This window comes from Enhydra lutris, unplaced genomic scaffold (assembly GCF_002288905.1).
Source record: "Enhydra lutris kenyoni isolate GAN:26980312 unplaced genomic scaffold, ASM228890v2 scaffoldscaffold42, whole genome shotgun sequence".
NCBI lineage: Eukaryota > Metazoa > Chordata > Mammalia > Carnivora > Mustelidae > Enhydra > Enhydra lutris.
The window spans coordinates 11226150-11295045 of NW_019154126.1; the positions used below are offsets into that span (position 1 = coordinate 11226150).

The 68896-nt window shown below is 45.7% G+C and overlaps 1 protein-coding gene across 8 annotated transcripts; it reads left to right on the forward strand.

Moving 5' to 3' along the window:
- The first annotated feature begins 26887 nt into the window (after positions 1-26887).
- Positions 26888-57089, forward strand: LOC111155504 (selenophosphate synthetase 1). 8 transcript variants are annotated; one of them, XM_022515669.1, is made up of 10 exons: positions 26888-27006; positions 29940-30209; positions 35434-35537; positions 38136-38243; positions 39127-39281; positions 42912-43002; positions 44946-45045; positions 53329-53541; positions 55150-55319; positions 56697-57089. In XM_022515669.1, the coding sequence occupies exons 2-10, from the start codon at positions 30017-30019 to the stop codon at positions 56745-56747; spliced, it is 1185 nt and encodes a 394-aa protein (XP_022371377.1). In that variant the 5' UTR covers positions 26888-27006; positions 29940-30016; the 3' UTR covers positions 56748-57089. The 8 variants fall into 8 exon arrangements, with proteins under 8 accessions (XP_022371377.1, XP_022371376.1, XP_022371378.1 ...); XM_022515668.1 differs by lacking the exon at positions 26888-27006 and adding an exon at positions 27549-29737; XM_022515670.1 differs by lacking the exon at positions 26888-27006 and adding an exon at positions 27549-27865.
- Positions 57090-68896: the final 11807 nt, after the last annotated feature.

Sequence of the window (68896 nt, forward strand, 5' to 3'; positions counted from 1 at the left end):
CCAAAGAAGAAACCCACAGGTAACTCAACTCTTGCAGTCAGCATCCAGAACCCATACCGTTGGCTCTCCAGATGTCCATGTCCGGGAGTCAGCCAGCTTTTGTGACCACCGCCTGTGTGAGATCTCAAGTGTCCCTCGAAACCTAAACCCCATCCTCATTGCCCTGAGCGGGGCGCCCCTGGTAACCTCATATATACTGGAGGTTTCCCCCAAATGTCTCTAGATACAGAAATGTGAGCCCTTCTGGGCAGTAAACTAAGGACCCACAGAATCACATTTTTTAGAGTTGGAATAGCCCCAGGGCGAAGTATTTTTTCCCACTGTGACTGCAGGCTGTGGGGGTGTTTTTACGAATGGGAATGGTAGGTAGGTTGACCGTTCACAACAGTGGTACATGACACACTTTGAACAGGAATCAAATCCATTCAGGCTTTAAGCATATTTATCTATTTTCTTCTACCAATAATCCCTGATAGCACCCAGATGTCATGATGTTATTTGAGTGGAATTAAATTGGAACGGCTCACATTATCTGATTAATTAGAGTTGGCTTTGACTACAGTGACTAATAGGTCCAATCCCGTTAGTGCAACATTCTGCCCGGCAGGCTGTGGTTACATAACACAGCAAAGGACCGGTAGAGATCGTTGGTCTATCCATTTCTGGATAGTAAGGAATTAATTTTCCTTAAAAAATATTAGCGGGGCAACTCAACAGAATATTATTCAGCCATGAGAAGGAATAAAGAACTGATACATCCCACCCCACATCACGTTAAGTGTAAAGAAGTCAGATACAAAAGGTCCCATACTGTATGACTCCATTTATAGGAAATGTTCAGAACAGGGGACCCCGCAGAGAGAGCCAGAAGATGGGTGATTGCCAGAGGCTGGGGGAGGGGGACATGGGGACTGACTACTTACTGGGTGTGGAGATTATTTTTGAGGTGATGAAAATGTTCTCAATTAGATAGAGGTGGTGTTTGTACAACACCGAGAATGTACTGCTTGCCACTGAAGTGTTTACGTTTAAATGGTTAGTTTCATGTTACATGGATTTTAGTTCAATTAAAATACACAGGGAGAATATCACTCAGCATCAGGGAAATACAAATCAAAACCACAATGAGATACCACCTCACACCAGTCAGAATGGCTAAAATTAACAAGTCAGGAAATGACAGATGCTGGTGAGGATGCAGAGAAAGGGGAACCCTCCTACACTGTTGGTGGGAATGCAAGCTGGTGCAACCACTCTGGAAAACAGCATGGAGTTTCCTCAAAAAGTTGAAAATAGAGCTATCCTACCACCCAGCAATTGCACTACTGGGTATTTGCCCTAAAGATACAAATGTAGTGATCCAAAGGGGCACGTGCACCCAAATGTTTATAGCAACAATGTCCACAATAGCCAAACTATGGAAAGAACCTGGATGTTCATCAACAGATGAATGGATAAAGAAGATGTGGTATATATATACAATGGAATACTATGCAGCCATCAAAAGAAATGAAATCTTGCCATTTGCGATGACGTGGATGGAACTAGAGGGTATTATGCTTAGCGAAATAAGTCAATCGGAGAAATACAACTATTATATGATCTCCCTGATATGAGGAAGTGGAGATGCAACATGGGGGTTTTGGGGGGTAGGAAAAGAATAAATGAAACAAGATGGGATCGGGAGGGAGACACACCATAAGAGACTCTTAATCTCACAAAACAAACCGAGGGTTGCCAGGGGAGGTGGGTAGGGAGAGGGTGTTGGGGTTATGGACATTGGGGAGGGTATATGCTATGGTGAGTGCTGTGAAGTGTGTAAACCTGGCGATTCACAGACCTGTACCCCTGGGGCTAATAATACATTATATGTTAATAAAAAATTAAAAAATTTAAAAAAATACACAGGGAGAGGGGTGCCTGGCTGGTTCAGTTGGTGGAGCACGTGACCCTTGATCTCAGTCGTGTGAGCCCCACATTGGGTATAGAGATTACTTCAAAATAAAATCTTAAAAAATAATACATAGACACAGATAGGCAGACCCAGAGAGAGGGAGAAAGAGCCAGTCTCCAAGTTCCGTGGATCACATTTGACCGGCAATCCACATGTGTGAAGTCAGGCGTCAACACCCATACCCGTATGCCCTTATTGATGATGGGGTGAGGGCTGGAGAGCGAATATCCCAGCCAGGGTCATATAGTTGAGCTTAGAACCCTGGCTTCCCTCTTCCAGGGCTGGTCCCCTTTCCACCATTTCAACCAAGGGAATAATTGTTTTGGTTCTGGAGGTCAAGGCTTCAGTAACCACTTCCTGAGTGCCTGCTACCTGCCAGATGCGGCCACCTTGCATGCTTGAGATCACAGTTAGCTTAACCAGCTCTTGTCTCCCAGGCACACACACTTATCACATCGGTCCCCTGGGAACCACGGGTTCTCATTTTGATCTGTAATTTTTGTGTTAGTTCTTTAACAGAGCCAAGAGGCTTAAAATTTGAAACTGTTGCCGTATGTTTTAAAAGTGTTGTCAGCATCTGTGTATGTTTAAAATAATTGGGAGACCATTAAGAGTGAACATTTTTGGGACACCTGGGTGGCTCAGTCTGTCAAGCATCTGCCTGCCTTTGGTGCCTGGGATGGGGCCTAGGCTCCACAGGGAGCTGGCCTCTCCCTCTGCCCTTCCCAGCGTTTGTGTGCTCTCTCGCACTCATTCGCGCGCTCTCTCTCAAATAAATAAATAAATAAATAAAATCTTTCAAAGTAAATAAATAAATAAATAAATGCAGTGCAGTACTATAAATTTTCTCTGCCTTGTGATTTTCTTCACACCATCTTTCTTCTAGCTTACTTTATTTTAAGAATATAGTCTATAATGCATACAAGACACAAAATACGTGTTGATCGACTGTTTATGATACTGGTAAGGCTCCCGTCAAAAGCAGGCTGTTAGTAGTTAAGTTTTGAGTGCGTGAAAAGTGACATGCAGATTTTTGACTAGGGGGGCACCCCCACATTGTTCTAGGGTTCCCTGCACTAAGGTGCCTATCACACCACTGGCCTGTGACCTAGTGTTTTCTTTCCTTTTTCTTTTTCTTTCTTTTTTTTTTTTTTAAGATTTTACTTATTTATTTGACAGAGAGAGAGAGAGAGCACAAGCAGGCAGAGTGGCAGAGGGAGAGGGAGAAGCAGGTTCTCTGCTGAGCAGGGAGCCTGATGTGGGGCTCGATCCCAGGACTCTGGGATCAGAACCTGAGCTGAAGGCAGATGCTTCACCAATTGAGTCACCCAAGCGCCCCTTACCTAATGTTTTCCAACATACAGATCGTTTGGGTGTCCCCTGCCCCTCAAAATCTTTGCCAACTTGATCTTATTGCCTACATTACTTTGACTGAAGGAACAGCCCATCATTCTATAATTAAAGCTAAGGTCTAAAAAGTCAGTACACTAAAGGAGGTAACGTAGCTTAAATATATCCTAAACTCAGGCAACCATATAAAATATAGATAATTCAGGCTTCCTCAACGTTAAAAACGTTTGTGCTTCAAAGGATGCTGTCGGGAAAGGAAAAAGATAATTCACGGAATGGGAAAAAGTATTTACAAATCTTATATCTGACGAGGGTCTAGTACCCAGAATACACAAGTAACTCTTAACAACTCAACAATGAGCAGGCAAATAACCCAACTGAGAAATGAGCAACGGATTTGAAGAGACATTTCTCCCAAGAAGATAGGCAATGAAATAAACACACAAAAAGACATTCAACGTCATCACTTACTATGGAAATGCAAATGACAACCAGGAGATACGACTTCCCACCCATGAGGACACCCACAACCGGTGTCTGTGAGCATGTGGAGAAACCGGGGCTCTCCTGCGTTCTTGGCGGAAAGGTAAAATGGAACAGCCCCTTTCTTTGGAGAACGGTCCCTCAAGAAGTTCAACATGGTGTTACCATATGACCCAGAAATTCCACCCCGAAGTCTATAACTAAGAGAAATGAAAACATATGCCCACATAGCACCCTGCACAGGAAGAAAGAAAGCAAGGAGAGTGACAGCTAATGGGTACAGAGTTTCTTTCTGGGGTGATGAAAATATTCTGGAACTACATAAGGGTGATGGTGGGAAGATCTTGGACTATACTAAAAAAGCACTTTAGGGTGCCTGGGCAGCTCAGTAGGTTGGGCGTCTGCCTTCTGGTCAGGTCATGATCCCAGGGTCCTGGGATCGAGCCTGTGTCAGGCTCCCCACTCAGGGTCGGGCAGGGGACGGGGGGGTGTCTGCTTCTCCCTCTACCCTCCCCCCTGCTCCTGATATCTCTCTCTCTCTCAAATAAATAAATAAATAAATAAGAAAATCTTTAAAAGAAATATTTTCTTTTTATTTATTTTCAGCATAACAGTATTCATTCCTTTTGCACCACACCCAGTGCTCCATGCAATCTGTGCCCTCTCCAATACCCACCACCTGGTTTCCCCAACCTCCCACCCCCCGCCCCTTCAAACCCAAAGTCTATAGTCTCTCATGGTTCACCTCCCCTTCCAATTTCCCCCAACTCCCTTCTCCTCTCTAACTCCCCTTGTCCTCCATGCTATTTGTTATGCTCCACAAATAAGTGAAACCATATGATAATTGACTCTCTCTGCTTGACTTATTTCACTCAGCATAATCTCTTCCAGTCCCGTCCATGTTGCTACAAAAGTTGGGTATTCATCCTTTCTGATGGAGGCATAATACTCCATAGTGTATATGCACCACATCTTCCTTATCCATTCGTCCGTTGAAGGGCATCTTGGTTCTTTCCACAGTTTGGCGACCGTGGCCATTGCTGCTATAAACATTGAGGTACAGATGGCCCTTCTTTTCACTACATCTGTATCTTTGGGGTAAATACCCAGTAGTGCAATTGCAGGGTCATAGGGAAGCTCTATTTTTAATTTCTTGAGGAATCTCCACACTGTTCTCCAAAGTGGCTGCACCAACTTGTATTCCCACCAACAGTGTAAGAGGGTTCCCCTTTCTCCATATCCTCTCCAACACATGTTGTTTCCTGTCTTGCTAATTTTGGCCATTCTAACTGGTGTAAGGTGATACCTCAATGGGGTTTTAATTTGAATCTCCCTGATGGCTAGTGATGATGAACATTTTTTCATGTGTCTGATAGCCACTTGTATGTCTTCATTGGAGAAGTGTCTGTTCATATCTTCTGCCCATTTTTTGATATGATTATCTGTTTTGTATGTGTTGAGTTTGAGGAGTTCTTTATAGATCCCGGATATCAACCTTTTGTCTGTACTGTCATTTGCAAATATCTTCTCCCATTCCGTGGGTTGCCTCTTTGTTTTCTTGACTGTTTCCTTTGCTGTGCAGAAGCTTTTGATTTTGATGAAGTCCCAAAAGTTTATTTTGGCTTTTGTTTCCTTTGCCTTTGGAGACATATCTTGAAAGAAGTTGCTGTGGCTGATATCGAAGAGATTACTGCCTTTGTTCTTCTCTAGGATTCTGATGGATTCCTGTCTCACCTTGAGGTCTTTTATCCATTTTGAGTTTATCTTTGTGTACAGTGTAAGAGAATGGTCGAGTTTCATTCTTCTATATATAGCTGTCCAGTTTTCCCAGCACAATTTATTGAAGAGACTGTCTTTTTTCCACTGTATATTTTTTCCTGTTTTGTCGAAGATTATTTGACCATAGAGTTGAGGGTCCATATCTGGGCTCTCTACTCTGTTCCACTGGTCTATGTGTCTGTTTTTATGCCAGTACCATGCTGTCTTGGTGATCACAGCTTTGTAGTAAAGCTTGAAATCAGGTAACGTGATGTCCCCAGTTTTATTTTTGTTTTTCAACATTTCCTTAGTGATTCGGGGTCTCTTCTGATGCCATACAAATTTTTGGATTATTTGCTCCAGCTCTTCGAAAAATACCGGTGGAATTTTGATCAGAATGGCATTAAAAGTATAGATTGCTCTAGGCAGTATAGACATTTTAACAATGTTTATTCTTCCGATCCAAGAGCATGGAATGGTCTTCCATCTTTTTGTGTCTTCTTCAATGTCTTTCATGAGTGTTCTGTAGTTCCTCGAGTACAGATCCTTTACCTTTTTGGTTAGGTTTATTCCCAGGTACCTTATGGTTCTTGGTGCTATAGTAAATGGAATCAATTCTCTAATATCCCTTTCTGTATTTTCATTGTTAGTGTATAAGAAAGCCACTGATTTCTGTACATTGATTTTGTATCCTGCCACGTTACTGAATTGCTGTATGAGTTCTAGTAGTTTGGGGGTGGAGTCTTTTGGGTTTTAAAGAAAATCTTTAAAAGAAATATTTTTTAAATAAATTAAAAATAAAAAAGCACTTTAAAGAATTGAATGTTAGATACATGTATTACATCTAAAACACACACACACACGTGAGCACAAAACAAAACCCCTAAGTTACAAATGACTTTATCAGCTCCTGAGAGCAAACTTAAACTGGGAAGAGGGAGTAAGGTTGGAACAGCAGGGAGTCACAGGAATCTCAGACAGAAGCATAGGGGCGCCTTGCCCTAACCCACCCTCCCTCTTTCTCTGCGGGTCATTTTCTCCTGCCCATCTTTCTGGTCCCCCTGTAGAAGGAAAATCACTTCACCCACAGGAGGGAAGTAACCCAAGCCAACACTCTTGGCTATAAAAGTTATTTCAGACACCAAAAAACAGACAAGTGACTTTCAAAAAATGCAATCAACAAAATATGTATGTATTTTTCTCAACAGCTAAGGAAGGGAAAGGGTAATGAGAAATCCTGGCTTCAGGAAGTGCTTACTTGCCAAAAAAAAATTATCGAAAGCACGTGGTCCCAACTCAGTAGCCTGGATCTATGCACAAGTCACGAGATGACGGAGCTAAGCTGTGCACGTTTACATAAAACAGGCGCCTCTGAGCCTGGCAGAGGTTTGCTGCTTTCCAAGAAGGGCAACCCGATAGCAGGTTCCATTTCGTGGCACTGTCCGCTGGAGAAAGTCACTGGGGAAGTGGGCACTTAAGGAGCGTCCCTGGGAGATCTGCTGGCTTGGATCGGGTGTCCGAACCTGGGCGGAATAATTACACACCTTCTTTCATAACAAAAGGAGATACCCACTCAGTAACCCTAGAGGAGGATTTGGCTCTTAAATTGTTAACAGACTGTGGAACAAGCGAAGTACTTGAGAAGGAAAAGCAGATAGCCTTTGGATGAATTTTGAGGTAGGTTGAACATTCTCTGCAAAGAGTTGGGGTCTAGTTTCACTGCCATCTTCCTCCTACACACCAGTATCCAGAGCCCTCACAGAAAGGTTTAGAGAAGGTCATCGTCTTCTTCTTCCTTTTTTTAAATTTTATTTATTTATTTGACAGAGAGAGAGAGCACAAGCAGGCAGAGTAGCAAGCAGAGGGAGAGGGGGAAGCAGGCTCTCCGCCAAGCAAGGAGCCCAATGAGGGGGCTGAACCGAAGGCAGTTGCCCAACCAACTGAGCCACCAAGGAGCCCCTAGAGAAGGTCTTCCGACTTATGGTCACAGTTCATGATGCAATTATACAGCCAGCACTGATAAAAAACCACCCCGATTAGGGCGCCTAGGGGGCTTAGTCGATCACGCGTCTGCCTTCAGCTGGGGTCATGATCTCAGGGTCCTAGGATCGAGCCCCACATCTGGCTCCTTGCTTGGTGGGGCATCGTCTTCTCCCTCTCCCTCTGTCCTTCTCCCTGGCTCATGCTCTCTGTCTCTCTCTCAAATAAATAAACAAACAAATCTTAAGAAAGAAAGAAGAAAGGAAGGAAGGAAGGAAAAAGAAAAAGAACCACTCTCATTAATGTGGTGAATCATACAACATTTTTACGGAGGCGTGGGTTGGGGGAGGTATCAGAGCAGGTCAAAAGGAGACCGAATACTTCAGGTTTGTCACCTTTTCAGTCTGGGGGAACCTGGTCTGAGGATGAGACAAAGGGAAGGGAGAGTCGGGAGGGGGAGTGAAGAGAATGTCAGCACACAGACACAGTGAAAAGTATGGGAACCAGAAAATTGGGATGACACAGGGAGCTAAACTTACATGTTGCTAAAGAGTTTGAGAAGTAGTTGCTGTTACTATACACGATTTGCCAATTAAAACAAAACAAAATCGCCCAATACCTCACAGCCTCAACATGCAGACACTCAGAAGCAGCTAAACATAAGATTAAGCGAGAAGCCAAAGCAGCAAACACGAGGCCCCACTGCCTCCTGGCCTTGACCGCAAGCACCTCGCTTGATCTCTGCCAGCAGAAACACAGTTACAAGGAAGTTTTTCATCTTAATGTAAGTCATTGTCATTTAACACTTTTCCTGGACGGGCTCTCTCCTAAGATGTTAATCTTGAAATTAACAAATTAACCTAAAAGTGCCTTTGATTCTTTTCCCTTATTTTCCTGGTACCTTCTTGATGATGTTTCAGGTTTTCCTTAAGATTCCCTCCAGGCACGGGTTCTCTGAGACTGGGTTGTGCAATACGGTAGCTGCCGACCACGTGCGGCCCCTGAGCCCTTGAGACTGAGACGTGACTAATCCAAAGTGAGATGTGCTGAGATGTAGAACACACACCCCATGTCAAAGACTAAGAGGCTTTTGTTCGTTGTTGTTGTTTTAATATTTTATTTCTTTATTTGACAGAGAGAGAGACAGCAAGAGAGGGAACACAAGCAGGGGGAGTGGGAGAGGGAGAAGCAGGCTTCTTGCTGAGCAGGGAGCATAACCCAGGGCTCGATCCTAGGACCCCAGGATCATGACCTGAGCCAAAGGCTGATGCTTAACGATGGAGACACCCAGGCACCCCAAGACACTAGTTTTTAAAATATTTAGTAACATGTTGAAATGATACTATTTTGAGTATACTGGGTTCAGTAAAATATACTGTTAAAATTAATTTCATCCGTTCATTTTTACTTTTTTAAGATTTATTTATTTTGAGAGAGAGCCCTGGCATGCATGTGCAGGGATGGGGGTATTGGGCGAGGGGCAGAGGGAGGGAGAGGGAGAATCTCAAGCAGGCTCCGTGCTGAGCGTGGAGCCCCATGCGGGGCTTGATCCCACAACCCCAAGATCATGACCTGAGCCTAAGTCAAGAGTTGGACGTTCAACCGACTGAGCCATCCAGGCGCCCTACCTTTTAACTTTTTTGATGTGGCTTGCTAGAAAATTCAGAACTGCACCTGGGGCTCGTATTCTATTTCTGTGGGACAGAGCTACTCTGAGCTTCCCCTACACTAAAGCACATGGTGAATCCGTAAGAGGCTGTAGCAGCCAGGGAACCCAAACACATCCGTGAGCGAACGACCATTTTCTCGTAACTTCCTGTTCTAGATGTATATTTATTCTCCTCCATGTTTTTCCATTTTTTCACACCTGTAGGTGCAAGTTTGTTCAGGTGTTTATTTTAGTTCAGGTACATCTGCACACCAGAGGTCCACCGCGAGTCTTCCCAGAACTTTTTATGTCTACTGTGAATTACGTGCCACTTTCCACTTGCAATAACGAGAAAGACGCGCTTGTAAAAAGCTTTGAGCTTTTCAAGATTTCAGGGCCAAGGCACAGAACCCCCACTTCATTGAACGTTTGAAGATGTCTGGCTATTTGTTAATTCCTACCTTTTCCAGGATAATACAGAGAAAAGAACCCAAGCACGGAACTGAGGCTTCTGACACAGAACATTAGGTTGTGCTTCCCCCTTCTGGCCATCTTGAGACACTGCACAAAGCCCACAGGTAGGAAAACTGTCATTCAGTGCTTTATAATAGACTTTCTAAAGGGGGGGGAAATCTCTTTTAAATATATCTGCAGTCCCCAGATTGAAAAACACCATTCTAAATCATGCAAATGAAGAAGTTCAAACAGCAACCAAGCCTTAAATTCTAAGAGGTTCCTTCAGTTTCCAGGACTGTGCAAAGCGCAGACACTATCTTAGTAACCGGGTTATGCACCTTGAATACTTTCCACAATAAGTCTTGCAGTAATGATGACGTTTTGTTATGGCATCTCTGCACTTAAATTTTGGTGCTGTTTATAGCTCCATACTTTGGCCCTGGCTTCTGTGAAACTGAACTTACTTCTCTTCTTTGCCCCATATACCTTCTGGCCACCCCCCACCACCGCAAACTCCCAAAAAGCGGAGGAGGTCTGTGCCTGGTCTAAGCATCTCCTCATCGACAGCATCCAGTATCACCTTCTGCCCAAACTACACCCACCTCCACCCTGCACCTCTTCCCAAGCTGACTCTGTCCTCCCAGCAACCACATCGCCATGTCCTTAACTCTGTCACCTTGTTTATAGGTATCCCCGTCACCCTCTAGACCTCCAGAAATTGGAGGTCTTAGGGTATGTCTTAAGTATTTTAGACATAGACATACCTTAGAGCATGTCTTAGGTATTTTTGAATAATACACTTATTTATATCACTTGAATTTGAAAATACGCTCAGCATTATTAGAAGCTTCAACTTGACTAAGAGGTTCGAATAAAAGGTTTTATGACCTGGTAAGACATATACATAAACTAGAATACCAGATAGGATGTAGGAGATAAATGGCAGGTTACAAAGGCTGATAAAACCCTCTATGAGGCGAAAACAAAGGAAGAAGCAATTGCCTCTAGCTAGAGAAGGAGGAAATGGCATTTGAGACTGATCTGAAATGATAAGCTACGTCTGTGGGGATGGGGTGGAGGATGGGGATGGAGTTGTTATATACAGAAACCCTTCCAGACTGAAGAAATACCAATACAACAAAACGCAAGCCTCAGAGACAGGAAAGCGCGAGGATCTTCTATGAGCAAGTACTGCTGTTTTCCAGGGCCTAAGGTGCTTTCAGGGGAGAGATAAGGGCAGATGGGCTCAGGTTCCTGAGGGTCTTACAAGTCAAGCTAAAGAGGATAGAAAGGTATTTTGACCAGACAGGGGCTAGGGGTGGGGGTTGGGGGTGAGGGGAGAGTGTCTGTGGACTGTGAAGAACATATGCAGGTATGTGGCAATATCCCACTTTTCCATGGGAGCTGTAGCACTTCTGGGAAATTTCTGGATGGACACCTCCCTGCCTCAGATAGTGCGTTGAAAGCAGGCAGAAATCTCTTCATTATAGAAAAGCAATGGTTCCCCAAGTTTGCCCCAGCACCGCAATCACCCCCAGGGGCTCATCAAAGCAGACTGCTGGGCCCCACCCCAGAAGCACCTGAGTTCACCGGTCGGGGGGCGGGCCCCAAATTTGCATGTCCAGTAACTTCCCAGGTGAGACCCGCCTTTGCAAACCGATGTCTGAGAACATCTCTAGGAGGCAAATGGTAAGTGTAGGGTTGAAACCAAGAGTCTGATGCTCAACTGACTGGGCCACCAGGCACCCCCTCTTTTTGATGGAAATTTAAATTATTTCCAATTTTTGGCTCTTACATATGTCTCTTTGTGCATTCATCCACCTGCTAGAGGAATTGAGTCAGGAGGTACATGCACCTTTCGGCTTTACTACAGAGCGTCCAATTCTCTCTAAAATGGCTTTACTAATTTCTTCTGTTCCTGCCATCAGCATCAGAGAGCCCCAATTCCCCCGCACTCCTGACCACATGTGGTCTTGCTAATTTTTGCTAATCTAGTGGCCATAAAATGCTATCTTGTTTTAATTTACATTCTGCTGATTACTGGGGAAGTTGAACATCTTCTCATGAATTAGCAACTCAGATGTCCTCTTATGTGAACTCCCCGTTCAGATCTCTACCATTTCTTTTCCACTGGATTTTTTTTTCCTTATTTATTTCTATGAATTTTTTACATATTCTGGAAAGTGTTCCTTTGTTGATTACAAATTACATGTCTCTACTCCTAGTCCTTTAACTTGGTTTAAGTATATTTTTAAAATATACAGAAAATTTTCAAGTATTAATATAGCCAAACTTACTGATATTTTTCTTTCTGATATGTGCTTTTTGTCTTGTTTAAGAATCCTTCTTGGGGGAGCGCCTGGGTGGCTCAGTGGGTTAAAGCCTCTGCCTTCGGCTCAGGTCATGATCCTGGGGTCTTGGGATCGAGCCCCGCATCGGGCTCTCTGCTCAGCGGGGAGCCTGCTTCCTCCTCTCTCTCTGCCTGTCTCGATGCCTACCTGTGATCTCTATCTGTCAAATAAATAAATAAAATCTTTAAAAAAAAAAAAAAAGAATCCTTCTTGGGGTGCCTGGCTGGCTCAGTCTCTGAGTTGTGAGTTTGAGTCCCACACTGGGTATAGCAATTGCTTAAAAATAAAATCTTAAAAAAAAAAAAGAAAGAAAGAAAATCTTTCTTGCTCAGAGGACATAAACTCTGATACTTCCTTTTCTAAGTGTAAAGATTTGCATTTCCTCAATAAACCTTGTAATTACCCTGCAACTTGTACAATTATATTGCATTGATTTTTGTGTATGGGTGTGAAAACCACTAATTCGTTAAATATATATATTTTAATGATACCACTCCCGCTTACAAGTTTTGGCGTTTTTCACGCTCACGTGATGGAAGACACAGGGGCCTCTACTGTCTGGACTTCTGAGGGCCTCTGGTATCCACCTTCCACATTTCAAGAGTGAGGACAAGACTATCTGGCACTGGGTGATGAGCCATACGAACTGGGCTTGCTGGGTGGGACATTTAAGCACCGTGGACATTCCAGGAATTTCAGAGAGGTAGGCAGTCACTGCACAAGGCAGGGCTTCCTGTAGCAGCTGAGTGGGGTCTCAGCCTTTGTAGGATCCCCTGGAAGCCAGACTGAGCAGAGGAAATCAACACCAGCAAACCATCAGGGGTGCGCCTCCCCTTCAAATGAATCACAGACTCTCCGGGCCAGAAAAGGTCTCAGTGTGCACCCAGTACAACCGCCCATGTGCTGCCTCCACCTGCCAAACATCAAAATGGAAACATTTCCTGTTCACTCTCTTTGAAGAGCGGAATGCTGCAAAGGACAGAGGATTGGCTCTGCTCAGAGAAAATCGAGCCGAGGACCGCCAAACCTGAACAACATCCAAAAGCAGACATGGTCCCTGTGTTCCAGATGTGGGTGCTCCGAAGGAAGTTCAAATAAAAACAACTTTTGCCTCCACCATTATTCTTTCTTCTTCATTTTGCATCCTGCCTAGAGACCCCAAGGCCACATCCACTCCTGAGCATATGCCCAGCAGAGCGCCAACACAGACTGCGGGGCAAGGACAGTCACCGTCGGGTAGGAGGAGCTCAATCTGTAAGTACTTCCCCCAGTGACCTCTGGCCGGAGGAAATAATTAAGGAAGATGGTGCCTGTGGGGGGCAAAGGGTAAAGTCGGCCATGGATTGAGCATTGGGAACAAAGACTGAATGAGTAGCATGCTCCTCCCACTTGGACAACAGTGACTTCTAGCTAACTTAGGACGTCACTCTGGGGCCAGTTTTTTTTTTTTTTATGTTTTTTATTTATTTATTTGACAGAGATCACAAGCAGGCAGAGAGGGAAGCAGAGAGAGAGGGAGGGAAGCGGGCTCCCCGCTGAACAGAGAGCCCGATGCAGTGCTCTATCCCAGGACCCTGAGATCACGACCTGAGCCAAAGGCAGAGGCTTTAACCCACTGAGCCACCTAGGCGCCCCTCTGGGGCCAGTTTTAATTGAACCAATTCTGAGAATAGGAGAGAGACAGGAAGCTTGAGACGTGCATCCACACACAGGTGCCTTCTCCACCTAACCCTTCCACCTCCGTCCCTTCCTCTCCGCCAAATACACAGGACAACCTGGCTTCTAACGACCACCATTCATTACAATATGACCATGAGCAGAGGACAGAAGAGAGCCAGTTAGTTACCTGTGATGCAAAAAAATGTGAAGAGATGTGCCCAAACCCAGGTCATCAAGACTCTTTCTACACTGCAGAATCCCTGCAGGACAGGAGGCTGGAGGTGATGGAAATTGCCGGGACAGGCTACCTGATAAGAATGCATGAGCAGGGTTTTTTTTTCCTTCCTTAAGTAATCTCCACACCCAACATGGGGCTCATAATCAGAACCCTGAAATCAAGAGTCACACGCTCTACTGACTGAGCCAGCCAGGCATCCCCAGAGCAGCTTTTCTTAAAAGAGATACTCGAAGGATGCCCGGGTGGCTCAGAGGGTTAAATAAAGCCCCTGATCCCAGGGTCCTGGGATCGAGCCCCCGCAGAGGGCTCTCTGCTCAGCGGGGAGCCTGCTTCCCGCCTCTCTCTGCCTGCATCTCTGCCTACTTGTGATCTCTGCCTGTCAAATAAATAAAAATCTTAAAAAAAAAAAAAAAAGAATCGAAGAGAATTGAATGTTTGAGTGAAAAACTAGGTAAATAATCAAGAGGGGGGCGCCTGGGTGGCTCAGTGGGTTAAAGCCTCTGCCTTCAGCTCAGGTCATGATCCCAGGGTCCTGGAATCGAGCCCAGCATCGGGCTCTCTGCTCAGCGGGGAGCCTGCTTCCTCCTCTCTCTCTGCCTGCCTCTCTGCCTGCTTGTGATCTCTGTCTGTCAAATAAATAAAAATCTTTAAAAAAAGAATAATAATCAAGAGGGGTTGGCTATTGGGGTCTCAGGATTTAGGAGGAAGAGTGGTCTTAGGATTTGCGGGTTTTTGAAATGAGATGCAAAACTAGACGCATTTTAATCAGGTGAGACAGGGAGGGAGAAGGACAGAACATGCAATAAAAGAAAATAAATCCTTCCCCACCCCAGTGTTATCTTTCATGCATGAGAAAGACAAAGGGACAACTTACTAATTTTGTAGCCTTAGATGCTCTCTGGGTGCAAATAATGACATCTTCATTTCACAGCACCAAATTAATCACCTTTGTGCTTGAAAGAAACAGGATTTGCTGGGAAAATACCACGACATGGTGGGATCTTATGGAAAGTGGCCACATTTTGGGAGGTTCAGGGCCAGAATTTCGGAAACTACCTTACTGTTAATTGCATTTCAGTAGCAACACCCCCGTGACCGACCACACTGGGGATTGTCTTTTTGTCCATCTTCATCAGATGGGTGTCCTCTTTCATTAGTGTGTACACTGAGTCAGAATCCTTCATCCTGCCACCAATCTGCCACCTCGAGATGGTTCCCTGAGCCTTCCTGAGCCCAATCACAGAGCCACACACAGGGCAGGGGAGGTTGTCATGGGGCGGTCTCGGAGGGAGCCTCCAGCTCAGCAGGGAGAGGAGTGTCACTCGGGAGACCCTGGGGACCTCTCTGGAGGGGGCTTCTTAACTGGGACCGACTCTATTTAAAGTGTCCTTCATAGGGCGCCTGGGTGGCTCAGTCATTAAGCCTCTGCCTTTGGCTCAGGTCCTGACCCCACGGTCCTGGGATTGAGCCCCACATGGGGCTCCCTGCTCTGTGGAAGCCTGCTTCTCCCTCTCCCACTCCCCCTGCTGTGTTCCCTCTCTCGCTGTGCGTCTCTCTGTCAAATAAATAAATAAAATCTTTGAAAAGAAAAAACTTAAAAAAAAATAGTGCCCTTCGTGGGGTGCCTGGGTGGCTCAGTGGCTTAAGCCTCTGCCTTTGGCTCAGGTCAAGATCTCACGGTCCTGGGATGGAACCCCGCATTGGGCTCTCTGCTCAGCGGGGAGCCTGCTTCCCCCATCTCTCTGTCTGCCTCCCTGCCTACTTGTGATCTCTCTCTCTCTCTCTGTCAAATAAATAAATAAAATCTTTTTTTTTTTAAGTGTCCTTCATTTAGAAATAATCAAGTCACTGTTTCTGAAACCAACCACAGGAGTGCCAACACCATGTTACATTTCTCATGACCTTTTATTTCTTGACCAAAAAAACCCACGGTTTTTACTGCAGATTGTAAAAGTTCACTGCTGAAAGCGAATGATGATTACTGAAATCACTATAGCATTAATGAATTAATGGAATAACAACGTATTCCCTGTATTTCAGTGTTCTCTACGTTCCAATTCTGCTCTCCCATAGCACTTGCCACCGTGTTATTTAGTTTGGCGGTCAGAGACCCCTCCGGAGAGGCTGGTGAAAACTAGGAATGCTCTTCTTCCCAGAAACGCACAAGTAGACACAATTTTGCACATCATTTCAGAATGTTCATGGACTCCCCTCCGAAAGGAAAAAAAAAAAATCTGAGATCTCCACCTAGCACTTGGCATTACAGCAATTCTTTCATTGATTGGGATTTTGACCTGTTCTTAGGGTCCCCATACCGAGCGCAGTGCCCGAAAACCAGTAGTTCCTCAAAGATAAGACTCACTGTTAACCTTTTTAAGGCAAGAATGGTGGAATAAGAGAAAAGACATTTAAGAAGTTGGGAGAACACGTATTTATGGTGTGCAAGAAAACATGTTCTATTGGCCTTTCAGTTATTTCCATTTTTATTAGGATTTGGATCCCTTGGAAATTTCATAGCATGAAGAAACAGAGCCAATCTCTCTTATCCAGGCAGGGATCTAGAACCTAAGCTCTTGGGAGAATTGATCTGGAAAAATGTGTAGTTATAAGAATAAGCCTCAAGGGCGCCTGGGTGGCTCAGTGGGTTAAGCCTCTGCCTTCGGCTCAGGTCATGATCTCAGGGTCCTGGGATCGAGTCCCGCATCGGGCTCTCTGCTCCACAGAGAGCCTGCTTCCTCCTCTCTCTCTTTCTCTCTCTCTCTCTCTCTCTGCCTACTTGTGATCTCTGTCAAATAAATAAATAAAATCTTTAAAAAAAAAAAAAATAAGCCTCAACAGGGGCCTAGGAGAAAACAGAGGGGACCGCCCCTCCCAAAGATCAAGATGCAGCCTAATGTTTGTCTTAGGCAACTTGTTCTTTTCCAGAATTCACCTGCCGGGACAATGCTGGCTGCAAGCTTACCCACAACGAGTGATTCCATGTCACTTTCCTGCCTGACCTGTCCAGTCCCCATCTTGCCTTCCTAGGTTCTCTCACCCTCCCGGTTCTGCATCTGAATTTCTGCCTCCCCCGACAGAAACCTACCTACAGTAGTGTTTAGACCCTCAACCTGGCTCTAAGCCCTGCTGTCAGACAATTCTAGGGCGGTGAAGCCAAGCCCGCAGGGGGCAACATGGAAGGAATATTCCAGCAACCTGCTGGGAAGCAAGGGCCAGCCTGGTGAATCCTCATTCTGGCCTCAGCCAAGATGTAGGAGGAGGGAAGAAGGGGGTGTCTGGAAAGGTGTCATGCTAAAGGAACCGAGTGTTTGGGGGTCCTGCTTCCAGGATGGAGGTTAAAGGATAAGATCTTGGACATCTTTGCGGCCTCAGCCCTGGTCCAGTAGACAGCTAGACCTTTCACAGAAGCCTCATCTGTGAGAGGACAATGCTGAGGGGGCCCTTTGTGGGGAAGGGAGAAGAGAGATGCAGGAGAGCAAACCCATCCTGCTATGTGGGGGAGCGGGAGAAGCTAGCGCCATTCCTCCTTCCCTTGACAACTACTTACTGAGTGCCTCCCTCTGTGAATGTGGACTTAGGGACAGAGGGCCTGAGTTCAAATCCAAGTCCTCTACTTTCTGCCTTTGTGACCTTGGGCAAGTTACTTACACTCTCTGTGCCTTGATTTCCTCATCTATAAAATGGAAATAATAATGGTACCTACTTCATAGGTTGTTACGAGGACTGAATGAATTAATATACGTAGAGCTCCAAGAAGAGGGCCAGCACATAGCAATCAATCTTGTTTCTTGTTTATTTTTTGTTTTGTTTTTAAAGGTTTTATTTATTTATTTGAGAGAGAGTGTGTGTGCATGCATGTAAGCATGTGATTAGGGGGAGGGGCAAAGCGAGAGGGAGAAGCAGACTCCCCACAGAGCAGGGAGCCCCATGTGGGACTCGACCCTGGGATCATGATCTGAGCAGAAGGCAGACGCTTAACGACTAAGCCACCTAGGCGTCCCTATGGCATGCTGAGGTGTCTACACTTATGTCCCACCTTCTATCCTACACTCTGCATGTAACTATCTCCCCGCGAGGCCACCAGGGACCTCTTAAACCCAATGATCTCTTTTCAAATTACGATCTTACCTCGATTTTCTCTAGCATTTGACAACGTCAGCTCCTCCTACCTTCTTAAAATTCTTTGTCCCCCCACTTCCAGAATACCACTCTCTTGCCATTCTTACCAATGCCAGGGAATGTGCTAGGCACTGGGAGGCAAAGATACTAAAGACGGTTTCTAGAAGGAACTCAGGGCTTTTGGGGAGAGAAGGGAGATTAAGTATAAGGAACAACTGTAGATCATCAGGATAGGTTCCAAGATGAGGACCAGAATGGGGCGGGCAGGGCTGTGTTCCTCCTGGGGGCTCAAGGAGAGAATATCCTTGCCTTTTGCAGCTTCTAGAAGCTGCCCACATTCTTTGCTTGTGACTCCTGATCACTCTGATCCTGGTGGTTGCCTTGGTCCATTCAGATAATCCAGGCTAATCTTACCAAAAAAAATCCTTAACTCGGGGTGCCTGGGTGGCTCAGTGGGTTAAAGCCTCTGCCTTTGGCTCAGGTCATGATCTTAGGGTCCTGGAGTTGAGCCCCACATCGGGTTCTCTGCTCAGCGGGGAACCTGCTTCTCCCTCTCTCTCTGCCTGCCTCTGCCTACTTGTGATCTCTGTCTGTTAAATAAATAAATAAAATATTTTTTAAAAAAATCCTTAATTAACTTATATCTGCAAAATCATACTAGGGGCTAAGAAGCTGCCTCCTGGGGATGGCACAGTCATTCCCCCTGGAGCTGCCAGAGAGAGAAAACTCTTGAAATTCTCTTGAGAGAGAAGACTCTTGGAGCAGAATCTTACGGGTTTAGTTCTCATTTGCCTGAAGAGGGGACACGGTAGGTAGGTACAAACAGAGGAATAGCGCTTGCTGAGCTGCTAAGCGGAGAAAGAGAGAAGATGAGGCTGGAGATCCGCCAACGCTCGGTCTGGTTGCATGGCTGAAGAACTAGGAGTTCCTCCTGAGACCAGATTAGGGAGAAAAAGGAGAAGCTGGATTACAGAGGGTTTCTTTTTCTTGGTTTTTTAAAACCTTAGTCAAGAGTCTGCAATGTATCTGAAATTCACTGGAACAATGCTATTACTTGAACGTGGGCTACTGTTTCTTTAAAATTTTCTTGACTCGGGCGGCTAGGTGGTGCCCTTTGTTGAATTGGATTTTGGCTTGGGTCCAGATCTCAGGGTCAGGGGATGGAGCCCCATCTGGGGCTCCTTGCTCTGAGCAGCATCTACTTGAGACTCTCTTTCCCTCTGCCCCTCCTCTCCATGCTCTCTCTCAAATAAATAAATAAAGGGGCGCCTGGGTGGCACAGTCAGTTTGAGCGTCGTCCAACCCTTGGTTTCAGCTCAGGTCATGATCTCAGGGTTGTGCGATTGAGCTCTACACGGGGATCCACGCTCAGCATGGAACACGCTTAAGATTTTCTTGCTCTCTCTCTCAGATCAACAAATAAATAAAATGTAAAGTAAATAAATACAAATTTAAAACATTTAAAATTTTCTCAACTCATTTTTTTTTTGTCCTAAAGAATACTGTCCCCGAAATCACAGGTTTTATATGTTAGGTCTATCTTCCCAGTGTGTGTTAAAACAAATACACAGGGGCACCTGGGTGGCTCAGTGGGTTAAGGCCTCTGCCTTCGGCTCAGGTCATGATCTCAGGGTCCTGGGATCGAGCCCTGCATCGGGCTCTCTGCTCAGTGGAGAGCCTGCTTCCTCCTCTCTCTCTCTCTCTCTCTCTGCCTGCCTCTCTGCCTACATGTGATCTCTGTCTGTCAAATAAATAAATAAAATCTTAAAAAACAAAACAAAACAAAACAAAAAAACAAATACACAACTACAAAAAGAAAACGGTCTTGCATCTACCACCTAAAATCACCCACACACACCCATGAATGAGCCCCGGACTTGGAGAAACAGAGCCAGAGGCAGTGCAGACCACCTGAAGGTTTTAGTCAGGGAAAAGAACATGGTCAGGTTTACGTTGATGAATACCATTCTGGCAGCATCAGTCCCTTTGGACTGAATGGAAACAAGTGAACATTATAATAAAACCAAAAAGTTAGCATACTTTCACAATTGTCAAGGTGAAAGATGAGAAAATAAATCAAGACAGGAGTGGGGAGGGGAGGGCAGGGCAGGGAAGGTGGGAGGGGAAAGCAGGGGAGGGGGAGGGGAAAGGAAAAGGGGGACTGCGGCGAGCCACTGGGGCCACGGCATGTACAACTCTACGGATAATTGTCCATTCACCAGGATAGTCAGTAAGGGGGAGAGTAGATGGCAGGGTGCAGGGGTGGGGTGGAGGGGTCAGGGTCGAAAGGGAATGATTCTTTCGATTACTTCGGTCCTCACGTGCGCTGACTGTGAGGTGCTGAGGGACGCTGGTGGATGCCTGTGTCTGGGGCAGGGTCTGGAGCAGCAATGCCCAGTAGAAACGGGTGGTCAGCTCGTCATGCCCTTTTCAGTGGCCGAGTGGCCAAAGCAAAACAAATAAAATGCAACATATGAAATGAATAATCTATTTTCCAGGACCCAGCCTATCCGAAATAGAATATTGTTCTATTTCAAAATGGATTGATATAAAAACTATGGAGATAGTTTACCTTCTTTTTCTCTTTTTAAGTCTTCAAGCTCCAGTGCCTTTTTCTTTTTTTTAACACTGAGAGAACATCTCACCCTGGAGACGCCAAGGGCTCAGTATTCCAGCACGAAGCGGGACCACTGTATTGACGACACAGGTTAGAGGCCACGCGCAACGGAAGAAGAGCAGGAGAAGGACGTCAGGGCAAACCTGACCAACATCAGCGTGGGGTCTGTGTGAGGGTGAAGGACAGCGGAAGGGGAGGCAACAAAAATGGTTTTTTTCAGAAGCTAGCAAGCTCGGTCAGCAGTGTATGTGAGTCTTGCTCTCAGGGTCAGGAATTCGAGCCCCATGTTGGGCATAGAGATACTTAAATAAATAAAAAATAGTAAAAAAGAAAAAAAGATGAATAAGTAGCTGAAGAGATTGGGAGGAGTATGAGGGAAGAGCTAAGAGGAACCCCCTTGAGAATTCCGAGAAGAGCAGGAGTGTGCTTCGTGGCCTCAAATGCTGCAGGGAGGCCCTGAGGACCAGACACATGGACTCCAGACTCAGCCCCAGGATGAATCCCCGCTTGACTGCCTCCCTCTGCGCGCTGTGGCAGAGGCTGAAACACCATTGATGGCCAGTCCTCTTGGGAGTTCGTCCATGCTTTCAAGGACAGTGTCCAGGCCATGGACAGCATGTCCCCCTCAGTCACCTGCCTGCCCTGGGCAACAGAGTTGCTTCTTTCAGGAGGAAGTTCTGAGTCTCCTGTCCAGGGGGAGGGAGACCCAGAGTGTTCATCGGGGAAATGTCTTAGCCTCCCTGTCTGCCAGTGCTATGATTCTAGGAGGGCGTATTTGTTTTCTACTGTTGCGGTGACACATTACCACTAACTTTGTGAACAAAAGCACATTTGTGATTGGACAGTTCTGTGGGTCAGAAGCTGGACAGGGAGCTCCCCGGGCGAAAAGCAAAGTATTTGCAGGGGGCATTCCTTCTAGACACAATAGAGGAGACTCTGTTACCTTGACTTTTCCAGCTTCCAGAAGTTCCCATTTCCCTCGATTTGTGGCTACTTCCTCCACCATAGCTGACAACACTGGGCTGAATCCTTGTCATGCTGCCATGTCCCTGAGTCCCTCTTTTGGTTCTTTCTTCCACGTGTAAGGACTCTGTAATTACACTGTGTTGCCCACCCAGGAAATCCAGGATAACCTCCTTAAGGTCAAACTTAGTCCCATCTGCAACCCAAATTCCTCTTTATCCAGTAACATAACAGGTTCACACATCCCAGGGATTGGGACACAGACGTCTTTGGGGAAGGGACATTAGTCTACCTCCCAGAGGGGGTTCCAGTTTCCCAGACAGACGCCAACAGGGCTGAGCCCACACTGGTGACCCACTCACTTATATTCTTTTGCACTTTCTTCCTTCCCTGACTCATGTTGCCCACTTCTTGCCTTGTGCTTCCTGAGATCACCTCCCAAATCAACTCCCTTCCTCCAAATCCTCATCTGGAGATCTGCCTCAGAAGAAATTTAAGTAAGACAGTAATCTTGGGCAAGCAACTCAATCAGTCTGAGCCCCAGTTTCCTCCACCATGAAAGCAAAATATATCATAGTACCTGGATTGCAAGACTGTTGGGAGAATTCTAAGAGTGAACATACATAAAAGAGTCTATACAGTGGGGTATATAGTAAGTCCTCAACCTAATTTAGCTATTGTTGGAAGGGGACAGCTGGTGCCCTGGGAGGGGCCAGCCTCAGATAGACAGAGATGGTTCTCCCTCCGAGACACTGATGGTCAGAGGGAGGGGTAAGGACAGGGTGGGAAAGCTGAGGGTTTCCTCTGAGGGCATCCATTTTCTTCTTGAGCTACATCTGCTCCTGAGGGCAGTACAGGCATGGTACAGACTTTGGGGACAATAATGAACATTCGAAAGAGCATATTTAAGGATTTCTGAGCTGCTGGGAAAGCCCAGTGGCCACTGGATAGCATATATCCATCATAGCACTATCTCTAAGCTCTGAGTTTTCTTTGCCTGGTAAAATGGTAGGGAAGAGAGTGGAGAGAAGGAACGTAAGGCCGGACGTCTGAGGGTTGATGTGGTCAAAGGGCAGTGCAGGAGATAAGGCTGTGGAGCTTACTGAAGGCTGTGGAGAATACTGAGAGCTCAAGGCTGGACACAAGGCTATGGAAGTGTACTGAAGGCTGCAGGCCGGAGACAGGGCTATGGAGAATACTGAGGGCTCCAGGCTGGACACAAAGCTGTGGAGCATACTGAAGGCTCCAGGCTGGACAGAAAGAAAAGGAACCATCTTGAGAGACCAGTGACCCCCACAAAGGGGAAGTGCAGGAGGCCAGGTATAAAGAAATGGGGGATTACAGGACTGGAGATAGGATGCTGGTGCTTAATATTCCAGAGAAGAGACAGTTATAGTGTAGAGACGAGAATGGGTAGCTAGAGTGGAGTGAAGGTAAAAGTCATTAGATTTGAGGTGTCCATCACCTACCAGGTCTTAGTCATGACCAGAGAGTCCTCCCACGCCCCCCCTCCCATGATGACAAATCAGGGACCACTTTTGAACATGAACAACGCAATCAACATAGGGGAGTGACTACCCTGGCAACAGATGGTGGTAATGCTGGATAGCAAAAACCCTAAGTGACAAAGTCAGGACAGGAGGTAAGTCATGACACTGAAGCTGCTTTGGAGCTTGCAGAATGTGGGAGGTGGAACAGGCAGGCTCCTGTCCCTCTGAGTGCCGGATAAGATAGTGCTCACCACCCACTCCCCAGCATCACCATCACCATCACCAGGGGAGCCCATTAAAAGCAATGATTCTTATACTCCTTGCTCCCAAACACATACCCCAACTGGCTCTATTCGTTTCCTGGGGCTGCCGTGACAGATACCACAACACTGGACGGCTTAATGCAGAACACAGAAATGTACTCTCTCACAGCTCTGGAGACCAGACGTCCGAAGTCAAGGTTTGGCAGGGCCGTGCTCTCTGATGGCTCTAGTGAGGGTCTTCCTTGCTTCTAGGGGTCAGAAGCAATCCTTGGCATTCCTTGGCTTGAAGGCGCCTCACTCCATCTCTGCCCTGGTCTTCACAAGGCCTTTTCCCCTGTGTCTCTGTACCCAAATCTCCCTGTTCTCCTAAGTCTTTGGATTTAAGGCCCACGTGACTCTATCATGACCTCCTCTTCACTTGATGACACCTGCAAAGACCCTTCCAAATAAGGTCACATTCGTAGGTACCAGGGGTTAAGACTTCAACACATCTCTGGTGGGGGACACAATTATTAAAGAAAAAAAAATGGTTTATGGCACGGGTTGGACACGGCAAGGCGGACTTTACTCAGGACCATTGCAAGAGAACTTTGTAGTTGGGGGGGAGAGATTGGGCTCAACTCCAAATACAGCATGGGCAAGAGGGAATTTACAGTCAAGGAGCAGGGTGAGGACCCGTGTATGGAAAATTACTAGGAGGAAATAACAGGGGTGGGGGGATTCTGGCTAAACCGACCTAACAGGATTCTTGCAACAGGCAGCTGGGATGATCAGACATCACCTGGGGGATGGTGAGGGGTGAGGGACCGATCAAATTTTTGAGGGTGGGGGAGGGAATCTTGCTAAAACGGGATTTTACAAGGAAGCACGTAAATGGGCCTAGAAGTTTCAGGAGCCCGACTAAAATTTGGTCAAGCAAAGAATCTTTCTAGCGATTCAACCCATTACGCCAGCTAGATACAATCTTTGGAGCAGGGCTGGTAAATGTGTATTTTTTTTTTTTTTAACAAGGGTCCACAAGGTAAAGGAATCCAGGAGAACCATCGTTTAGTTGGAGCCTGTAGGACCTAAAAACCCAGGGAAGAAGGCTTCCAGTGAAATGGGGCTCAAATGGTTCCATTGGGGAGGACCCGGAAAAAGGTTGGTGGGAGAAAAGCGGACTGGGGGAAGCACAGAGAGGCATGCTTTTAGGGCAAAGAAGGGGGGTGGAGAGATCCAGTAGATTACCGGGTCCCAAGGTTGGATACAGACTCCGTATGAATGAAGGCATCCGTGGCTTAGTGAAGAGTCTACAGCCTCTGCCCAGAAGAATTTGCCTTCAGTTGTTGTGGAACTGCTACAGTTGGGGGTGGGGGGTGCTGGGAGAGGAAGGAGCAGGTTTTGAGGATGCTGGCCTCCCACAGATTCCGCAGGGAACAGCCTCCAGCTCGCCTAGCCATTCCACTTGGAAGCCCCGCCGGGCTCTGTCCAAGGTCTCCTTCACTTCACTTTCATCCCGAACTCCCCTTCCTGGTTAATCCTACCTCTTTCCGCGGCTTTAAACCCTATTTACATGCTGATAGACCCCACATCTGCATCTCAAACTCAGAGCCCAGCCCCCTACCCCAAGTGCCAAGCCCTAGTTTGACCAATTGCACTCTGCCTAGAATATCTGGCAGGTGCCTGAAATTGACTATTTCCAAAACCCAACTCAGCCTTAAACCTGTTTGCCTTCTCATAGTTGCTATTTCCGTTAGCATTACTACCCACCCAGTCCCCCAAAACCAGAAACCTGGGGGTCATCTTCTGCTTCTTCCTCCAAATTAAATTCCCTCGACTCTGTGCTGATTACAATTACCTCCTAATAAGAGATGTGGCCCCGTTTTCCCCTCTGGGGGAGGGCATCCTCCCAGATGTGGTACAGCCTTTTTACCAGCTCAAGTTGTAAAAACCAAATCTGACAAACTCTGGTGACTAAGGCATAAATATCAAACTCCCCAGCATGACACACCATCTCCATGCAGGGCCCTACTCACCTTGCCCCTAATCCCCCAAATCTCTTTTTTTCCCCTAGTTGTGACTTTTTTGCTTAAAAACAAAACAAAACAAAACACCTCACAAAGAAAACCAAAACCCCACAACAACTCACAAAACTTATCTCAAAAAGGAGAGGATGGAAGGAATAAAGATACTGCATCCTTCTGTCCCTGGTTCCGGAGGTCTGGAGGGTTGCCTGGGGATCCCAGGTGATTCAGAGGCAATCCAGCTTTGCCAAACACAACGTTACGGCATTCTTACACAAGTCCAACAACTCACATTAGACAATCCTGGCTTCTCTGCTCTTTTCTAACTTACTGTAGAGGTCCCGGGTGGGGGGTGGGGGGACCCATAGAGCGGAAAAGCCTGCATCAGCCGGTCTGCTAGGTTACATCACTTCTGCATCCTTACTGAGATTAAAACCCGGAGGAATCGTTCAGCAGAAATTTTAAGATTTTAAAGGGCATCTGCATAGCCTGCGAACCTGGTGCACAAGGAAAAGCACCTTTCGGTGACCGGAAACATTCCTGCCCCCAAATCCATTTAGAAAATGCTGAGCCACCCTAGAAAAGTTTGGTCGGCATTCCTGAACACTGCTTGGTTTTGAGGGCAGCCCTGAAAGACGCAGTTTTGGGAAAGCGTTTTGTTTTATTGGAATCAGCAATACATTAGAGAGTGGAAAGCCTGAAGAAAGCCTTCTCTCATGCGGAAGCTGTTCTGTCAGTGTTAATCCAGACACAGAGTTATTAGGCTGCCATGTTTACTTGGACATGTGAAGAGCAAACAATGTAACCGAGGAACCCTGAGATCGGACTCCCTACCAAGCACGCAGAACATTCAAGAAACTTTGCGGGACGTCTGCATATCCACTAAGGCTCCCGTTGGCTCCCGAGCCAGGCTAAACAATAGAAAGGAGAGACGACAGAGGTCATCATTAATCAAACGCGCCGTTTATGTTTAAAAAAAAAAAAAAAAAATCTTTCCCGTGGCAGAGGCGGCTTCCTCTCTGCTCCCACTCTTTTTCAAACTGTTTTCCACGGTCATTGTCTCCCAGCCCGAAACGACGGCGGCGCTCGGGGAGCAGGTACAGCGTCCCGCAGGGTGTAGCGCGGTGGAGCCTGGCCAGGTTTTGTAAAGCATTCCCGGCCCTTCCGGCGGGTCGAGGAAAAGTAGGTGGTGGCCCCGGCGCCAAAGGCTGCTGCCAATGCAACTCGCAACTTTTGAAATCAATCCTTTTTGCATCATGCAACGGATGCCACCGCTCCTCGGGTTTGCAACCCCCCACCCCTCCCCCGAGACCAATCATTGCCGCGCTCGGGCCTGCACATCGCCCCCGCCCCCTTCCCGGGCCGCACGCAGCCACCAAGCCGCTCCGGCCGCGGCCCGCCGCCTCTTAAAGGGCGGTAGCCGGCCCTTAAAGGCCCCTCGCGCGCGGCGCACGGCGGAGCGCGGCGGCCCGGTTCCCGGCAGGGGCCCGCCGAGCCAGGCCTAGCCCCCGCGGCGCCCAGGCGCGGCCCGGGCCCTCCCGCCCTCCGCGCCGCCGCCGCCGGGAGCGGCATTTTTATTCAGGCGACGCTTAAGGGAGCCCGGCCGCGCCCGGTGCATTGTGGGAGCGCCGGAGTCCCGTTTTCGGGAGGAGGAGGAGGGCGCAAAGCGAACCGGTAAGCGCCTGGCTTGGGGAGGGGGGGGCGCGACGCCAGGCTTAAAGGGGAATATTCGTCCGCAGGCCCATGGCGGCCGTGCAGATCCCCCTCCGGGCCGCCCGGGCCCGCCGGGAGCCGTGCACGGCCGGCGCTCTCCAGCGCTGCCTGGAGAGGGGCAGAGCCAGGGCTTGGTGGGGCCGCTTTAAAAAAGAAGCACCGCCCGCGCCGCCGCCGCCGCCGCCGCCGCGCGGAGCCGGGGAAGGAGGGAGGGAGGAAAGGGCGGGGGAGGAGTGGAGGGGGAGGGCGGCGGCGGCAACGCAGGGGTTAATTTTTTCGCCCGCCGACATTTTTGCTCGGCGGCGGCGGCGGCGGCCCGCGCGCGTGGCGGGAGAACCCAGCCCGGTCCCCGGGCGCGGCGCGCGGCCCCTCCGGGGCCCTCCCCACCCCCACGCGCGCGCCCTCCGGCCCGTCGGCGCCGCCTGACCCTTGGCGCCCGGGCCAGGCAGGCCTCGCGGGCCGGGGTCCCGCCGCGCTCGCGCCCGCCCCTCCGCGGCCGGTTAGCCTCGCGCGCCTCGCGCCCTCGCTGCGGTTGCCGCCGCCGTCGCCGGGAGAGCTGGCGGGCATGGCCCAGCCAGCGGTGCCGCGCTGCCTCGGCCCGGCCGCGGCCAGCCCGTCGCGCAGCGCCGCACAAAGAGCGGAGGCCCGGTCTGCCTTTAAAGGCGGCAGCCTGGGACTTAAGGTGTCCCCGCGTGCCGGCCTCCGCGCTCCGGCTGCGTCTTGGACGCGTGCTGCATGGAGAGCGCCCGTTCTCCGCGCGCCGGGCCTGGAGTCCACCTCTTTGTTTATTTCCTGGGCTAAGGGGCTTGGGGGTTGGGAGGTAGGTACGGGGCTGTGGCTGCACGCTCTCCCATCTCTGCTTACCGTGCTCCCCGAGCTGTGCGGCCCGCTTGGAGACCTCGGTTTAAAAAAAAAAAAAAAAAATTAAAGGTGGCCGAGAAGGAAAGGGTTAACCGTTGTCTTTAAATATTCATATCATTGTTTTAAAGGTGTAAACAGGCGGCTTCTGGGTTGAAGTGGACTGCTTCATGCTATGCACATTTACTCCCCCCCCATTAATTACGATTTCCCCAAGCACCCCCCTTCCCCCATTTTCGCACACCCACCCTCCAAAAACTAAGTTTTCAAGGTTCGGATGTGAGTGTGGATGTGTGTCCCTCGTTCCATTTCGAATTTTAAGACGCCTGAGTGCTTTCTGGACTTAAGGTGTTTTAAACTTTTTTTCTCTTAAAAATCTGGGAAAATAGAAATTACGTTTAAAAGGAAGTTAGTCGCTCAAATTCCCCGCCTCTTTCGGGAAAGGGGGGGTCGGTAGGGCTGGAGGTAGGAAAATAACTGGATGCCTCGTGAGTTGGATTTTTTTCCCCTCTGGTAGGAGTGAGGCGGTGTTAAGTGCGAGGCGTTTTGTGAGCAAAGCACTGTTGTTTTGTTCCAAACTCTTCCAAGTCAAAGTGCTATTGGACTTTTCCTAACTCTGAAATGGCTTCAGAATTCCCCTCTGGGTAATTTGCTTTGCTCTCCTGCCACCCTCCTTTTGCACAGGTGGTTTTCTTGGAGTCTTGGAAGGTTTATTCCTGCAGAGTTGTAGGTTTCAAACCGAAATGATTGCTCGCCCCCAAACATGTTTTTGTGAGGACAGTTTGGATTACTGCCTATACTCGGGCTTTGTGAGATTTATTTTATTTAGTTATTTTGTGTGTGTGTGTGTGTGTGTGTGTGTGTGTGCACGCGTGAGCGCCAGAGAGAGATTTTAAATGAGTGATGTGCTTCCCAGGAGATCAGAAACTCTATAAATGGGAATTATGTTCTTAATCATAAATTTTATAGGGGAAACTGACTCTAAAACTTGGGTGTTCGTAATCTTATGCCCAATAAAATATCAATCTGGAGGTTTGTAAAACCTGGGAGCACTTGTAAGATTCTGGTTTAACCTCAGAGACTTCAGATTTAGAAGGGTTTGCCCTAGAAACTTTTCACTGGTACCTAGTACCATAAATGCCAGTGATTTAGTACAGTTTAATTTCTCATTTTCGGTCTGCAGTGACACCGTAATGAGCAGGAGCAAGCGTATTTATTTTGTCAATGATGTGTGTGCACTGGTTGGTTGGGCAGGATGTTTGCTTTCTAGGAAAGCGCTCTGCATTAAAATATTAGAGAACTTTCCACTGCTTTCTTGGAGAAAATTAATCTTGCTGTGTTGAAAACAGCCATTCCACTTTTCAAGTTGTGTTCTTTAGTGAGGCTTCCTTAGTTTTGGATCATCTTGTACTTTTGGCTGAGAGTAAAAACATGTTTTTCTAAAATTGAATTGAGCATCATAAAGAATTTCATCAAATGCGTTTCCATCAGCATCCTTTTGCTGCAGGGTGTCTGTCTAATGGGCATTTTATTTTTCTCTGTGAGATAAGATATTAAAAGAAGATATTAAAAGGTTTTCCAGAAAAGTGCCATTAGCCTGGCCTTGTAATTTCTAAACCATAGTGCTCCTAGGTTGACAGATGCAGTGACTAGAAGTTTTCTCTTGATGCTGGCCGCCAGAGGAACCTTTGGGACTTACTGCTGAAGATGGCCTTGTGTCATGTGCCAGCTGGCACAGAGTGCCTTCTTCAGGGGAGGTGTCCTGGCTGCCCCTCAGAGCCACAGTTACAGCAACACAGACTCAGGTCTTCTCCCATAGAAGATGTCTGTGATGGTACAGTCACTTTTTAAAATGATTTGTTCTGGTTTATGCATCACTGTCATGAACTGTTGGGGCCTCTGATCGCCCTGTGCCTGTGGTCTGATGACTGCAGCTCTTTTCACACTTATTTGTCACTGTCCTGTATTCACTTGATTCTTAGCAAGTACTGGTGAGAATTCTTTTAATGGTGTCTTTGTTTTTTGGCGCGACCTAGGTGGATCTCTGAAGAAACCAGCCAGCTAGGAGAGGGAGGGGAGGAGCCCAGTTGTGAGGTGTGTGCGCCCCAGAACCATGTCTACGCGGGAGTCCTTTAACCCGGAAAGTTATGAATTGGACAAGAGCTTCCGCCTAACCAGATTCACTGAACTGAAGGGCACCGGCTGCAAAGTGCCCCAAGATGTCCTGCAGAAATTGCTGGAATCCTTACAAGAGAACCACTTCCAAGAAGATGAGCAGTTTCTGGGAGCAGTTATGCCAAGGCTTGGTATGTGAACCATTATCTCTTTTACGCTTCCCAAAAGGAAAGCATCTTGGCTACAGCTGTAGTCAATGAGTCGAAAGCCAAATTTCTGTCATCCCGTGGTGTCTTGTTCAACAAGTTTAATTTCTATAAGGATTCAAAGAGCAAAGCAACGATAACTATTCTATTATCCTAACTTATTTGGATGAAGTATTGAAAAGCATCAAGAAATGTACTCTAGCCATTTTTAAACCATTAAGTGTGCAGTTGAGACAGTTCTATTACAGTAAGAGTATTTTTTACTAAATGGAATTTTATAGTTAGCTGAGGATTAATCAGAAACTCCTTTATACCCCTGTCCTAAAATTTTCCTTACAGCTCTTGCATTCTGTCCTTTGCCCTAGGAAAGGTAGTGCATACATGTCATTGTGCGGTGCTTGGAGGGTGGTGATTGGGCTGGGGTGGGCTCTGGTGTTCCTCTGCACCGTGCCCTGTTTGATGAGCTCCAATAGGGAGGAGGGAGAAGACTAGACCGAGTCTGTGCCTGACCCTAGGACGTCATCTGGCCTGGAGAGTGTGGTGTTTTGTTTTGTTTTGTTTTTGACTAAATTCCTGATGTTTTAGTGGTTTGCCTCTTCCCAAACACAGAGTTCAGAAGGAAATTCTAGGCTCTTGGGCTATTTGTTAAGCTTTTATTGTCTGGTGTGTTAAGGACGTGGCATAAGCCCATGATCACTTGGCCTTTGGAATGTCAGGCGTGTACTCTAGAAGTTTGAATGTTTGGTGATCGTGGTGTGTGACCTGATCAGCGTTCTTACATAAGGTCTTCATTCTGTTCATTTTCACCCATTGTTTGATTGTGCAGTTCTGGCGTATAGCATTCTGTCTCACAACCCAGGATGCTTCTTTCTTCCCTGATCTGTAAAGCAGATACAAAAGCAGAGCTGCTTTGGTTGGAGGAGGGGAAACTTCACACCCCACGCTCTAGGGGCTGCAGGGCTGGGTTAGAACACCAGCATCGTCTAGCTGATGCCTAAGCATGGAGAAATACCATGTGAATGAGTTGGATTAGATGTTGGCTTACTTGTCAAAAAATAAGAATGTGCTGAGAACGCTGTCAGATAACTCTGTCAAGAGAAATAAGCTGCCAAATGGGCAAAACCAAATGCAATAGAAGCCTTATGGATACAGTAGGAATTCCTCTGGATGCTTTCCCGGTTGACCTGATGGGCATTCCATGGACTGTTAAGCACTTTGAAAATGGGTCAGGTCATTTGCTCCTTGCCTCAGCCGCATGATGCTCAGGAAGGCCGGGTAACCCATTCCGTGTCACTTGGCGAGCGAGGGTGGGGACCTGGAATCCATGTTTTCTGATTCCTCCGCTCCCCATACTGTTTTGTCGCCCAGTTTCTGTAAGTCCAGCATGTTTGCAATGAGAAAAGGGGCTGCAGGCTACATCCTAACTGTGGCAAAGGGGACAGATAGGAACAGCAAGAGGAGAGGCAGAGAAAAGCTGTTAGAAGAACACTAACACGAAGGAGTCTAGACTCCTAGCGCTTTTGAGAAGCATTTGGAAGCCATGACCTTTTCTCTCTTTTTTTTTTTAAGATTTTATTTATTTATTTGACAGAGATCACAAGTAGGCAGAGAGGCAGGCAGAGAGAGAGGAAGGGAAGCAGGCTCCTTGCCGAGCAGAGAGCCCGATGTGGGGCTCGAACCCAGGACCTTGGGATCATGACCTGAACTGAAGGCAGAGGCTTTAACCCACTGAGCCACCCAGGCGCCCCAGCCATGACCTTTTCTCAGAGAAATGCACACTCACAAAATTGAGCATTCATGGCATTCTCCAGGGGTAGAAGGACCCCAGGTTACCAGCAGATGGTGCTGAAGGAAGCGTAGTATTAAAACCTTGCCCAGAAGTGGTAACTTCTAGAGAGCCAAAGCTTTGCTTTGAAATCAACTCTAGATTCTTGTCTGGACACAGTCACTACCGAGTCACTAATGTTAATCTGAGCGACAGTGTCCTGATCTTTAGAATGAGCTAACCATACTTACGGTTTCTAAGTGTTGGAAGTACAAGAAATTATGTGCATGCGTATGTACCATGTGTATCTTTACCCAGACAGACATATAATCTATATACACAGCAGTCAGTGTGTTTATCTGTTTTTAAACTATTTCTCTAAATGAGTATCAGATTTCCTGGATCCTAAGATGGTGATAGTTGTTAAATGTATATGTGTTGATTTAGATGTTTTCTCACTAAAGAAATGTTAAAGTCGGTGTTTTTTGCCTGGGACTTAAGAACTGTCAAGTACTGATCATTGCTGGCATTGGTGCTAGTATGGTCTTTGGGGTTCTTTTTTTTTTTTTTTTTTTTTTTTTTAAGATTTTTATTTATTTATTTGACAGAGATCACAAGTAGGCAGAGAGGCAGGCAGAGAGAGTGGGGGAAGCAGGCTCCCCGCTGAGCAGAGAGCCCCATGCAGGGACCATGACCGACTGGAGCCGAATGCAGAGGCTTTAACCCACTGAGCCACCCAGGCGCCCCGCAGGGTTCTTCTTCTTGATGGATGGTTTCAGTCTTGCTGAAAACCCAAAATTCCTCTCCCCGCTGTGGTATTTGCATCTGTTACCCCCTGCCCTTTCCCTGGACTGTCCCTCCCTTTCAACTTCATCCTGGTTTTTTTAGGCCAAGGGCTCATCTCAGATGCCCTCTCGCCCCCAGTCACTGTGGACAGGTGCTGTATGAAAGAAATACCATGTGGGCCACGTGTAATTTCACATTTCCTAGAGCATTGGGTGAAATTAATTCTAACGTATTTTACTTAACCCTATATATGAAAAACGTCATTTAAACACATAATTGAGGGGTGCCTAGGTTGGCTCAGTTGTTAAGCGTCTACCTTTGGCTCAGGTCATGATCCCAGGATCTGGGATCTAGCCCCTCATTGGACTCCCTGCTTGTGGGGGGATCTGCTTCTCTCTCTCCCACTCCCGATTCTTGTGTTTCCTGCTCTCGCTCACTCTCTGTCAAGTAAATAAATAAAATCTGTAAAAGAAAATAAACGCACAGTTGATATATTATTAATGAAATGTTGGGGGTTTTGGGTAAACATGCTTAAGAGTCATCAGTTAAAATGCTCTGATGATACATATAAATAGAAATTAAATCCTTCACATATCAAATTTATTTAATTCAAATTTGGATTAACCAGATTAGAAACATTTACTTTTTCTTTAAGATTTTATTTATTTAGTTGAGAGAGAGACTGAGCACAAACGGGGGGAGGGGCTGAGGAAGAGGAGGAAGCAGACTCCCCCTGAGGGATGAGGGGCTAGATCCCAGGACCCCAGGATCATGACCTGAGCCAGAGGCAAACACTTAACCCACTGAGTCACCCAGGAGCGCTGCTGGGAAACATTTAAAGCTAACATTCAGCAACTATGTCTAATCTCTTTCAGGAGTCCTATAGTTTATACATGGAAACCCCAAAGAAAACTGTATTTCCCTCTTTCCTAAAGCAAACACTAATATCCTCAGAATGACCTGTTGGGTCATTTTAGGGAGACTCGGTATGAGTAAAATTGTGGTTCTTGCCCTCTCTCCACTTACTGTTCAAAAGCAGTCATCTGGTGAAGATTCTGGGAGGTGTGCACATACGTGTCATTTGGATGAATTATCACACGTGTCCCATCTGATGCACATGGACACTCATGACCGGGGCAGCGTGCTCTGTGGTCACACATCCCTGAGACTTGCCACCTGGATACCGCCTTGCCATCTTGTGTGCTGGAAATCAGCCCGCCTTCACAGAGCGTGACTGTTTATTAAACTCAATTTTTATTTGTGCATTAATAATGGATCAAGGCCTGAGAATATGAGGCGCCACTGTGACGCAGCCTCTCGCGGGTTCTTTGCCATGGCAGTGCGGAGATGGTCGTGCCGCGGCAGTTTTACTCCCTATAAGAGGTGCTCATGTGTTCGTTTCAACGTGAAGATACGATTCATTCTTGTTCCATTTGGAATTCTGAGTTTAGAGGGTGCCATCCGCTTGCTTCCTTTGGTATTTTAACCAGATTTTTTTTTCCACCTTTGGCTGTCGTGCTGCCAAGTTGACATCCTCCTAAGGGGGCAGGATGGTGTCCTTTTGAGAGAGGGGAGGGAAAGCACTCTGTATTCGGCTTACTTGGTGGGAAGGCCAGTCTTAATTTGAAAATGGCCCCCTTACAGGTGACTTCCAAAGTAATGTTACCTATTGTATCTCAGTTTTGACTATTTCTAAACCGATTTCAGTAAAAGGGAATTATTTCTAATTAGATCATCCACTGTCCGTATTGTCTTTCTAAATGTTCAGTAACAATTTTTAATAAATTGAAGTATTTCCTGCAGGCTTGTTTAGCAAAATATTTTTCCCTATTTATAGCATTAGTAAAGATGACATTTACAAGTTTTCCACAAGAGAAATAACATGGGATTTTAAAGTTTCCTCTTAAAAAACACTTTTGGGAACCTACATACCAGATCCCATAAGTACCAGTGTCTGTCCAAGCTTGATTGGAAACAATGAATACCTGTTCTGACTTTGTCCTTCTCTCTTTCCTTCCTCTTTCTCTCTCGTTCTCCCTCTCTTGCTCTCACTTAAGCTTATTTATTTATTTTTAAGTAATGTCTACACCCAACATGGGGCTTGAACTCACGACCCTGAGATCAAGAGCCACATGACTGAGCTGGCAAGGTGCCCTCCCCACCTTTGTCATTTTCATTTTTGACTAAAATGGAGAAGTAATAATAACATTTCTTATATATGAAAGATTTTACACATTTTCCATTGGGAAAAATAGAATAATGCCTAAAGATCTGCTCAAAAAGTAATGTAGTTAAGACAACCCAAGTTCCTCTGATGCTTTCTTGTCTTTAAAGAAATTCTCTGTGGTGCCAGCCCAGATGATGCAGTGATACAAAGGAAAAATGTCCATTGGAGGCACCATTAAAGTCTAAAAATTGTACCATATTGAAGTTGAGTATTATGACTAACAAATCGTATTCTCACTTTCCATCTTAAGCTAGTTATGTTTCACGTTTATTTCAGTTCCTGTCTCGATAGGAAACACATTGCCTTATTGGCAGGGCGCAGTGCTCTGTAAGCGTCGTGCGTGAAACTGCTCCAGGTCCCAGGACTGATGGTATAAAATGCAATGACTTTTCCTTTTGGTTTCTGGATGCTGACAACTTTCATCTTTGCAGGCATTGGAATGGATACTTGCGTCATTCCTTTGAGGCATGGTGGTCTCTCTTTGGTTCAAACCACGGATTACATCTATCCTATCGTCGATGACCCTTACATGATGGTGAGTTTGGCCCGGGTGTGTGTTTGCATCTGGAACTGCTTGTTGGTTGGGTTTGGGGCTGGGCCTGGGGCCTTTGCTTTCCATACACGTGTGCCAGCTGTCGTCATCCTGCCGCCCGCCTGCCTTCCGCACTCACAGCCATTGGGTTTGCCCTGCTCACACTCGGTACCTGGCAGAAGGCAGTGGAGGCAGGTGCGGGGAGCTGCTGTGCCACGCTTGGACCTGCGTGTGTGTCTGTGCGTGAACACCTGTTGCGTCCTCAGCATGTCTGCTGATGGACGTGTTTAGCGTTTTCTTCTTTCTTCCTCTCTCTGACATTTGTAAATTCCACATTCCTGTGTTTCAGGCTTCATCACACTCAGTAGCAGGACTGATGTTTCCTTCATAATAAATAAATAAACAGCTTAGCATCTCACCATAGTTAAGCTATTGGACATTGATTCTGACTCTGGTCACTACGCACCTCAGGGTGTCATGGGTCACTGTGTAGAATGCATATCTGAACTGTGGCGTTAAGTTCCTGGCTACTGACAGTGGCCTGCCTAGATGTAGTTCCAGATAGCTCGGTGCCTGGCTATGCCAGCAACCCCCTGGTCTGCCTGACTTTAACCCTCTACCCTCCTGGACAAGGAGCCAATGAAGAGATGGGGAGCATCGTGCTGTTAAGCAATGGTCCTCCCTGGGGCGCCTGGGTGGCTCGGGAGTTAAAGCCTCTGCCTTTGGCTCAGGTCATGATCCCAGGGTCCTGGGATCGAGCCTCACGTCGGGCTCTCCACTCAGCAGGGAGCCTGCTTCTTCTTCCCTCTCTGCCTGTCTCTCCACCTACTTGTGATCTCTGTCTGTCAAATAAATAAATAAAATCTTTAAAAAAAAAAAAAAAGAAAAGAAATTGTCCTCCCTTTGTGCCAGGGGCATTGGACTCAAGCCACACATGCATAGGGACTTGGACCCTGAGACAACTAAGTATGGGGAAGAGGAAAGGCGCTTCTCAGGTGCCAGTGACAGGCATACAGTTGACTAGAAACCTGTCCGGCCTCTGCGTGACCATCTGTTCTCTCCTCTGGAGCAGGACTCCTGAGAGACCGGTGCCCTACCTGACCAGGCAGTGGAGGCAGCTAGGACCAGAATTCAGCCTTTAGCCAGCATCTCTCTCTTTTTTTCTTTTTTAGATTTTTTTTATTTATTTGACAGAGAGAGGGAGAGAGCATAAGCAGGGGGAATGCCAGAGGGAGAGGGAGTAGGCTCTCTGCTGAACGAGGAGCCCGATGCGGGACTCAATCCCAGGGCCCTCGGATCATGACCTGAACTGAAGGCAGACACTTAACTGACTGAGACACCCAGGCACCACTAGCCAGCATCTCTTAAAAGCATGAGAGGGGACAACATGGCTGCAGCCCCAAGCAATGGCAGGCATCTCCGAGTTGCCAAACCTCCATTGCCCCTGTCACTTCCAAGCTCACTGCCGATCTGCCAGGAACTCGTAAGAAAACCTCAACGAGCATTCAGCCAGCTGCTGAAATGATCATACTTGGGAATTTGATTATCCTTGTGTCAGAAGGATAATTTGACATTTTCTCCTTCACTGTCTAGAAATGACAACTTGCATTTATTACTTATTTATTTAGGAGGTGGTGGGGAGGACAGAGGGAGGGAGAGAATCTCAGGCAGTCTCCACGCCCACGGTGGGGCAGAGCCCTACATGGGGCTCAGTCTCCTGACCCTAAGATCATGACCTGAGCTGAAATCAAGACTCAGACGCTCAACACACTGCACCACCCCGGTGCCCTTACTTTTTTTTTAAAGATTTTATTTTTAAGTGATCTCTACACCCAACAGGGGGCTCAAACTTACAACCCTGAGATCAAGAGTCATGTGCTGCACCCACTGAGCCAGCCAGGTGCCCCTGACAACTTATATATTTAAAAACTCTGCAGTAGAGATAAACATTTATTTTCAGATTTCTATTGAATTGAAGTTCCTTACTAAATAATATAGTTTATTGGAAATGCTTTTTATGTGCTTTAGAAAACAATCTGACTTCAGGCCTAGATGTTTTTTTCTCTCTTCTGTTTTTTGATTTCTCAAGCAAGATGTTTTTCCTGTTTATCTTATACAGCCTTGAAGAGAAACTACTGAAATGTCTCCCTCCCTGTGTTATAAAAACCATCTTCTCTATAACCAATAAAGTCAACATATTTTTAGAGTCTGTTCAGGATACGTGGCTGTTTCCAAGTTGTTAGGACATTTGTTTTCCAACTTTTTCATTCCCTAAGCTCTCCTCTCAGACCCATCAGCTCCCACCTTGCTCGCCCCAGCATCTGCTCTCCACCCCCATTCCCGCATCTAAATAAATGGCATGCTTCCCCCAATATTCAGAGTGGGAAGGAACATGGAAATTATGTGTTCTGCACAAGAAAGAAGAGGTAGTCCCAGGAATGCCTGAGAAAGTGAAGGAATGGCCTCGTGGTTGTGTGATAAAGGACACAGAAAGCGGGGACCCTGTCCCTGGAAAGTCCCTGAGTTGTCCTGGGAGGCACTCTGTAGGCACACACGGAAAGTCCCCTTGTTGTCCTCTCTCACGCCTCCCCTCTCTTCCAGGGCAGGATAGCATGTGCCAACGTCCTCAGTGACCTCTACGCCATGGGGGTCACGGAATGTGACAATATGCTGATGCTGCTCGGAATCAGTAATAAAATGACCGACAGGGTAAGTGGTCTGCTGACTTGCTGGTGTCACTGGACTGGTTAGTCCTTCGTCCCCCATCTGTAATGGAAGGCGCCTAGCTGCACGCCTGTCCTCTTCGATCGGGTTCCCCATTTATTTTTTGGCAGCTACCCGTGAATTAAAATAGAGACTCTGGCCTATTCTTGTTCTCATTTCCACCACCTGCTTCCCTTTCTCTCTTCCAGGTAGACTGAAGCCAAGACAGGCATGTTTGTTTGCTTTACTAAAGTTGATGTGGCCCAGGCCTACCCTTACAGACCCAGGGTGTGCCCCACGTAGGGCAGGTGCCTGTCTCCGCTGGCTGATGGGGTCCTGATTGGTGACACGGCGGGGTGCCCCGTGCAGTCGCGTGCTCGCACAGCAGTGTTTGAGGCCTTGCTGCCAAACCTTGTCCTTTGACACAGGAATGATTTCCATGTAGATTTTAAAAGGTACCTGTTTTTGTGCCCCAGATACAGGTTTGCCATACCTCGTAGAAATTAGAGCTGGTCATTGCTTCCACACATTTGGAGGAGGGCGTGTGGACGCATGCGAAGCTAGTCCTGGCATTCTTCAGGACCCCTTAAAGAGCTGGCTCTCAGATGTGGGCAGACCTGTGGAGCCATCAAATTCCAGTTTTTAATTCCGTGATGTCTGGGCTCTATTCACGTCGTAACCTAGAGCGCCTTCCAACTTCTGATAAAAAATGGCTACAGTGTCAGCGCTTCCCTGCTTCTTCCTCTGATCCCCCACCCTGGCTGTAAACCACAGGACCCCCTGTAGGATTTTATGATCCTTTTTTTTTTATAACTGTAAGCGTAGATTCTCTTTTCTGGGTTTTGAACTGAATTACGTGACTTTTAATTTGTGTTCTTTTAAACCCTAGGAAAGGGATAAAGTGATGCCCCTAATTATACAGGGTTTTAAAGATGCAGCGGAGGAGGCAGGAACGTCTGTGACGGGTGGCCAGACGGTGTTAAACCCCTGGATCGTGCTGGGAGGAGTGGCCACAACTGTCTGCCAGCCCAATGAATTCATCATGTAAGCATATTTTGTTTTCCCATCACCTGGCCTGGTTCTCCCTTTCTTTTCTTTTTTTGTAAAGATTTATTGAAATACTAATTCACATCCCATCAGTGGTGTTTCACAGTTACATACCTGTCACCAGCGAGGATTGTAGAACGTTTTGTCACCCCAGCTGGGGACCCATCCCCCTTCGCTGTCACTCCACGTTCTCCGACTCCCATTTTGCCCGCTTTCACTTCATGTGACTCTAGCATGCTGTTTTTAAGGGTCATGGTTTTGTGGCACATAGCAATACTTTATTCCTATTTTTTTAAATTTTGTGGGGTTTTTTTAATTGAAGTCCAATTCATATAACAAAATTCACATCACATAAAATTCAACTTTTTAAAAAATTTTATTTTTTTGCTTATTTGTTTATTTATTAGAGAAAGTAGAAGGTGGAGCAGAGGGGGAGGGAGGCAGGCAAGCAGACTCGTTCAGAGCACAGAGCCTGATATGGGACCTGAGCCAAAACCGGAGTTAGATGCTTAACTGACTGCCAAGCACCCCACAAAATTCAGCTTTTTAAAATATATTCTTCACTGGTTTTTAGTATTAACAAGGTTGTGTACCCATCACCACTGTCGAATTCCAGAACATTTCGATCACTCCAAAAAGAAACCTTATGTCTATAAGCAGTCACTCCCAACTCCCTTCTCCCCCTCTGTTCTGGAAACCACTGATCTACTTTCTGCCTTGTGAAGTTGCCCATTTTCACCATTTCTGCTAAGTGGAAAAATGGAATCCTAGGCCCTGTCAGTATTTTGGGTCTGGCTGCTTTCAGTTAGCGTGACGTTTCCAGACTCCGTGTCATGGTGTGTGTCACTGCTTCGTGCCATTTTATGGCTGGATGACACTCCATGGTATGATCGACCAGCACGTGTTCACGTGTTCACAGTTGATGGACCTTTGGGTTGTTTCTACCTGTTACAGATGCTGCTGCTGTGAGCCTCTATGTGCCAGTTTTTGTGGACGTAACATTGCATTTCCCACGGTGATGTACCTGAGAATTACCGGGTCACGTGGTAGCTGCGTAGCTTGAGCCACTGTCACACTGGTTTCTAACAGTGGCACCATTTTACATCCAAAACCGCACGCAGCGTAGGAGAACACCTGTGTCCACATCCTCACTAGTCCTCATTCCCCGGTCTGCGTGTTTAAGAATAGTTATCCTTGCAGGCGTGAGGGCATCTGCGTCCCTCTGTGAAACTGGCATTTCCCTGCTAGCTGATCGTATGATCTGTTCATGTGCTTTCTGGTCATTTCTAGATCTTCTAGATCTCTCTCTCTCATTTTTTTTTTTTTTTGAAGGATTCGCTGAACATAAGTTGTTAACTATACATGTTTGATGTCTTATTAAGAAAATGTCCTATTTTATGAAAAAAGAAGAAACTCCATTTATTTTTATTTTTATTTTTTTTTAAATTTTATTTATGGGAGAGGGCAGGTGAGCATGAGCAGAGCAGGGCGCCTGATGTGGGGCCGCCTGAGCCACCCGGGCACCTGTTCGCCTTTTTGCTGTGCATGAGTACTTAAGTACTAGCAGGCGCCGTGTTCACATGACTCGTGTTCAGAAGATAGACATCTGCAGTGCCAGGGCTTCCCCTCCCCCTCATCACCGGTTTCCCTTACTGGGCGAGGGAGCCACTTGTGCCGAGTTTGAGCCAATTTACTATTGACCTTTAGATTATTCAGTTTATTTTGACTTTGCAGATGGTACTTCATTGTAACCTGATACGTACATCATTTTGCATGTGCGTGACTCTTGGTAAGAACTTCTTCAAAAAGAATGGCTAGGTCAGATATACGTGCAGAGTGATCATCCTCGATCTCTCCAGACTGGCCTGTGGAGAGGCTCAGCCTGCAGGGAACAAGAGTGTCCCGGCCCCCACCTCCCCACCAGCGCTGCGTGCAAACCTCTTGTTCTGTTTGGTGGCATAAACCTTACTCCTTCGTGATGCAATTGAGCATGTTTTTCATATATTCATGTCTTTTGTCCATTTTTTAATTGATGGGAGCTCCTTTTAGAGACATTTTCTGGGGGCGCCAGGGTGGCTCAGTGGGTTAAAGCCTCTGCCTTCGGCTCTGGTGATGATCCCAGGGTCCTGGGATGGAGCCCCATATTGGGCTCTCTGCTCAGCAGGGAGCCTGCTTCCCCCTCTCTCTCTCTGCCTGCCTCTCTGCCTACTTGTGATCTCTGTCTGTCAAATAAATAAATAAAATCTTTTAGAGACATTTTCTTTTTTTAAAGATTTTATTTATTTGACAGACAGAGATCACAAGTAGGCGGAGAGGCAGGCAGAGAGAGAGGAAGGGAAGCAGGCTCCCTGCTGAGCAGAGAGCCCGATGCGGGACTCGATCCCAGGACCCTGAGATCATGACCTGAGCCGAAGGCAGCAGCTTAACCCACTGAGCCACCCAGGCGCCCTAGAGACATTTTCTGATAGCTTTCACATAACGGGTCTTGCATTTTACTTACACCAGAGTTTTGTTTTCCTGTGTTATGTGTTGCTGGTTCTCAAGCTTCCACACAAGAGAGGACAGAAGATCCCAGGGTCCATCTGCCTCCCACATTGCAGCTTTTTGGTAGAAAAAGAACTTAGGCCATTGCAAAAATGAGAGAGGAAAACATAACAAAACAAGCTTCAGTGGGTTTTTTTGGTCAACAGTGCTATGTTTGTCAGACAGGAAAGAGCCTGCCCACCTGGGTATATTTGCCTCCAGTAGTGCCCGTGAACTTGAAAATCACCCAGCAGTTGTGGGTAGTCATGTTTGTGGCTGGCACATGACCTGTGCCGTCTACGAACCTACCAGCGCTGAGGTGTGGCTGAGTCACACCTGAAAGACACTAATGTCTTAAGGCCTAGTTTTTGGAAGAGGAGTTTCTTAGATACCGTTACCAGGTGAACATTTTTCAAAGCTAACAGTGGATAGAGAGATCGCAGGGTGAGCTGGGGAGCTAGTGGTTGATTTTAAGTCTGTGCCCCTGGCTTGGTGACCCAACGTGGGTGAGTATCTGAGTCCTCTCCCGTCAGAGGACAGAGTGGCTGGGTGGTCAGCTTGAACCGACATCAGGAAGACCGGCAGTGAGGACGCAGTGTGACAGGGGTTTCACTTGGGGGGTCGGTCTTTGTGTTTTTAGGGTTGGCCTGTCTGTCTGCATGCCAACTAGGGAACTTAGTGTTGGTCAGTTTGAATTTGAGAACTTTGCTGAAATCACCAGAACATTAGACTCACCGGTTGGAGCCTCATCCCACTGCGTCTCTACTTCACAAGTGATAGTGAGAAACGGGCTTGGTGTCAGAAGTCTTGTTGCCCCAGAACCATGGTGCGTCCCTACTAAGGACTACACACGGTGTGGCCCGATGAGACCTTTGCCTTCGAAGGCTGTGGTCTGCTTCTTTGTCCACTCCTTGGGGGTGTGGGCAATCCTGTAGGTAATTTGCAGACTCTTCAGTCCTTTCAGTGTTTCTGCTCCAGCAATGGCCTCAGTGGCAAGTCTCAAGGAAGGTTCTACTGCTGTTTTACCAGCCTTTTCTTCCTCCTGTTCTATTGCTAGTGAGTTACCTCTTTGATTACACTGAACTGCCTTGTTCTTTTCTTCAGGCCAGATAACGCGGTGCCGGGGGATGTGCTAGTGCTGACGAAGCCCTTGGGGACGCAGGTGGCCGTGGCTGTGCACCAGTGGCTGGACATTGTGAGTGGAGGACCGCCTGGGGGCGGGGTGGACAGCACTCTGACGGGTGTGGAGAGCAGGGCGTTCACTCTGCTCATCAGGTCGGGCGAGTGTCTCCTTGGTCTGCTCATGTCAGAGTACGCTTTCTCCAGACGTGTCTGCTCTGGAGCGCTTGCTGCGCCTTAGATGCATTCGCACGTTTCAGATCTAAATCGTCCCCGTGTCTTCACTCTGGCTTCCAGAAATGAGCTCCTTCAGTTCCACCACCAGAGAGTAGGATATCAGCCATGTCCTTCACAGATTCTAGGGGCTGTCTTCTTTTATTAAATCAGAGTTCCACATATCGAGTGCTTTATCTTCCGTGTCTTAAGCATCACTAAAAGAAATCATAGGAGAATATATGGAAAGTGTAGTGTTTGGGGTATAAATACAGGCAGCGTTGTTGACAATTTAATTTTTTCATGAGGTGTTTGGTTGTGTTGTCTTTTTAAACTAATTAGTAACTCAAACATTTTGATAAATAATTATCTTGTAGAGAAAGCCTCTAGAATATGAAGATATTTGTCCTGAGTCACTTTTCTCCTGAGCTATGGTCACACTTCATTTAGGGATCTTCTCCTTACTACAACAATTAAAAAATTATTACAGTTGTGGCATATCCTCACATAGCTTGGTGCTTTTAATTTCTGCCGCTGTCATCTGAACTACCATTTCTGAGAAACAGTTGAAAAAGAATAATAATTTTATGTTATTGATCAAGCAGATATATCTTCCTTGATATGCAGAGTAGAGAAAAATCTCTAAGCCACTTCCTTGAGTTACTTTTCCCTTCCATCCAGTGAAGAGGGGAGACCTCCCATCAGGTACGATCTCTAAGTCAGATCGGAAGGCCATAACTGGCCAGCAGTCCACAGTAACTCTCCATGCGACTGGCCAGGTCTGAGTCTCTTAGCAAGGAAGCAGGTGAGGCAGAGGAGCCTCTAAGATGAGGGGTTTGGGATCCTTCTCCCTACCCCCGACCTGACACCACCTTTACTTTTTTGTTTTGTTTTTTTTAATGCTCAGAATTGGAAAGAGCAAGATCCAAAAATTACATAAACACATAATGCCCTTTCATAGAGGTCAGAAGCAACCAAAGAGTGTATTGTTTTGGCATCTATATGTACGAGAATACTTCATTTTGTATGGTAGGAGAAAGAGGAGTATAAAATTTCATTAGTTGTTAGCTCTGGGGGAGATACGGGGAGCTGTGGGATAAGGGAGGAGCACCTGGTTGGACTTCAGTGACTGCATTGGGTGGTGGATTATTTGGTGTTATAAAAAAACCCAAATGCCTGGATGATGGCCACTCATGGAGCAGGATGATAGTATCATGATGCTAGAGTCTTTGGAAATCAGACTGAGGAAAAAGGAAACTTCTTTTCTCCTGACCTTTGTGACCTTCTTTGTGGTTACCCAAGGCTGTCCTCAGGGCACATGCAGTCAGAGCTGTTTTCGCCCTCGTTTGTCCATCAAGATGGCTCAGTGCAGAATTTGGGTAAAGTCAGTAAAAGTATAATTGTACGAAAATGCAGGTCATCAGCTTGTTAGAGGAGAGCGGCAAAGGACATTGGGAACTATTCCCAGAGTGATCTGCGCCCTTCCATGGAAAGAAGCCGCCCTGGCGCTCGCGCAGCCTCTCTCTGCGGCCCTGTGTCCTGCTGGGCTTACGTGGCCAGGAAACTGCATGACTGGACCACAGAAGAGGGGGGTTGAAAACAGAAAAGATTGTATGATTCAGCGTCCAATGGGGGCACCTAAAACACTGGTCACAGGAAGTGAAATTTGGAAACTTAACTTTATGTACAAAATTAGGTAAACAAAACCCCCAGAAGATGACCCCCCCAAATATTCTTTCTTCAAGTGGTTAGAAGACTAATCACATTTTCCCCCCTTTTCCTCCTAACCTCTGTTCCTGTTATTAGCCTGAAAAATGGAATAAGATCAAACTAGTGGTCACCCAAGAAGACGTCGAGTTGGCATACCAGGAGGCAATGATGAACATGGCGAGGCTCAACAGAACAGGTATTGGGGTGGGAGGGCTCGTCTGGTTATGGAGCGGTAACTTGCTCAGGGCCCCACAGTGCTTTAGTGGGGACCCGGGGTTTGAAACTACAGCTTATAACACATTCAAGTATTATTATCTATCGTCTCTGAACAGTTAAGTAAGAGATTGAGGCTATTCCACAGTCTTTATGCACCGTAAGTGAGTGAGTGCTTTGGTACCACACTGTTTCAAAAGCAGATTAAAATAAAACAGGAAAGTTCAAGAACCACAATTCATCTTCCAGAAAGCAGCAAGGCTTGCCAAGGGAATTACTTGATATAGTTCAAGCATCTTATACTCCCTCCCCCCTTTTTTGGCTTTCATATGGATGTAGAAAATATCAGGCATGTTGTGTAATTAAGAAGGAAGCTCTTCTCCTGGGTCCTTGAAGTCCTGACCTCTGACATGCCAGAGGAAGTGTTTCTAGAAAAGCATCTGTGCAGATGATTTGGAAGTGAACCAGCACATAGAATGTCAGCTTCCAGAGGACGGGGGTTTCCACTGGTTTTGTTCACTTTGGTGGCCCCGGCACTTCAAAGAACGAGGGACTCGTTCTCACTGTAGGTCTTCGTTAAATATGGACCAGATGAGTTCACTTTGTATACCACGTGCTAGCTTTCTTTATGGTGCCTCACAGACCTTTTTTTCATAATCATGAGAACTCGACCTTGTTTCTCCCCTTTGTCCAAGAGGAAATGCATTAATATGGGCAGATCCTCTTCTCAGACCCAAAACTGTATAACTATAAACACTGCTCTTTCTCCAGTACCACATTTCATCAATGTTGATAAAATCAGTGATGGAAATTTTTATGATTTTTTTTTTTTTTTTCTGGAAATACCAGTTTTCTTTCTCATCATTATTGGCATGTTGTATTTAAGGATGTGGGTTGGGTGACATTTTATTTTGTAACTTGAAAAGTGAAGTTCAGAAATCTTTTCCTTAAAAAAGTCACTCTTTGGGGCACCTGGGTGGCTCAGTTGGTTGAGCATCAGGCTCTCAATCTCAGCTCAGGTCTTGATCTCAGGGTCGTGAGTTCAAGGCCTGCACTGAGCTCCATGCAGGGCATGGAGCCTACTTAAAAACAAAACAAAACAAAAAAACAAAAAAACCCCACTCTTCATTTAGTTTTTCAGGGTTCCCTGAGCCGCCCATCAGAAATGGATTTGAATGTGGGGCACCTGGGTGATTCGGAAGGACTGTTAATTTCAGCTCAGATCACGGTCTCTCAGGGTCATGGATCCAGCCCCAAGTTAGGCTCCTTGCTGGGTGTAGAGCCTGCTTGAGAACCTGCCTCTCTTAAAAAAAAAAAAAAAAAAAAAAATGCATTTGAATGGATTTTCTTTGTCTTATTCCCTCTGTTCTTCACCTTTCCCCAAATGATTTTGAACCAAATGTATGTAATACTCAATTATGGAGTCTTCAGTTATTTAAAAGAAGAAGAAATATTAGGGTTGACTAGCAGATCTGAAAAGATGTTGATGACTGACACTCTGATTTTAAAGGTACTTAAAAATGTGAGAACATTTTTTTTTCCCAATATTTGCCTTTCCCCTCTTAAGTTAATTTTTTTTATGAGATCCCAAGTTGATACAAAAGAACTTTATAAAATCTGTGCAGGGCTTCAGGATCAGCAATGCAGCACCATCTGGTATGAGAAACAGAGTCTGGCCTTGGAAGCCCAGAGGTACCCCTCCCACACTCCGCTCCGGGACTGCTGCCAGGGCGGGGGCGGGGGACCCAGCTACTGCTCTGAGTCTCATGTTCATTCTCTGCACTGTAAAGTCTTTTTGTCACAGAGACTTGTATCTTTAAACAGTTAGTTTTTAAATTTTTGCTTATTTGAATCCTACCTATGTGTTTAACTTGTTTTGTTCCTGAGCTTGTGTTTTGTTCCTGAGCTTGAATCCTACCTATGTGTTTAACTTGTTTTGTTACTCAGGATGTATGTATGTATGTACTTGTATTTAATTCATTTTCATTTAATTCATTTTCTCCACTGTATACTTTTCCACTCCGTGACTGACTTACATGGTCTACTGCTGGTGGGCATTCAGGTTCCCGCTGAGAACTTTCTAGGCCAGGGCTTCTGGGAGACTGCGTGTAAGAGGTCAGAGGTGCTGTGGCTTTTGTGGCCGGCGCTCGCTGTTTCTGGGGGGCCTACACACGACGGCATCCAGTGGTCCGCTGCGTTCAGAAAATTTCTGTAATGTGTTTTCTCTTCCCATTTATTGTATATATTTTTTTACAGTAATAATATGACACGCGGATTATAGAAGTTCTTAGAAAATGAAAAAGGAGAGAAGAAACTTTTTTCATAGTCTCACCCTCCAAAACATCTTCTCTTACTATATATTTGTGTTTCCTTCCAGGGTTTTTTCCTGTGGTTGAATAGGGGCTTACTGTCTTACTGTTTTATTGTTCATGTTCTCAGCTGGTGGTTATCATACATTTTATTTGTATTTGAGTCTGCTTTTTGAGTTCTTTTTTTCACATTATATAACCCTAGAACACAATTTTTAATGCCTGGATGGTCTACCAGAGAGGTACACCATAATTTACCTTTTGCCCACTCCTGAATAGTTTTTGGGGGCATCAAATTTTTCCATAGTTTGTTTTCTGCATTCCAGGAATATTTCTTTGGCCCTGTTCCAAAGTGAAATAGTAATTGTTTAATTCTTTGTCCCCCAATGCTCTCTTCACTTACCACCAAGGCTTTCCCTTTCTATTCCTGTGCCATTTAAACTATACAAGGAGTCTTTTTCCCTTTTTTGATTCTTTAAGTTGTTTAACAGTAAGGGATTTGTAATGAATTAATTTTTATTTGTAGCAATTTTCAGTTTCCTTGTATTTGAGCATTTAAGTTTCCCCGTCCTTACTTTTTATGCACAGCTGGTAGTGACAATATGGCAGAAGCTTATGGGGGAGTATTTGATCATATGGAGCAAATTATGTATACATTTATTTTGACCTAAGCAGTCCTACTTCTATAACTCTGCCTCAAAGCTGCAGTGGCCAAAATATGAAATGGCATGTCTATAAGACTATGCATTGAAGCACTGATTATAATTGCAAAAAAGGGAAACAATCTACATGTCCACCAGTAGGTTACAGAGTTGTCTAGTCTACGTGTTCACCGTGGAATACTATACAGCCATTAAAAGGAAAGCAAGCTCTTTATTCCTGGATGCTCTAAGATACAATCAAACAAGAAAGGGACAGAAGAACATATATGGTATGCTGCATTTTGTGCTTTCTTATGTGAACAATATGTATTTTATACTTTCACAAAGGAACAATGGGAAAATGAATCACAAATAAAAATAGTTCCATGTAGGGGCACCTGGGGGGCTCAGTGGGTTAAACCTCTGCCGTCAGCTCAGGTCATGATCTCAGGGTCCTGGGATCAAGCCCCATATCGGGCTCTCTGCTCAGCAGGGAGCCTGCTTCCCCCTCTATCTGCCTGCCTCTCTGCCTATTTGTGATCTCTCTCTCTGTCTCTGTCTCTCTCTCTCTCTCTCTGTTAAATAAATAAATAAAATATTTTTTTAAAAAATAGTTCCATGTAAGAGGAAGTAGTTTGCCTTCAAAATGAATGTTTTCTATGGTTAAAAATTATATAAAAAATAGCATTGCTTACAATTCTAAACCAAATTTTTTTAAAAGCTGCCTAACACATTAAATTAGTGGCAAAACCACATGGGGAAGAATTATTTCAAGTCACTTTGAGCCTGATATTTTCAATGTGTATCCTTGGGACAAAAACCCACAAAGAAATCTCATTGTATTCACTGGGCTTGCGTTTGTGAGAATATTGATTTATTTTGAGAGAGAGAGCATCAGCAGATGAGAGGGGCAGAGGGAGAGGGAGAAGCAAACTCCCCACTGAGCAGGGAGCCCAACAGGGTTTGATCCTAGGACCCCAGGATCATGACCTGAGTCAAAGGCAGATGCTCAACTGACTGAGCCACTCAGGCACCCCCGAAAGCAAATAAGTTAATACAATTTGGAACAAAGATTTCAGAATAAAAAGAAGACTGAAGAAGCCAAGTTGTTAAAAACTATAATCTTTACTTTGGAATTATCAGTATGAACTCAGGACTATTTTTTCCCCCCAAATGTGTTTTTCTCCAAGCCTGGAAGTGATAATAAGCCAGTAGTAATGAACTTCTAGTGCCCAGATTCTAATCTGAAAATTAACATTTCCCACGGAAAAGTGCCAGCACTCCCTGGGGAAACGGCTGATTCCAGCTCTGGGAAAGGAAGTACAGAAGATAATCCTGGGACCTCCTGTGCCTGAAAGTAATGGAGGTGTCAACTGATGGGGTCATGTCACTGCACCAGAATTTGAGGAGGCCCCCACCAATCAAACGGGAGAGGGGCCCTGTAGACATTAGCAAGAAGAGTGACTGAAGCCAGCTGAAGCACATACCTAAACATCAGTGAAACCATAACGATAATTAACATGTTGGGCCGCCACCTTTGGAAGTTGCTAGAACACCAGTGCATCCTGAAAATAAATTAAAGGAAGCAATCACACATTTCACCTTTCTTGTATGGGCTGTACTTCGGGAAATCCAAATAATTGTTTTTTAAACTCTTTAGAATAGTCACTTCTCATAAATGCAGGAAGAATGATTGAATCACACACTTGCCACTTTTGCTGCTCCCTTTGATTTAAGGAATCTCAACAAGCATTAATAGCCGCTAAAACCGTTAGGTGAAAGGTTCAGGTGGAGGTGACAAGTGCTCCTTATCCCCGCCAACTGAAGTACTCTTGCCAGAAAAAAAGAACTTGAATCTATCTCATCAGGGAGGACAGCCAAATACAGAATCCAGGAACTTCTACTGACTCCATTTCCATAACAAACAGAGGGCATGGGGGAGAAAAGGGGGAAGCTTAAAAATTCAGAGGTTTAAGAGAGATCTGTTACATACAATATTAATTGCATTGGAATAACAGTGGTATTGTGGTTAAGACATATTTGATACATAACTCCTTAAGAGCTACATATCAAAATATTTACAGGTGAAGTGGTAGGACTAGGGTTTGCTTTAAAGTGATCCACCCCTATATACAGAGGGGATCCACCCCATCCCCTCTGTATATAAACTCAGAATCAGGGGCGCCTGGGTGGCTCAGTGGGTTAAACCTCTGCCTTCGGCTCAGGTCATGATCTCAGGGTCCTGGGATCGAGCCCCATATTGGGCTCTCTGCTCAGTGGGGAGCCTGCTTCCCCCCGTCTCTCTGCCTACTTGTGATCTCTCTGTGTCAAATAAATAAATAAATAAATAAAGTGATCCACCCACCCTACTCACATTCCCGAACAAGTAGTCCAGAAGAGAGGGAACCCTAGTGGAAAGGTGGTAGTGGATGAAGCTGGGTTTTGTTGGGCACACAGGAGTTTGTTGTACTATTCTTCTCTGCTTCTGTGTTTCATTAAAATTTCCATAAGAAATACTAGCAGCAGTAGTTCCCTTTGCAGGGACAAGGTGGTGATGAGTACCTAAAAATGGAACCCCTATTACTGACTAGGATTCAGCATTCCTCTTGTATCCTCTGGGCCTCTAAGCTCATCCAAGATGACACCGGGAAGAGCTTCTGAAGTGCAGGTCTTGGCTTCTTACCCCACTGCCCTGGGGCAAATGCATTAATAGAATGGGATGTCTGGTTGCCTAACTACCGCGATGGACCAGAAAATGTCAATTCTTCTCTCCACCTCTGTGGTTGAGAATGTTGGACTACAAAGAATATTTGCCAAAAAACCACATTTCCTCCAGGGTACTCCTGTAAACGTAGGATGTATTTCATTTCATGAGAAAGAGATATTTAATTTTTTAAAAATTAGACTTTCAGTTACTCCCCCAAAATGAAATAATTCAGTAAGAATCTAACAAAGTATGTGCATGCTCGATGTGAGGAAAACCTGTAAAACTGATGGCAGAAGTCAAAGAGGATGTAAATAATGGAGAAGTATTCGAGGCACAGGGATAGAAAGACTCAATATTGTCAAGATGTCACTTCTTCCCAACTTGGTGTATGGATTCAGTGTGGTCCCATTCAGAATCCTAGACAGTTATTACTGATTCTGAGGGTTTTTGTTTTGTTTTTTTTTAAGAACTTAATTATTTGAGAGAGAGATTGAGAGAATGAATGGGAGGAGGGGCAGAGGGAGAAGCAGGCTCCCTGCTGAACAAGGAGCCCAATGTGAAACTTGGTCCCAGTATCCTGGGATCCTGACCTGAGCTGAAGGCTTAACCCACTGAGCCACCCAGGCGCCCCTGATTCTGAGTTTATATACAGAGGGGAAAGACTCAGAACAGCCAACACAGTGTTGAATAGCATTTGGAGGACAGACACCAAAGAGCAGTTCCAAGACAGTGTAAGCTACAGTCATCGCCACAGTGTGAAATTGGTCAGAGAATAGTAGATGTATCAGTGGAACAGAATACACAGTCCAGAGATGGACCCACATAAATCGTAGTTGGATCTTTGACAGAGGAAAGGTAATTCAATGGAGAAAGGATCATCCTTTCAACAAATGGCTCAGAACAACTGGACATTCGCAGGCAGAAATTCAAGTCAGCGACCTTACACTTCTCATAAAAATTAACTCAAAATGGATCATAGATCCAAACTGTTAAATTTCTAGAAGGTAACCTCGGAGAAGATGTAGGTGACCTTAGGTTTAGTGATGACTTTTTTAGATACAGCACCGAAAGCATGATCCATTAAAGAAAAAATTGACAAATTGGACTTTATAAAAAAACTTCTCAGTGAAAGACACTAAGAAAGGAGACCAGCCACAGACTGGGAGAAAGTCCTTATACCACACATAGTAATACAATAAACACTAATATGATCCAGCAGTTGTGCTCCTTGGTATTTACCAAACTAAACTGAAACCTCTCCGCCTGGAAACCTGCACACGGATGTTTGTCCTCGCTTTAGTCATATTTGCCAAGACTTGGAAACAACCAAGAAGTCCTTCCGCAGGTGAATGGGTAAGTAAACAGGTCCGCTAAAAAGAATTGAGCTATCAAGCCATAAAAGATGTGGAGGAAACTTAAACGCATCGTTCTGAGTGAAAAAAGCCAATCTGAAAAGAGAAAATATTCTGATTCCAGTTCTGGTATTTTGGAAAAGGCACTACTATGGAGACAGAAGATTAGTGGTTGCCAAGAGTTGGGGAGAGGGGTGGAATGAGTAGGCAGAGCACAGAACTCTTAGGGTAGTGAAATTAGTTTATATGATAATGCAATCATGGGTACACATCGTACACTCATCAGCACCCGGAGATTGTACAGCATCAAGAGTGGGTGTCTATGTAAACTATGAACTTCACTTAATAATGCATCAGTAATGGCTTGTATCCCTTGTAACAGATGTAGATGTTAATAATGGGAGAAGGGGCGGGGCGCTTGGGTGGCTCAGTGGGTTAAGCGTCTGCCTTTGGCTCAGGTCATGATCTCAGGGTCTTGGGATCGAGCTCCTGCCTCTCTGCCTACTCTGATCTTTCTCTCTGTCAAATAAATAAATAAAATCTTTAAAAAATAATAATAACAATAATAATAATGGGAGAAGAAGGCAGGACTATACGGGAACCTCCGGTAATTCTGCTCAATTTTCTTTAAACCTAAAACTAGAGAACTATTTTTTTAATTAGAAAATTAACCTTCTAGGCAAGTCACTTATAAGAGTGCTTTGAATTACGTCTGTCTTCAAAAGTCTTGTTCTTTGATTTTAGAATGGCTTAGATCTGATTCTTCTGGACAGATTTTTTTTTTTCGTTTACTGGAAAATTACTGTTGATTGAAGCTGCTGATAGTTCTAAATGGTTCTTGTAGAATAAGAAACAAGCTTTCAGGGCGCCTGGGTGGGTCAGTTGGTTAAGCATCTGCCTTCAGCTCAGGTCATGTTCTCAGGGTCCTGGGATTGAGCCCCACGTTGGGCCCTCTGCTCAGGAGAGCCTGCTTTTCCTTCTGCCTCTCCCCATGGCTCATGCTCTCTCTCTTTCTCTTGCTTTATCTCAAATAAGTAAAATCTTAAAAAAAAAAAAATCCACTTTCAAAATTTCACTCTGGTCTTTTTTGGTTTTGTTTTAGAAATTACATTTTCATTATTCCAATATGCCACCTCCCTGACAAATTTGCAATTTTGAGATCAAAGTGTGTAAAATTTTGAGTTGAGGAAAGGTGGCTTTTTTGTCCATCTTCATTTATGTCAGCAGATAATAAATGGCTCCTCTGTTTTCTCTTAGCTGCAGGGCTCATGCACACATTCAATGCTCACGCTGCCACTGATATCACGGGCTTTGGAATTTTGGGTCATGCGCAGAACCTGGCCAAGCAGCAGAGGAACGAGGTGTCCTTCGTGATCCACAACCTTCCTGTCCTGGCCAAGATGGCTGCTGTGAGCAAGGCCTGTGGAAACATGTTTGGCCTCATGCACGGGACTTGCCCGGAGACATCAGGTACAAGGATCCTGGGCCCAGATCTGAGGATTAAACTAGCGAGGCTAACGAAAAGTCCCCTGACAAGGAGGAAGCCAAGTACATGAGCACGACCCCACTGTGTGTGAGGTCAGTGCTGGCAGATAACCTAGGCCTTCTTCACACGAATGTCCTCAGCATCCCCGGGAGCTGCAGGTCACCCGACTCCTGCCCGTCTGTGTGTGATCCGGCGGCATGAAACTCCGTGGCTTTTTTGGTGACAGGACAGGAGGGAGGGAGAATATGGGGAAATGAGTCCTTCCTCGGCTTTCTTGGGAAACTTAGCATTTGAATGAACTGTGATTCCCTATAGGTTACATTGAACATGCTATTTTTTTCCTTGAAGAAAATGTCCAAAATTGCTGTTTTAAGAATGAGGTAGTATATGATGTCTCCAGAATGCCCTTTATCTGGACTCTTGTATTTCGCTCTGGATATCCTCCCACTCTTTTCAATTTTTCATATTTCTCTTTTCTTTTGAACTTCATAGTTTCCCTGCCCTAACAAAGCAGTGAAATCATCTGGGGATTTAAAAATACCAGTGCCTAGACCTGACCCCCAAGAAACCTGACTGTGGCAGTCTGGGGTGGGCCTGGTGCGCAGGAATTCTCCCAGTGCCCCAGTGGGCTTCTGGGGGTACAGCCAGAGGCAAGACCACAGAGCTCTGCCCACCCGCCAGCTAGGCAGGCCTACACTTCGCCTATAGGCTTCCCACGGCGTCTGTCCAGGAGCCTGCAGTTTCCTGTCCTTAAAACAACAACAAACCAAAATCCAGTTTCTAGTAAGAAAGTTCCAGGCGGGCAGTGGGAACTGTTGGTTCCGCATCGGGCTAGAACAGTGCCTGCCACCTGGTGGGCCTGGATTAAGTGTTGAATGAACAAACAGATAGTACCATGAAATTCCATTTGTTTCCTTTACTCAAAAATGAGAAGTTTCTACTTTTTGATAAGTATAGATCTATATTTTTTCCTGATTGTATTATTTCTTCTTACGAATACATAAAATTTTCTGTCCTAGCTAGCGACATTGTGGTGAAGGCTTTTGTAACATATTTTATGCTTTTTCTCTTTTGGAGGTGACAGAGCCAGTGACAGGATCTTTGGTACTTTGAGACATACACCTCTTCGTGATCTTAACTTTTAAGTTAAAAAAAAAAAATACAGAAAATCTTATTTATAAAAGGAGGAATCCACATAGAAAATCAAGTCAAAAAAGAAAAGTTCTCTTTCGGTTTTAAGTACTTACAGTGTGGGAAGAAGAAAGTAGCTACCACGTGTGTTACTGAGCCCTCAGACCCCTCACTCGTGCACGATGTTCAGGGATTCACGAGGTCATTTTCAGAGTTTTAAGGTTCACTGCGTGTGTTCCTCTAATAGAGTAAGCAGTTCACCAAGAAGCCGCACATTGCTCTACCGTGTCATCAGCGGAAAGTCCGTTGACTGAAAAGGGCGGCTCACTGAGAGGCAGAAACGGGTTGGTGGCCAGCTGGCGGTGGGGGTGGATGTGCCCTGGAAAGCCAGCGGCCGAGAAACCACCAACAGGGTATCCCAGTAGACGATGATCCTTTCTTTCTCTTTTTCCCTTTGCCAGGAGGCCTCCTCATCTGTTTACCGAGAGAGCAAGCCGCCCGGTTCTGCGCAGAGATCAAGTCTCCCAAATACGGGGAAGGCCACCAAGCATGGATTATTGGGATCGTGGAGAAGGGCAACCGCACGGCCAGAATCATAGACAAGCCCCGGATCATCGAAGTCGCACCGCAGGTGGCCACTCAGAACGTGAACCCCACCCCGGGGGCCACCTCTTAATCTTGACCCAAGTAGCTCTTTGGTTTTGTTTTTAAATAGATCTATTTCCTTTTTCATCATTTCAATTAAAGACTATAAACGGCCACAAAAAAATCTCATTGTGTCTACACATCTGGTGACCTTAGGTCGATTTGTGAGTGGATGCAATTAATAAAATAAAATCCATCGCCTTTTTTTCCTGTTACATTAACTGAAGATGCACCTAATCTTGAGGCAGCTTCTGAGTTGAGAATTATATTGTTATCCAATACTGTTGATTCATTTTGAATCTTTAGACACTTATCTCTTGCCGCATAGGCTCTTTTTAAAGGTGCTTTCCCGTAGCACAGACATGCCCGTCGTGGTGTCAGATAGCAGTTGGTGTCTTTCCATTTTGTGCGTATTTATCATTCTCGGTCTGGTCTTTTGTAAGTGTCTTGGATGGTATTCTGGAAAGATGGAATTGGTAAGTGACACATTGGTATCCCATGAGTGAGAGGGTTGCATGGTTCCTTCTAGTCCTTGCTTTGTAAAGCCCGGTCTCCTCATTCAAGAGTGTCTCTTTTGACCCAGGACATTTCCCCAGTAGTGTATTCAGTTCAGCAAGGCAAGTGCTTAACTCTGCATGGAAAGCACTTTGAAGACAAAAAAAGAAAGCTAGTTTCTTTTTTTGAAGCCTTCCTAATATTTACAGTAATACTATTAACTGTTTTCTTTATGGACAGCAAGCAAGGATCCTTATTGCAATGTAATTAGATGTTCGCTAGTGCAACAAGGAATCAGCCTTCCGGAAGGGGGTTTATGTATAATACTCATTTACAATTCAGTCTATAATTAACTACACAAATAATTTTGAAATATAATCAATAATAAAGACTGTTCTGTGGATGGTAGTGGTTACTACATTTTATATTTTGTATAGTGATTTCAGGCCTTTTGTTTTCCTGAACTCAGCAGTTCTCTAGCCAAATTCTTAGCATTATTTTGTCCTTGGCGCCAGTACGTTTTTGTGCACGCTTTTTGTGATCTGTGTTAAAAATCTGCATTGCCAACGTCGCAGCTCAAACTGAAACTTGTTATTCAAATAAATATTTAATTTTTTTTATTGCTCTTGTATAATCAGATGCCCCCTTTAGTATCATTTGAGAAGCGTTGGGAGGGTTTTGGCTAAAAGTACAATTTATTGGGGAAAACTAGATTTTAGTTTTATAAAACTTTTAAGTCTTTCATGGGACCTATATTTTCTTGAATTAAATTTTGTAGTGCTAGAACAAATAGACGATCTAAAAAGGTGTTTATCTGTGTTACTTAAAAACAGAGGCTTCCTTCTATTTTAACCCACTAAACCATAAGGAGGGATCGCGGTCAGTAAGCAGCGCGCTGACTCCTCGAGTGTCCGCCTGAGGGAAGCAGCCGCCGGCCCTGCGAGTCTCTGATGCCTCCTGCGCCCGGGCACCAAAGCCGTGACGACAGATCTTCTTGCCAAAGGAAGCCACCCCTGCGGAGAGGACACCCCCAAAGAGGCTTCCCTTTGGATGCGCCCTCCGTCAGGAGCCAGAGGGCAGCCTTTTTGCAAGTGTAGCTGGAACTTGAGCCATAAGTACGGTGTGCGGGACCCAAAAGGCTGCTTCAGAATGGACATTCGTTGGACGTTTTCTAGGGATTTATACAGATGTTGGTCCTCAAAAGCTAAAGACCAGTGGTCGACAAAAATAAAATGTGTTGGAAACCTCTGAGTAAGGTGAACAGACTGCTGGGCTTTTTTTTTTTTTTTTTTCTTTCACTAGTGATGACTAACTGAATTCTTTTTAATGTTGATCGTGTCCTGAATGCTGATTTCCTCGGTGGCAAGCCTGCTGAGAGGAAGGGAGCTAAGCAGATTATGCACCCGAGGAAACCATCTTCATGAAGATTTGTATTTAGAAAATGCTGGGTACGTGGTGGTCTGGGTAATTCGTGTGATCCTGAGGAGGAAGAATGGGTCTCTAAAGCGGGGTTTCCCAGAGAGCATTCCAGATCACCCGCCTTAGCATCAGCTGGGGCTGCTTGTCACAGGCACATTCTCCAGTCACGCCACAGACGTGCAGAATCCGAGCTCGGGTAGTCTAGGGAATCCGACTTGGACACACACCCCACGTGGCTGAGCGTACCGAAGTTAGGTACCAAGGGCCAGGAGAGGCCAAGGAGGGAAGGACAGTGGAGCTTCCTGGAATTATTCTTTCCCATTTTGACCACTCTGGGGATTGACATCTGGGCCCAACAAAACACACAAAAAACCCCATGTTATTTTGAAAGTTTCTTGAATCAAGTGATGCATCTTTGACTTCCTAGCAATATCTGTGTAAGGGATCTTAAAATTTGGTGAGTAGTTAATAGACAATTATTTGGCTTCCTGGTAGTACTTTCAAACTTCACATTGATCTCGGTTTAGTGATTTATTTTCTTTAAATCCTATGGCGTAGCTGCATCCAAAAAATACAGCTTGTTAAAATGCACCAAATTTTTTACATACAGTCTGAAAAGGTGGGGCCCTGGTGAGCTCAATCATCCTTCGGGCCACAGGAGTGACTTCCCAAGAATATCCAAGCTTAGCTTGTTATTTGCACAAGCTGTGTGGAAACATGGACTGTCCAGTAATTTTTTCCAGGAAGAGACTCTAAAATTGTGTAAGCAATATGTACTTTTTGGGCAATATTTTCTGAGTTAGTACTCTGTAGTCTCCCAAGCATGCCTTATGATAAATAAATGTGAGTGTTTAAGTTCTGATTTTAGATGAATGGGCCAGCAGTTTCAATCTGAATTTAGCATTGCCTTGGAAAGAGTTAAATCTGAATTCTAAGTTTTACAGTTCTGCATAAAGAGAGACAGAATAGCTATACTATTCTACTACTACTATATTTTCTTTTCAGAAGTAGTAAAGCAAGCACAAATAATGATGCTTCAGATAATTAACTGTCATGTGTGCATGTGTGTGTGTACATAGAAAGATCTGGATTTCTCTCTACCTACGTCCCTGAGCTGCTCATTTCACATGCTCAGATGAACGTTTTTCTCTAGATGAGGTATTGGTGGCACAGATAATAGAATTTATTTTCAACAGTAAGTTGTACCTTTTCTCATGAGAAGTTGACACATGAACAATTGGCAATTTTTGAACCTACCAAGGTGCGCGAGGAAAGCCAACAGATTCCAAAACCAATTCCTTCAAGTGAGGCGTGGGAATAGCATTTTGCCTCTGGTTGAGTCTCCGTGTCTTCAACCTAAATGTGGCTCAACCTAGTGAACCATAGTCTCGCTTGGCCTTCCCAAAGGGAAACCATCGGTGGGACAGGGTGCCCATGGGTGTCTAGATCTGCTCAAGAGTTGCAGAATCCAAGCCTCCCAGTTGCTTTGGGTAGGTGCGTGGACATCAGGTGGATAGTTCCCAGGTGTGTTCTCTGTAGGGTTTCTTGTATTTCCTATTTTTAGGTTCATCAATATTTGATCTCTGACTCGGTACACAGTGGGTGTTTCTAGTGGTTTCTGATTGTCCTTCCCAGTCCTGTTGCTTGTGGAGGGAAGTTCCTGCTTGGGAGGCTGGCATATAATGAAGCCTGTCAAAACTTTGTGGAAGGAAAGAGAAAATTCCCTGTAATAGCAATCTGGTTGCAGAATAGCCAACATATTTTTAATCTGTATTTCAAGAACATAAGCAAATGCGTCTAGAGGTTCATTGAGACCTATGAAATAGTGAGTTAATATAATGTCTTATATTTTGCCTGGTTAGTAGAGAAGAATGATATATAGTGGTTTCTGGAGCATGGGCCCACTTTGGTCCATCTGAATAATTAAGAAAATTATAGTAGTCGAGCCCTCCATGCTCATGCTGTGCTCCCCACGAGTACAGCTACCATCGGTCACCACTATTAAAATAATGTCTATATTCCCTCTGCTGTACCATTCCTCCCTGTAGCTTACCTTTTCCACCACTGGACGCTTGTACCCCCCCCATTGTCCTTCACCCACTATGCCCATCCCTGCACCAGTCTCCCCTCTGGCAACCGTCAGCTCTCTGTCTTTATGGGTCTATTTCTGCTTTTTGTTTGTTTTTAAGATTCCACATATTTAAAGAAATAGATTATACATATAAGTGAAATCATAGGGTACAGCTTTCTCTGACTTAGCAGAATACCCTCTAGGTCCATTCATGAATGCCTGTTTTTAAGTTTTAAGTAAAAAGCTAGATTCTGTTTCTAGCACATTAAGAAATAACACAAAAAAGGGGTGCCTGGGTGGCTCAGTGGTTAAAGCCTCTGTGTTCACCTCAGGTCATGATCCCAGGGTCCTGGGATCAAGCCCCGCATCAGGCTCTCTGCTCAGCAGGGAGCCTGCTTCCTCCTCTCTCTCTACCTGCCTCTCTGCCTACATGTGATGTCTGTCTGTCAAATAAAAAAATAAAATCTAAAACATACACACACACACACACACACACACACACACACACACACACACACACAAATCAGATACATCTATAAAGGATTTCTCAAGTATTAGAATGAGACTGTTAACCAGGACATTAAAAAGTTATCAATAAAGGGGCACCCTGGTGGCTCTGTTGGTTGGGCATCTGACTCTTGGTTTCCATTTAGGTTGTGATCTCAGGGTCAGGAGGTCAAGTCCCACATTGGGCTCAGCACTTAGGGGGAAGTCTATTTTGGATTCTCTCCTTCTCCCCCTCCCCTACTCCCCTCTATAGGTGCATGAGAGTCTCTCTCTAACAAATGAATAAATCTTAAAAAAATGTAAAAGTAAAATTAAATAGCCATCATCCACCTTAGCCAGTCAAATCAGTCTACTAAATCCACTTACAGTAAGTTTGTGGGGTGCTTAAAATCCAGATGACATTTATTTCTGTTTCCCAACTTTTTATTTTGAGCAAGTTTACGCAAAAACTAACAAAATAGTACAACAGACACCTCTAGAAATGTTAAGTTGCTGATATCCTACCACACCTGCTTATGTAGAACATATGCCACAGACACGCACACATATGGACATACACATCAACATTCCTTTGTTGTTTTGGTAGAGTCACTGTCATAAATAAACTGCAGACATTGTGACACTGTCAAGTGGCGGGTGGGGGACATTCCCAGACGATCAGATTATTTCCAGTGATCAGAGTGCGGTGAATCTCGCCACAGCGTTTCCATGGCATATTTTATAGTATGTGAGAACCTCTGTATATAAAATCACTGAGGTAAGGAGCGCCTGGGTGGCTCAGTGGGTTAAAGCCTCTGCCTTTGGCTCAGGTCATGATCGGGGTCCTGGGATCGAGCCCTGTGTCGGGCTCTCTGCTCAGCGGGGCGCCTGCTTCCTCCTCTCTCTCTGCCTGCTTCTCAGCCTGCTTGTGATCTCTGTCTGTCAAATAAATAAATAAAATCTCTAAAAAAAAATCACTGAGGTGAGCAAAACTAAGAGAAATACCAAATGAGAGGTGCAGATTTTAAAAAATTGGCATAGCGACACCTGGGTGGCTCAGTCGGTTGGGCGTCTAAGAGTTCAGCTCGGCTCCTGACCTCAGGGTGATGAGATGGAGCCCTGAGTCTGGTCCACGCTCAGCAGGAAGTCTGCTTTTCTCCTCTCTCTCCCTCTTCCCCTCCCCCACTCGTGTTCTCTGTCTCTCTAAAATAATCTTTTTAAAAAATTGGCATATACTTATATATATAGAGAAAGAGTCACATATATAGTTAGTTTTACATAATATATACATATATATAGTTGTGCAAAGTGTTTCTTCTCAGTTACTATATCCTAGACATCCTATCATTTTCTATCATAATTCCCAATCATAGATCACAGAAATATCCCCATTCATGTTAACCCTAATGTAGTTTTGTGGGGTTTTTTTTAAGATTTTATTTATTTATTTGACAGACAGAGATCACAGGTAATCAGAGAGGCAGGCAGAGAGAGAGGAAGGGAAGCAGGCTCCCTGCTGAGCAGAGAGCCCAATGTGGGGCTCTATCCCAGAACCCTGGGATCACAACCTGAGCTGATGGCAGAGGCTTTAACCCACTCAGCCACCCTGGCGCCCCTGTAGTTTTCCATTGTATGGCTGCAGGATACTCAGTTGCTGAAATATAGATAAATACTGAAGATATTCCCAAATGTCTCCAGTCCATTCACCTTAAGCTGTGTTCTCTGCTAATCCTTGGTACGTTGAAAACCTCGATATTGTACATCCATACCCTAGCTAGTAAGATTTGAGGATATTTTTTTTTTTTTGAAGTTTATGTAAGTAATCTCTACACCCCACGTGGGGCTTGAACTCATGACCCTGAGACAAAGAGTCAAATGCTCCTTAGACTGAGCCAGCCTGGTGCCCCAAGATCTGAGGATTTTAAAAGTAGCTATTCAGGATGCCTGGGTGGCTCAGGCAGTTAAGCATCTACCTTCAGCTCAGGGCTTGATCCCAGTGTCTTGGGATCCAGTCCCTCGTCAGGCTCCTTGTTCCAAATATATATGAATGGAGAATAATACCTGGGATTTTAACACAAGTTTTCTCCTGGAGAGCAGGAGCATGAGTGAATTTTAGTTTTGAAAAATACTTTCTCTAGTTTCAATTTTTCTACAATGCATATATATACTACATTTGATCACAAAACATCAGACCTTAAATACACACACACACACACACACACACACACACACACATATTTTTAAAAATACATCTATTTTAAAGTTTTATTTATTCATTTGAGAGTGAGTGAAAGAAAATACAAGCGGGTGGAGGGGAAGAGGCAGAGGGAGAAGCCGACTCCCCACTGGGACCCCAGGATCAGGACCTGAGCCGAAGGCAGATGCTTAACTGACTGAGCCACCCAGATGCCCCAAACATATGTACATATATGAAGATTGTAAATGCCGAGCTGGAATATACACAAGGGGCCATGGAAGGCTGAATGTTCCAGCAGGACTGACAGGTCTCTTCATTCTTGGGCAATTTGAAATCAGCACCATTTACCCTGCTTCCCCCCAGCAGAGTCTCCTGGTGCCTGTCTCCCTCTCCTCTGGCCTCACACACGCCCTGGGGAGAAGTTCCATCTGCAGCTTTCCTGCCCTTGCGAGAATCTTGCTGTCTTTCTCCCCAGCGAGGCCATGAACGCTCTGCTCACAGGAAGGGTGGCTGTCCACTATTTTCCTCTACTTTGCAGACAGCCCTGCACAAGTGAGGTGCTCAAGGAGTGTGCGAAGGTTTGTGGGTTGATTTTTCTTCACTTCATGCTAGGTGATTTACCCCAGGCCTCTTCACATTTCTCAATGCCAACAATTCTGTAAGTGGTAATTTTATCCTTTCATCTTCTGCTGGATTGATACGTATGTATCTTTGAGGTTCCAGTTCAGGCTGAAAGATCAGGAATCTGGGCAGCGCACACCCTGTCAGTCCCTCAGACTAGTTTTAATTATGGCTGATACCGGAAACAGGCTCGGAGAAAATACATTTGTATCTCTTTGTGTGGAAATGATTTATAGAAGGCTTGTCTTCTAGCTACAACACATAGCTTAATTATATCTGTGCTCCTAGAATTAGATTTATCCTGTTTTTCTTAAATTATTTTCATGTAAGAAGACCATGATCTTTATGGGAAAGATTCTGAAATTGTAATTCGGGTCTAAAGGAATGGAAATGAGTGGAGTGTGTGCCTGGGTACATGTGTGTTGTTTTTTTCCCTTCCTTTCCTCCAATTTTTTTGTTTCTTTCCTCCCTCTCTCAGTTTCATCGCAAAAATGAGAAATCAGCAGTGCTCAGCAGAAAGGGAGTGGGGACAGTCAGATGTCCTCACCTGGAGAGATTTTTTCCTTGGGTTTGAGGGCTCGCCCAAATAATCCAGGATGATCTCATCTTGAGATCCTTAATCATACCCACAAGGACACTTCTTCCAAACTAGGTCACTTTCACCCTTTTTGGGGGTTAGGACATAAACATACTTTTTTTTTTTTTTTTTTTTTTTGTGGGTGGGCATGACTTTTGAGGGGAGAAGTTCAGGAATTCTGTTTTGAGATGTCTGTTAGACGATGTGGAAGCAGGGTCTGGAATCCTCTGGAGAGTTCAGGCCAAAGATATAAATTTGGGGATCATCAGTTTACAGGAGGAAATTAAAGTCACAATATGGAGATTACTGGGGAAACCCATGTGTATAGAAAAGAGCTGTCAAAGGAGCCTGGGGGTGATGGAGACCCAGTGAAGGAGGCTGAGAAGGAACAGGGAGGGAAGTTGCGTATGCGTTTTGCTGGGTCCTGTGATGCTTGGGGTCTAATAAGCTTCAAAATGAGAATCCACCTTTGGGTGCCCCACATGGTAATCGCTAGTCAGCTTTGATCAGCCCACTGGGCGGAATGGAAGGTTGACTGGCTTTCAAAGAAAAGGAGAGGAGAAAAAGTGGAGACAGGGAATGTATACAATTTTTTCAAGCTTTGCTGCAGAAAGAATGGAGAGATGTGTGAGTGAGAGCTGGAGGAAATGGTATCACCAGGGAGCCTCCAAGAGATGCAGTGCTAGCAGTAGGCTTCTATGCTAATGATGGAAGAGGGGAGCCAACAGGGTGGAAAAGAAGGGAGAATCACTTGAACAAGGTTCTGGAATAGTCAAGACAGGAGGTAGGGGTCACTGCCCAAGGGGAGGGCTGGCCTTCGCTGGGAGCACCGAACTGCCCCCGCAGCTGAGACAGTCCAGGGTGGGGAGAGCTGCAGGTAATGGCCAAGATGCTGGCTTCTGTTTGATGCACTAATGAATCTGACCAACTTTAAACCTTGCTGCTAAATTACTGGGATACGATCATCTCTTCTTCTCAGGAAAGAATGGCATATTTGAATCTGGGATTCATTGCAATTTCTCCTTCATATAATGAAAGAGTTTTGGGGCACCTGGCAGGCTCAGTTGGTGGACCATGAGACGCTTGGTCTCCGGGATGTGAGCTCTGGCCTGAGCTGGGTATAAAGATTACTTAAAAATAAAATCTTTAAGAAATGGTCATAGGTGTGCACAACTCTTAAACAATTTAATTCAAGTTTCTTTGGTCACGCTAATTTGGTTTTAGCTGCTCAAATATGGCTATTGTTAAAAAATCATTTCCTTTAACTTCTTACACATCTGGGGAGAAGTATTCCTCAGATGGTTTTGAAAATCGTTGTGTTTCAGTATTTGTCTTCAAGGTTACCTTCAGTGTTTGGGGAAACCAGGCACATTGCTTGAAGAGGATTTTGTTGGAAGGTGATTTTGAAGTGATCTTCAAGAGTCCAACTTTAATAAGAATAAATACCAAATGCTGAAGGAGAGAGAAATGATCATTCTTGTGATAATGTTGGTTTCATTAGTGTTCCATTTCAAATGGTCTCAGATATTTTTATTTTAATAGCACAATTATTAAAGATGTGTACTTAAGGAATTTCCAAATAATCCAAATCACTGTTTTTTGTTTTTTTTTTTTAAACTGGGAACATTCATGAAGTTACCTACGGAGAAATTATTGTTCTAATTCCCCCATGGGATCTTCATGAGACATTTTAAACCCATCATCCTTTAATTTAAAAGAGGCAGACAATAATTGGAAGCATTCAAAGATTTCCTTCGTCTCTCTGGACAACCATCCACTTAAACCAGCTCACAGTAGAGCGGCTGGGATTTTCACACACTTGTAAAACGAGGTATTTGGGGGGAACATTAAAACTACAGGTGTAGGTAGTCTCATCTCACTGTCTTTCCCATTGTTCAGGGAAGTCAAAAACTTTCAGGGCCTGTGTGGGTAAATGCCTTGACCTTGAAATAATCTGGGTTGGCCTGAATTGAATTTACATTTGCAGTGCCCACTTTCCACCAGGCGAGGGCGGTAAGGACTCACGGATTCACCTATGCCCGGTCCAGGAGCCCTTTTTCTCAGGAGCAGAAAGAAGGAGAATCTTTTTCCTTTACCTACCAAAGGCCAGATACTTCACTTTAAACTATGATAAACATAAGCGCCTCTCCTGAAGACCCCTGGCAACCCAGTCAACGAGTTCAGGATCAGGTTCCAGCCCTGGGATGATCAATTTGTGGGCGATGAGGTGAAGAACTAAGGGGGGAAGGCCCAGGACATTTCTGTCAACCTAAAACAATCCGAGAGTCATGGTGGGGAGGAATCATGGATAAAGGATAGAGAACCCAAAGATGAAGGCCAAAGGGCTGGCCTTGCTCTGGATGTTGACGATTGTCCACCCTGCCTCAGAGGAAATAGGCAGCAGCTAATAAACTAATTTCTGAGTCCTGGCCTGCTTTTTTTTGGTGACTATGGCAGTTTCACCACATTACATAAAGACATCCCTTAAGAAACTATAACATGTTTAGGGGCATCCAGGTGGCTCAATGCGGGAAGTGGCTGGCTCTAGATTTCAGCTCAGGTGGTGGTCTTAGGGTCTTGAGATGGAGCCTGGCCTCTGGCTCAGCACTCATCACGGAGTCTGTCAGTTCCTCTTCCTCTGTTCCTCCCCCTACTTTCTCTCTCTCTCAAATAAATAAATAAATGAATAAAATCTTTTAAAAAAATAGAAAGGATAACATGTTTATAAGATGACAAATTCTTGAAGTTACTCTTTAAGACAAAGAAATAATGAGAAAAATGAGGGAGAGCAAAGAAACAGTGAGATGCCGTGTCAGTCACCTGCAGAGACTAGAAGGAAAAGATATTTCAGAAAGAATTTCTAGTTCTTTTAGCCATTATGGACAATAGTATGGAAGGTCCTCAAAAAATTAAAAATAGAACTATCATATGATCCAGCAATCCCACTGGATTCCAGTTCCAAAGGAACTGAAATTAGATTTCAAAGAGATATCTGCACTCCCATGTTCATTGCAACACTTTTCACAAGAGCCAAGATATGGCAACAACCTAAGCGTCTGTCATCAAGTGAAAGGATAAAGAAAATACGGTAGGCACACACAATGGAATATGATTCAACCCTAGGTAGGAAAGAGATCCTACCTACCATTTGTGACAACAAATGGCATTGTGACAACATGGGTGGAGCTAGAGGGCACAATGCTAAGCAAAATTAGCCAGTCACAGGATTAATACTACCCGCTACCACTTATAGGAGGAATTTAAGAGTCAAACTCACAGAAGCAGAGAAAATGGTGGTTACCAGGGGTGAAGAAGGGAGGGGAGAATGGAGAGGGGATGGTTTAAGGCTACCAAGTTTCAGGTATCCTAGATAAATGGCTCTGGAGATCTACAATACAGTATAGTGTCCGTAGCTAGCAATGCTGCATTATCTACTGAAAATTTGCTAGGAGAGTAGATCTTATGGTTGTGTCCTTACCACATACACACAAAATAATGAGGGCAAGAGTGTGGAGGGAACTTTGAGAGGTGATGGATGTTTATGACCTTGATGATGGTAGCCAGAATCCTGTATACTTGTCCCTGAAGTATTTAAACTGTTGGAAAAAGAAGAAAAAGGGAGAAAGAGAAAGAAAGAGAGAAAGAGAGAAAGAAAAGAAAAGAAAAGAAAAGAAAGAGAAAAGAGGAAAAAATGAGAGAAAGAAGGAAGAAGGAGTAGGGAAGGGAGGGAAGATGGAGGAAAGGAAGGAAAGAAGGGAGGGGGCTAGAGAGAGAAAGGAAGGGAGGGATAATGGAAGGGAAGAAGGAAGGAGCATCTGGCTGGCTTAGTTGGTGGGTCGCCTACCTCCTCATGCTGGGGTCATGAATTAGACCACCATGTTGGGTGTAGAGATTATTCAAATAAACTTAGAAAAAAAGAAAGAAATAAACAGAAATTGTAGTTCCTTTTTTTTTTTTTTTTAAGATTTTATTTGACAGAGATCACAAGTAGGCAGAGAGGCAGGCAGAGAGAGAGCGAGGAGGAAACAGGTCCCTGCGGAGCAGAGAGCCTGATGCAGGGCTCTATCCCAGGGCCCTGGGATTATGACCGAGCTGAAGGCAGAGGCTTTAACCCACTGAGCCACCCAGGCGACCCTAGAACTTGTAATTCTTAAGAAAATTTAAATAATACTAGACTCTGGATCTGACGCGTTTCACAAAGTCATTTATTTCATGCACCTTTTTTCCTTTTTCAAAGAAAGCCAATATGTTTCTAAGATTTCATACTGGATTCCCAACAAATTAAACGCATTTTTTGAACAGCACGTCACATGTTTCTAACATTTCACACTGGATTCCCAATAAATAAAACGCGTTTTCTGAACAGCAGGTTACTTCTAGGCCTGAACATCTGAATTGCTACTTCAGCAGCAGAGAGACAGACACGTGGGATAAACTAGACTGACAGTTTGGGAAGGTGGGTCATGTTTTGGCTCATTTCTCATTGGGCGACCTTAACCCTGTTGCTACGCCCTTCAAAACCAGTTTCTCTGCTTTGTGCGCCGGGATCTCTATGATCGCTGAGGCGCTGGACGCGCGGAAAGGAGGTCCGTTCCCGACGGTGGCCCAGTGCCTGGACCCTGGAGGCCCCGTGCATCCCTGCACAAGGCGGAATCCCTGGAGTTCCGCTCAGCCAGGCCCCTTCCGCTCGTCGCCCCGCCCGCCGCCCCGAGTGAAGACTGAGGCCCGGCTGACGCGTCTCCTCGCGGGAGCCATGAACCAGTCCCCTGCAGGCACCCTCCTGCGCTTCGTGCTGGGACACCTCGGCCAGCGCGAGGCCCGCGTCGGCGTATCCTTTGCGGTGCGCGGGGCTCGGGCTGCAAGTGTGGTGGCCTCCAGGGCTCAAGGCACAGCCGCCCAGCGGACTCTGCCCCTCCCTGCGCGCCCGCGTCCCGGCATTGGTGTCCGCTGTTCCGGGCGCCCGGGGGCGGGGAGGCAGGGGAGCCTGGGCAGGAGGGTTCCCAGCGCGGGTAGCGCCAAGTTCCCAGCCGTGGGGCCCGGCCTGCCCGCTCGGCGGCTGCGTGACAGTGCCGTCCTGAGGGGCTGATGTGGCGCCGCCCCAGGCTTCGCGGCCCTCCTAGGGCCTGTTTCCCTGCCTTGCCGGGGGGAGAATGGCAGTTCCTCCTGAGGGCCTGCTCTCAGCTAGTGTGGCGTTTTCTCCACTTGGCCCGCGGTGTTCCGACCGCCCAGAGTCCGAGGCACACGAAGCACAGTCCCAGTCGCTCGTAAACAGGAGCGCAGGGCTGCCTGGAGCACCGGGGGCGGGCGGGCGGGAGGACACTCAGGCAGCAGCGCACTCGGGCGAGGGGAGGGAGGGAGGCACGGACCCGCGCCCTCTGGCTCTTCCTTCCTTGAGGAGAGCTGTGCGTGCTGCTCCGCCAGGGTGTCCGTGAACCCCGCAGGAGTGGAAACGATGTCTCCCGGTTGGTCTTTCGGACTTACTCTCGGAGGCGACGTGTGCGACTCCCGTGTCGGATCCCGGAAAATGTCACTACGGGACACGGACGTCAGATGCTTTATGAATTGTTTCTCCTGCTCCGATTAAGTGTTCCCTTTCAGGGGGTACTTTGGGGGCGAGGAGGACACTGCGTGGGATTTCCCCGTAAGTGATGGGATTAGGCTCTATTTTGCTGTGTGCAGGATCCTGAACTCCTTCCT

Excerpts from the sequence above, each read along its gene's own strand:
- LOC111155504 (XM_022515669.1), top strand. The coding sequence starts at position 30,017 with ATGTCTACGCGGGAGTCCTTTAACCCGGAAAGTTATGAATTGGACAAG. Across the intron at positions 43,003-44,945 it reads TGCACCAGTGGCTGGACATT|CCTGAAAAATGGAATAAGAT; the intron begins GTGAGTGGAGGA and ends TCCTGTTATTAG. Across the intron at positions 53,542-55,149 it reads GACTTGCCCGGAGACATCAG|GAGGCCTCCTCATCTGTTTA; the intron begins GTACAAGGATCC and ends TCCCTTTGCCAG.